Source organism: Bactrocera neohumeralis, chromosome 3 (genome assembly GCF_024586455.1).
Source record: "Bactrocera neohumeralis isolate Rockhampton chromosome 3, APGP_CSIRO_Bneo_wtdbg2-racon-allhic-juicebox.fasta_v2, whole genome shotgun sequence".
Lineage (NCBI taxonomy): Eukaryota > Metazoa > Arthropoda > Insecta > Diptera > Tephritidae > Bactrocera > Bactrocera neohumeralis.
In genome coordinates this window covers 59,644,809-59,714,574 of record NC_065920.1, presented here as the reverse complement: position 1 = coordinate 59,714,574, position 69,766 = coordinate 59,644,809, and the positions used below count along the sequence as shown (strand labels likewise).

At 36.6% G+C, this 69,766-nt stretch overlaps 9 protein-coding genes across 14 annotated transcripts; 5 read left to right on the top strand and 4 right to left on the bottom strand.

Annotated features, from left to right (window-relative positions):
• Positions 1-20,547: 20,547 nt before the first annotated feature.
• LOC126754025 (transcription factor Adf-1-like) lies at positions 20,548-21,871 on the top strand. 2 transcript variants are annotated; one of them, XM_050465868.1, is made up of 5 exons: positions 20,548-20,652; positions 20,717-20,860; positions 20,916-21,066; positions 21,121-21,397; positions 21,465-21,871. In XM_050465868.1, the coding sequence occupies exons 1-5, from the start codon at positions 20,592-20,594 to the stop codon at positions 21,714-21,716; spliced, it is 885 nt and encodes a 294-aa protein (XP_050321825.1). In that variant the 5' UTR covers positions 20,548-20,591; the 3' UTR covers positions 21,717-21,871. The 2 variants fall into 2 exon arrangements, with proteins under 2 accessions (XP_050321825.1, XP_050321824.1); XM_050465867.1 differs by having other exon boundaries at positions 21,118-21,397.
• Positions 21,872-23,029: 1,158 nt separating this feature from the next.
• On the top strand, positions 23,030-24,965 carry LOC126754023 (tubulin gamma-1 chain-like). Its single transcript, XM_050465865.1, has 6 exons — positions 23,030-23,144; positions 23,214-23,326; positions 23,392-23,481; positions 23,549-24,139; positions 24,203-24,337; positions 24,410-24,965. The coding sequence occupies exons 1-6, from the start codon at positions 23,096-23,098 to the stop codon at positions 24,800-24,802; spliced, it is 1,371 nt and encodes a 456-aa protein (XP_050321822.1). The 5' UTR covers positions 23,030-23,095; the 3' UTR covers positions 24,803-24,965.
• An 82-nt stretch (positions 24,966-25,047) lies between these two features.
• Positions 25,048-25,875, top strand: LOC126754029 (actin-related protein 2/3 complex subunit 4). Its single transcript, XM_050465876.1, has 2 exons — positions 25,048-25,728; positions 25,798-25,875. The coding sequence occupies exon 1, from the start codon at positions 25,207-25,209 to the stop codon at positions 25,711-25,713; it is 507 nt and encodes a 168-aa protein (XP_050321833.1). The 5' UTR covers positions 25,048-25,206; the 3' UTR covers positions 25,714-25,728; positions 25,798-25,875.
• LOC126754022 (telomerase Cajal body protein 1 homolog) lies at positions 25,847-28,028 on the bottom strand. 2 transcript variants are annotated; one of them, XM_050465863.1, is made up of 6 exons: positions 27,872-28,028; positions 27,380-27,793; positions 27,140-27,314; positions 26,889-27,077; positions 26,395-26,824; positions 25,847-26,335 (listed from the first exon to the last, which is right to left on the bottom strand). In XM_050465863.1, the coding sequence occupies exons 1-6, from the start codon at positions 27,903-27,905 to the stop codon at positions 26,102-26,104; spliced, it is 1,476 nt and encodes a 491-aa protein (XP_050321820.1). In that variant the 5' UTR covers positions 27,906-28,028; the 3' UTR covers positions 25,847-26,101. The 2 variants fall into 2 exon arrangements, with proteins under 2 accessions (XP_050321820.1, XP_050321821.1); XM_050465864.1 differs by having other exon boundaries at positions 27,380-27,765; positions 27,872-28,027.
• A 679-nt stretch (positions 28,029-28,707) lies between these two features.
• LOC126754027 (uncharacterized) lies at positions 28,708-31,106 on the top strand. Of its 4 annotated transcripts, XM_050465871.1 has the most exons (5): positions 28,757-28,776; positions 28,841-28,955; positions 29,794-30,506; positions 30,574-30,727; positions 30,788-31,106. In XM_050465871.1, the coding sequence occupies exons 3-5, from the start codon at positions 29,901-29,903 to the stop codon at positions 30,901-30,903; spliced, it is 876 nt and encodes a 291-aa protein (XP_050321828.1). In that variant the 5' UTR covers positions 28,757-28,776; positions 28,841-28,955; positions 29,794-29,900; the 3' UTR covers positions 30,904-31,106. The 4 variants fall into 4 exon arrangements, with proteins under 4 accessions (XP_050321830.1, XP_050321828.1, XP_050321827.1 ...); XM_050465873.1 differs by lacking the exon at positions 28,841-28,955 and having other exon boundaries at positions 28,708-28,776; XM_050465870.1 differs by lacking the exon at positions 28,757-28,776 and having other exon boundaries at positions 28,783-28,942.
• A 2,638-nt stretch (positions 31,107-33,744) lies between these two features.
• On the bottom strand, positions 33,745-38,594 carry LOC126754020 (dynein axonemal heavy chain 1). The gene is made up of 2 exons (XM_050465860.1): positions 35,954-38,594; positions 33,745-34,489 (listed from the first exon to the last, which is right to left on the bottom strand). Exons 1-2 carry the CDS (start codon positions 38,498-38,500, stop codon positions 33,797-33,799), a joined length of 3,240 nt encoding a protein of 1,079 aa, XP_050321817.1. The 5' UTR covers positions 38,501-38,594; the 3' UTR covers positions 33,745-33,796.
• A 2,991-nt stretch (positions 38,595-41,585) lies between these two features.
• LOC126754021 (tectonic) lies at positions 41,586-44,955 on the bottom strand. Its single transcript, XM_050465862.1, has 3 exons — positions 44,180-44,955; positions 43,068-43,227; positions 41,586-43,002 (listed from the first exon to the last, which is right to left on the bottom strand). The coding sequence occupies exons 1-3, from the start codon at positions 44,867-44,869 to the stop codon at positions 41,687-41,689; spliced, it is 2,166 nt and encodes a 721-aa protein (XP_050321819.1). The 5' UTR covers positions 44,870-44,955; the 3' UTR covers positions 41,586-41,686.
• On the bottom strand, positions 44,905-45,863 carry LOC126754028 (B9 domain-containing protein 2). Its single transcript, XM_050465875.1, has 3 exons — positions 45,579-45,863; positions 45,158-45,509; positions 44,905-44,998 (listed from the first exon to the last, which is right to left on the bottom strand). The coding sequence occupies exons 1-3, from the start codon at positions 45,664-45,666 to the stop codon at positions 44,905-44,907; spliced, it is 534 nt and encodes a 177-aa protein (XP_050321832.1). The 5' UTR covers positions 45,667-45,863.
• A 2,141-nt stretch (positions 45,864-48,004) lies between these two features.
• Positions 48,005-51,160, top strand: LOC126754024 (testis-specific serine/threonine-protein kinase 3). Its single transcript, XM_050465866.1, has 5 exons — positions 48,005-48,169; positions 48,236-48,809; positions 50,340-50,489; positions 50,550-50,710; positions 50,788-51,160. Exons 2-5 carry the CDS (start codon positions 48,313-48,315, stop codon positions 51,042-51,044), a joined length of 1,065 nt encoding a protein of 354 aa, XP_050321823.1. The 5' UTR covers positions 48,005-48,169; positions 48,236-48,312; the 3' UTR covers positions 51,045-51,160.
• The last annotated feature ends 18,606 nt before the right edge of the window (positions 51,161-69,766 follow it).

The window sequence follows — 69,766 nt, the reverse complement described above, 5'->3', positions numbered from 1 at the left end:
ATTAGAACAACATAAATCAATTAAAAACTATTAAGTGGGAAATGATTGAAAAATATTTCAGCGAAACAAATTAAATTTAAATAAAATTAAATTTGAAATTAAAAATAAAATTAAAATTAATATTAACAACAAAATTAAAAATTAAATATTTAATAAACATTAATATTTATATTAAAAATTAAATTTAAATCTAAAAAAATTAAATTAAAATTATAACCAAAATTAATTAAAATTAAAAATAAAATTGAATCGCATTGAAATAAATTAATTAAAATTAAAAGTAAATTTAAAACTAAACTTAACTTAAATAAAAGTATATTAAAATTAATATCAAAATTAAAACTAAAATAAAATAAAATTAGAGTTATAACCCAAATTCATTCAATTAATTAGAACACGTAAATCAATTAAAATTAATATTAAAATTAAAACTAAACTAAAAAAAGTTAATATTAATTTTAACCTAAATTCAAGCTTAAACTTAAACTTAAACTTAAAGTTAAACTTAAAGTTAAACTTAAAGTTAAACTTAAAGGTAAACTTAAACTTAAACTTAAACTTAAACTTAAACTTAACTTAAACTTAAACTTAAACTTAAACTTAAACTTAAACTTAAACTTAAACTTAAACTTAAACTTAAACTTAAACTTAAACTTAAACTTAAACTTAAACTTAAACTTAAACTTAAACTTAAACTTAAACTTAAACTTAAACTTAAACTTAAACTTAAACTTAAACTTAAACTTAAACTTAAACTTAAACTTAAACTTAAACTTAAACTTAAACTTAAACTTAAACTTAAACTTAAACTTAAACTTAAACTTAAACTTAAACTTAAACTTAAACTTAAACTTAAACTTAAACTTAGACTTAAACTTAAAATTAACATTAAAGTTAAAATTTAGAATAAAATTCATATTTAACTAAAAACATAAAATCTAAATTAAATTTAAAATTGGAATTAAAATTAAAATTAGAACTAAAATTGAAATATGTTAAAACAAAAATTTAAATTTAAAGTGAAATTAAAATTAAGCTAGAAAATTAAAGCTAAAGTTAATATTAAAATTGAAAATAAAATAAAAATAAAAAAAAATTTGAATTAGAATTAAACTAAAAAATTAAACATAAAAAGAAAATTTGAAAAAAATCTAAATTTAACAGTAATTAATTAATTAATAGATTTAAAATTGCTTCATAATATCAACAGTTCTGGAATAAAGCATTAATGGCTTATTTTGAGTGATATTCAGTAGCCAGCCAATACCTATCTCTAACCTTAGATTAAAAACATATTCATATATTCTCAGTATTTTAAGCCCTGACTCTGTGTCGAACTGACACCAATCGTCCGTGGAAAATTTTGACATAATTTAGTATCCATTATATAGTAAAAAACACAAGCTCACAATCGTGTTACGTTTAAAACTTAGTTTAACGGTTCAAAATCGGTTTACTTTTACAAATTTGTTTACTGGGTCAAAATATTTATTATTTATTTAGTAAATTAGTAATAAAGAGTAGCTTGAAATGTTTTAAGTTTTCAATTAATTTACGTGTTCAAAATTGGAAGCGGTTTAAAATTGGTAAACCATCGAAATTGATTAATTTTTAGTAAACCAACACAAAAGAGGCCGAACCACCCAGAAATGCTTTGTTAGCTTACAGAAATGGTTAAACACTTTTTTACCGATTCAAAATCGGTTTAGTTTCACGACTATATTTACTGGTTAAAAATATTTCAAATATTCATTAATTTAGTAAAAAAGAGGTTTAACAGTCTAAAATTGGCTTAATTTTCAAAAATTTTTACCAGTTCAAAATTGGTTTAAATTTTAAAGTTCGATCATCGGGTCCAAATTGCTTAATTATTTAGTATACTAATAGAAAGTAGACCAAACCTTCCAGAAACGTTATATATACAAGTTACAAGTCGTTTTCCAATAAGAAATTAGTCTACCATTTCAAAATTAATTAATTAGTTAGTAATAAAAAAAAACATACTATTTATTAGTATAGAATTAGCCACCGGTTCAAAATTAGTTAAGTATTCAAAATCAGCTTACAGTTCAAAATTCGTTAACGGTTAACATTCGATTAACGGCTTAAAATCATTCATCTACCGGTTCAAATTTTAATAATCACTCATTAAAGTTATAGAAAATAGAATAGATTATTAGAAATAAGCGATTTAAAGTTTGAAAAAAAGATTTTCAAATTCGCCTTATGTAAGTGCCAAAAAGCTTTAAAACTCAAAACTTTCTCTAATTTTTCTAAAAATGTTATCGGTGTTGTGGTTTGAAGTTAAATAAATAGTCTTTAAATTATTAGAAAATCGAAGTTTACGTTTTAAAAATGGTGAATGGCTCAAAATCGGCTTATTTTTCAAAATCAGCTTTCGGGTTTAAATTAGTTGACCGTTTCAAGATCTGTTAGCGGTTCAAAATCAGCTTACAGTTCAAAATCGATTAACGGTTAAAAATCATTTACCGGTTCAAAATTATTTACCGGTTTAAAATTTATAACTCACTCATTAGCTTAATAGAAAGTGGAATATATTATTAGAAATAAGCGCTGTAAAGTTTGAAAATCTTTTTACCGGTTCAAGTTCGCCTTGTGTAACTGCCAAAAAGCTCTACAACTCAATGCTTCTTCTACTTTTATTAAAAATTTCCATTTTTCTTTATGCACGTTTTGCTCTCTTAATGAAATAGTTTCATGTAATCATTGTAAACTTAAATAAAATATTGCAAAATATATATCACACACCCAATTAGCTTAAAATAGTACAATAACATTATATAAGTACCATTAACAGTCAGCAAATGACCATAATAGACATTTACAACAGTTAAAAATAAAAACAATAATTAAGTTGCCACACCCGTCCAACACTCGAAATGAACTGCAGACCCCGAGACATGTGTATGTATATATGTATATAACATACATACATACAAACATACATATATATGCGTCCATATGTGGATCACCAAAAAATATTATATACAAGTATACCGAAATTTTAATGAAACATTGACAGCTTGCTTCAATTTTAATGAGCCGCACATGTCTAGTCTCAGCTAAAACAAAACAAAAAAAAGCAAATTAATTGCCATGTTTGAAATTTCAAAACAATTGCATTGCAAGAAACCAAATCTGTGCGGGCGAAAGTAATAAAATCAAATGGTTTCGGTTTATATTTCAAGTGCGAAATGGTATTATTGTAGAGAAATTGTTCAAGTACTGGGCATAGCTTTGCATATGCCACACCAAAGACAACAGCAAAAGAAGATGTCTATGTGGGTTTTCAGACTCTTTTTATTACTTTTTGCCATGAAATAAAATTTGCCGACATTATTTTTTTAACCCGCTTTAGAGACTGTTATTGTTGTTTTAGGAGTTATTTGTGTGTGGTTTTACAGCTTAGACGCTTAGGGTTGTGGTGCATAATTAATCATAAAAATTTCAGCGAAAATCTTAAATTTCTGTTTCTGTATGCGCAAGGGAGTTGAGTCCAAATGGTGGATATGACACTTTTATATTTTCGATACTTAAATGTCGGCTTTTTATGATTGCCTTTAATATTGTTTTTATGCTTAAATGTTATCTTTAAAACAGTTTGTCCAGTTTTTAATTAATTATGATATTCTTTTTGGCTAGCTATCAGACACTGCGCTGAATATTTACGCAATTAAGTTTTCTGAGAATCACCTGAGAAAAAAACGGTTTTATTTGTTTAGAACATCGCCAAATTCAACATTCATAACTAGCAATAATAAGCGAGCAATATAAAATGGAAGAGACCTGGCTAAAAGATAGGAGCTCAACCCCTGCTATATGGCTACCACAGGGAGTAACGCCGACACCATAATCAAAGGGAACAGCAAGGTTTTCATATGAGCCAGGTGCGATCTTTTCTCAGTAATTAGCTGCTACTTGGCGCCAAGTGACAGCATACAAGAATTTCAAGAAAAGCTCGACAATATTGAGGATACAGCCAGATCTATAGAAGGTCAACTAACTATTGCCGGAGACCAAAATTCGAAAGCCGTAGGGTGGGGTACACCAAACACGAACTCAAGTGCATTCTAGAAATGGCTGCGCGGCTTGGTCTAATAGTGCTCAATACGGGAAATGCAACCACGTTTAGAAGACCGTGACTCGAGGGAACCACACCAGACGCTACCCCATCATCAAAACGCATGTCAGACTCAATAAAAAATGGAGAATGGAGAAGATAACACTGGCAGCGATCATCAGTATATTTCACGATCGACACCGGAACTAACGCTAAACATCACGGGAAAAATATTGGAACACGAAAGTAAAACATCTCTAAACTAAATACTTTTCTAGCATCTTCTTTAAAATTGTAAAGAAAATTGTCGAGCACTCAATGCTTAATATAACAGGAACCTGTTAAAAATCAATACCCATGAGATCCCAACGTAAAGCAGCAGTTTACTGGTAGACAGAAAATATCGACCAACTCAGACACATGCTTCCGCCTTCGCAGATCCTACACGAGATCCAGGTGCAGTGGAGTCGCATCCCGAGCAGTACTAAGCAGCAAAACGGGGATAGTAATAAAGCGAGCAAAGCCGCCTGACTTAACCGCTGAAAAAATGGATCATATCGTAAACGCACTCTTCCCCACACACGAAAAAATGCTAGTGATCCAGAACTGACTCTAAGGTTTCCGGTTTGAACGGGATTCCAGCAGAAATCCTTAAAATAATCGATGCAGAGCGGCCGGCAGTACTATTGAATATGTACAACGCCTGCCTCGAAACCGGAATATTCTCTCATTCTCGGCTGGCGAAAAAAGCTTTAAAATCCCCGACTACCTCAGAGCTGTGCGGAGCTACATTATTAACAGAAAACTATTGCACCAAACTAAAGAGGGATCACGACATATGGAACGTCAGCTACGACGCTATGCTAAAACTCGAAATCCCACACGAATCATACTTACTTGGCTACGCGGACGACATTACATCAGTAATTACAGCACAAGAAGCAGAAAAAGCGTGAAGAAAGCTGTCAGGTCATGATACGGATGCAAGCATGGCTCGACTAACACAACCTCCAAATCGCTACGGAGAAAAAAAGGTATTACTTCTAACAAATAAGCACATACCACTCGAAATAAGAAACAAACGAGTATGGATATTCTTAGGACACAAAAACCAGTAAAGTAGCTAGGAGTAAGTTTTAACCCCAGACTAACCTTCTGGCTACAAATCCAGCACGCCGCAGAAAAGGCAGCGAAAATCGCTTTCTATCTTAGCAGACTAATAGCCAACACAGAGGGCCCCAGCCAAGGAAAGAGAATGCTCCTAATGTCGGCAACAAACGGTGACCTATTATACGTAGCTGAGTTCTGGGCAGATGTGCTTAAAAAGGGAAACCAGCGAAGGGAAGTGGCCAGAGTGCACCGCACCGCAGCCTTCAGAATTGTATCAGCCTACCGAACAGTGTCAGGTGATGCAACATTAATTATAAGCTGTAATAACCCATTAGACCTTCTGGTAGACGAAAGGATACCCAAGCTGTGGGGGTAAAAGAAAATATTCGAGAATAAGAAGAGCGTATTAGAACAAATAAAGAAAGATATAATAACAACATGTCAACGGAGATGGGAAAATGAGAATCCCAGAAAATGAAAGGCCAGACTAATAAAAGATCGATAAGTCGAATTTTACATCTGCGACGTTGTCCCCACACGACGACTTCTTTTTGTTTTCAATTTAACCAAGGCACTCACTAGGAAGAAAGTAAGTAAATAAGGACTAAGTTCGGTACAATGAAACGTTTCAACATGCAAGCATCAAAGCCACTTTGCGAATATCAATAATACACCACACATATACATATTCGGCATTATCGGGATTCAACAGTTATAGTCAGATTTTGATAGTTTTTGATTTTAATGAAAAGTGTTATAATCAGATCGAATATAAAATGGAGATGTTACAGAAACGTAGGAATGTCAGCATGATGTGATGTACAGAATTTGGTCGAAATTGATTGAACAGTTTCTAAGGTATGGTATGACACCCCCATCGCCCAATGTTGAGGGTGTAAAACTTAATGTCTTCGACGCATACAAGATCTGTCGCAAAAGAAACAGGACTGTTAGAAAAAAAACAACAAAAAATTAATATTTTTCAAAAGTTATATTTTTTATTCAAAGTCGTTTCCTTCTGCTTCGATACAGCGTTTAGCGCGGTCAATTAGCATTTCCAATGAGTGTTTAAGGTCATTTTTCGGAATGCTCTTGAGATAGATAGATGAAATATCCTGAAACCGGTATCCTTTCATGGGCAAATGAAGTTTTCCAAATGGGTAAAAATCACAGGGTGCCAGATCAGGGGAGTAGGGTGAGTGATTAATGGTTAATATGGAGTTTTTTGTCAAAAAATCAGTGACAAGCGTCGACCGATGACACGGCGCACTATCGTGCAACAGGCGCCAGGACCCTGCCTCACGGTATTGTGGTCGAGCACGACGAATGCGTGACAAAAGACGCTTCATAACACCAAGGTAAAACACAGCATTAATCGTTTAGCCAGGTGGGACGAACTCTCGGTGTACAATACCCTCGGAATCGTAAAAACAAATCAGCATTGTCTTTATTTTTGACTTCTGAAGACGACCGACTTCTGATCGTCACAGAGGTCCTCACGACCTTCTTGGAATCGCTTAAAACACTCATGCACATTACTACGGGATAGACACTGATCACCATAAACTTTTTTATCATTTGAAATGTTTCAGTAAACGTTTTCCCAAGTTTAAAACAAAATTTAATATTTGCTCTTTGCATTTTACGACCGATGACCAAAACCTGCTGTCACTTTTTGATCGATAACATCGATTGTAGTTATCCAATTGTCTTAAAATTTTCACGAAATGTCAACAAGAGATCAAACTTTTTATTTCATATACCCACCAATAGGTGGCGCTACCAGAAACAGTTATATTTAAAAAGTTCTTGTTTATTTTGCGACAGACCTTGTATATTTATTGATTCATCGCACTTTTAGTAGATTTTAACAAAAACTTTGATATGAGAAGTGTATGGGACTATTTTCTGATTTCATAAATTTTCACACTGTCGGACGGATTAATGAGAGAACTTATTCTCAGGAATTTCGATTTATTTGGCTTCAGTCGATTAGGAGATATGTACATAAAACCGATGAGAAGTAGATCAGGAAATGTTCCTTAAATTATTCTGAACAACTTTGCCTAAAGAATATCGGTCTAAAACTGGTCGATAAAGTTCAACTTTTAGTGATTATAGGTATCTGAATGAGAATTTTTTTCATTGGGGGCATTTTTAACGAGACGGGTCCCAAAACCAGAGCACAACCCACAAGGGGATGTTTCGCCTTCTCACTTTAGTTCGCCTTCAAACGGATGTTTTTGGCTACCCAAAGGATGGTTGGTCTAGGACCGGAAGTCGTGAGCTGCTTGAGCCACATTTAAAAGAATCGTTTCTGCCAACTCTCAAGTCAATGGCAATCAGAGAACTTTCCTCACTTGCGTGAACTTGTACACACGACTCCATTGGCGCCACGTTACGAAAAGAAGATATGACTGGCGCGCTGTTGTTAACTCGGCTTTAATCGCGATAGTCCGACCCCATACAACGGTAGTTTTAAAGTTTACTAAAAGCGCAATAATCAATAACTAAATACACCAGAGACACTAAATACTACACCTAAGATGATATGAGAGGGCTTTAATGGAGCAATGGGATCAAAATTGTGCGAAATCGGACTACACTCACGCCTACTTCTCACATAATACAAATTTAAATTCCTTTTGTTTCTTTCACTCTCCAGTACACAAATTAAGAAGTAATTAGTATAACGGGATTCCATTTAACACTAATAATTCCTTTAAAGTGTGCTACCTTATCACTAAAAATTTCCCAAATCAAACCAATACTCTTCAAGCGCCTAGGTACCGAATATGTGAACTCCAGTATCTTTAGTTGACTTTTGGCCAAAATCGGTTAATGTATGGACAATAGTAACTCTTTGTATGAAAAAGGAGTTGAATCAGATCAATACTTCCCAGAGCCCTCCTATATACCTAATATAATATAAAGATTTTCGAACTTCCGGGTGACTTTATGTTGGATATATGAAACAAAGAGAGCGTGTTTTACTTATAACAGTAAATTTTTATGCCTAAAATAGATAAAACTGGGCGAATACTTGCCCTAGCCCCCATAAATGTAATACATATCAGGATTTTCGAACAACCGGCTGACTTTGGTCCATATTATTAGTGATTGTATATGTGAAAAACTTTAATTAAACTTAGGTAAAATTTTGTTGGTATGTGGTATATTAATAAGAAGATAATATAGGCAAAAATAAATAAAATCGGAATCTTTGGAATAAAATTTCCGTATATCATTAATGCTACACTTATTTTTCAGTTTATATTTTACTGTTAAATGAGCTGACTGAATTGGAAAGGATATTATATGAGAAGTAGGCATGGCTATGATTCCTTTCTAAACAATTTTTTGACATACAAAATTATATTTTATGTTGCATTTTGTGTAATACATAAACATATATCACCTATTCATTTCTACAATGACACCTTGAAACCCTTGACAGAAAATAAATTCCCGGCCAAAGATCTAATAAAGATCTTTATCAGAACTAAATTAAGAATTATATTACAATACATTTTCAAAAATTAATTTGATATAGCATTAGTTATTTCTTGTCCCTGGATGCTAATCAATTAATTGTTATTTAAATCAACCAACCGTGCCCCCGTGAGTTACTTACGTTTAATGCCAAACTCACGCGTATGCCGCTTGGATAATTTTACGCTCTAACTTCAAAAACACGCCGCGCCATTGAATTTGTGTACGAACATGTACTTGAAATGTCACTAAATCAATACCGTAAATGCAATATTTCAATATTTTGACAAAACGTTCAATACAACTTGCATTAAGGCATGCATGAAATCGCTTATAAATTAACCAAAGAACTGTGTGACAGTGGAAAAATATAAAACAGTTTAATAACGAGTATGATATTTCACGGATTATGTCAATGAAAGGGTATGTGACACCACAAACGTAATTAATATGTCCAAATGGCGCCTTGTAGAATTATTTATTCATATTTTTACAAATGCATGTATCATAATTGTATCTTAAATAATGTTATTTTTATGACATAAATGCCCATAAAACGGAAATAGATATGTATGTGATTAATTGCAGGCTATTTTTTATTAAATGAGTGTTAATTCGAGATGCTTAAACAACTTTTGGAAGTTATTTAGCAGCAAAATGTCGGAAATTCGCTTTGGAGCACATGAAAACATTTACATTTAGATTTTTATTTGTAACTGGACGAGTATTGAATCAAAAAATAATAATTTAATATATGTAGATGGGTTCATATAGATTAATTTTCAAAGTTCTTTCCACATCATAATTCCAACAATTTTATAATCTTATTTTAAAAATCGAATGATATTACGAGAAATTTTAGTATGAGATCTAGTAAAGATATATCTATTGTTTTTCCATTAGGCTTTAGTGATATGAATTTCGCGTTGTATAGGTGCCATGAAGTTAGAAAGAAGATATTTGGTACTAAGAGAAACACAAAGTTTTTTAAATGCTTCAATCACTATCGTTAAATCAAGCGCCAAAAGGAAAATACGTGATGTTTCCTTAGATTTTCTTCGAGAAAGGCCAATACACAAGCCAGTCTACTGAAAATGTGAAAAGTCTTTATAGTCCTGATACTATAAATCACGGGGAAATTTTGGTTTCGTCGATTCCGTTCCGATAATTTCAATATCAAAGACGCCCCCGCTCTAGAAGGCCATCGATAAATATCAAAATCGTCGAACCGCACGCTAGATAACGCAAAACAGTTCTTGAGCATCACTGCTGAATTGCTGACTGTCTCAGTTTTTGGCCAATAGTAGATCTTGAAATTTTGACTGTGCTGATTGAAAGTATTGCACAAAAGAGGTATGCAAGTCCATGGCGGCAATAACCGCCTACTTTAGGTCTAACTTCTTTCAGCGTGTGCGCTTTTCATGTTTGAAAAAAATAGTAAATCGTTCGGATACAGGACATGGGGCAGCTCTTCGAAATCTAATTCGACCAATTGATCATGGAACCGACGAAGCGGAACCGGGCGGTTGTCATGACGGTAAAATAATTTTTCTTCGTTTACGTTTTCTTCATAGCAGGAGAAGTCCAATATTTCGTCTATTCAGTGGTTCCTTGATGTGTACTAATTAGTTTCTGTGACAGCCATGAAACGAAACTGGGGCTTCTTCGAATTCCGCTTAAAGTTATGGTTTCATAACTTGCATATTATTTGGAGTAAGTTTACAGGGTATTTATTGCCTCGACTAAGGTTTGGATGGAGGATGAAGTTATGTGCAGAAGTTTGTTTTTGTTCACGCAAGCGAGGAAAGTTCTCTGATCGCCATTCACTTAGGAGTGGCCAGAAACGATTCTTTTACATATGGCTCAATTAGCTCACGACTTCCGGTCCTAGACAAATTATCCTCTGGGTAGTCTAAGAACAGCCGTTTGAAGGCGAGCTAAGGCGATCTCCCCCACTGGGTTCTGACCCGCCACGATTTGAGAGCATGCACCTGGAATATCCGGTCCCTTAATTGGGAAGGTGCCGCTGCTCAGCTGGTTGATATACTCGTTAGAGTGAAATCTGATATCACCGCAGTGCACGAAATGCGATGGACGAGACAAGGATTAAGACGAGTAGGACCTTGTGGCATTTACTACAGTGGCCATATAAAGGATACAAGTTTGGTGTGGGATTCTTAGTGAGAGAGAGAGAGACTCCGTAGCTGATTATTTCCATTCACTCCGGTGGATAAACGTCTAGCCCCAATCACCGACATACCGCTGATTTGCACCCACGCCCCGACGGAAGAGAAGGACGATGTGACCGAAGATGCCTTCTATGAGCTCTCCTATGAGAGTTGTCCCCGCCACAATGTCAAAATCGTTGGTGATTTTAACGCTAGGATTGGCAAGGAAGGTATCGATGACAACATGTGATGAGTCGTTGAGAGAAAGGTTCTGGGAAAGAGGTAGGGTTCTTTGCGCGTTAACCACGGCGAATACCGCATTCGATATAACGATGAGCTGTACGTGAGGTACAACACCATTGACATAGTTTAGAGAATTAAGAGACTGCGGCTACGCTGGCTAGGTCATGTCATCCAAAAGAACGAAAACACTCCCACTCAGAAAGTATTCCACGCAGTACCCGCTGGAGAAGCAGAGGAAGAGGAAAATCTCCACTCCGTTGGAGAGAGCAGGTGGAGAAGGACCTACACTTGGTCTCCAATTGGCGTCAAATTGCGAAAAAAAGAAACGACTGGCACGCTGTTGTTAACTCGGTTAACCATATAGCGGTTTCTACGCCAGTAAAGAAGAAGAAGAAACTAGTCCCACCACGACAGATCTTGCAATATCAGCTTGCACGCAGCATCAATAGTTTCCGGAATAACTACTGATTTTGGACCACCTTCCCGAAATTCGTATTGGAGTGATCTACCTCGATCGAATTCACGATACCCTAGGATTGGATAAGGACTGGTCTTTGACGGAACTTCATCGTAAAAAATTTAATTAAATTCATCCACGCCCTCTTGATGAGTTAAGCCCCTTCGAAAGTTTTAAAAAAAATATTGCGTGAAATTTATTTTCATTTTTTGGTCGAGAAGAATATTTTAAGCTACTGTAATCAACACAGTTAGAGTTCGTATGTTAAAATGTTCTGAGTATGCATACCATCAAAAATGTGAAACTTTACACTAGTGTTGCCACTTCTCAAAATTATATGGTAAAAGACAACCTACGTATTTCAGGTTTAGCAATTAGTTTTGAAACTGATTTTTCGATCACATTATCAGAATTCTTACTTATTTAGAAAATTACGTCATGCCAGCATGATATGAAAAAAATAAAAATAAAATAAATTTTTTCTGCTAAATTAAATATTAATGCCATCTATCAGCACTAATTCTAGCACTTTTCGCTATCGCCACCTTTAAAATAACTTTGGCGGAAAAAAAGTAGAACATTGTCAACACATTACGGAACTTTAATACTTTAATTGAGTTCATTTCGAGCATTTCAACAATTGTCACACCCCGTCATTTAATACCTAATGAAACCAAATTGGTGACACTCAGTCCCCAAACGGACGCACCGTCATATGTACGAACATGTGTGGCATAATTACCGACGCAGGCAACGTAACGCGACACGGCCGAGCGACCAAATAATCACCAACACACGCCTGCAGATAAGCCAGCTGTGAATGGACTAGGCCGATGAAGAGATAGAACAGCGGGTGGACAGCGACAAATGAAGCTTTTCTATGTATACATATGTAGCTGTATATGTATGTAAGTGAGCGCAGCTTAGTGGTGTTCTAATAAGTCAACTACCGAGTGGAGCCGCAAAGCATCTTGTGGCGAATCAGTGAATCAACACGAGCGCTAATGCCAAACAGGAGTTTCGCATATGTCTAATGCTAATGTCTGCCTTTTTATGTACATATTTGGCAGCTAGTACGTACCTACAATCAACAGCTAGCGCTGAGACGCCGCTGTCATGTTGCTTATTCCTTCACTTGTTGTTGTCATTGCTTTAGATGTGCTGTGCTTGTTTGCTAAGGTGCTTTACCTGTGTACTTTTCGATGCTTGCTTTTTCTGCTCTTCGGTTTTCCTCCTATTATTTTGTTCTTATTTTTTTTTTTGTTTTTGTTGCTGCTTAATAGCTTCTTATATAATAACAATATCAAATTACGCCATCTGAAGACATAAGTACATACATATGTACATACATCCATGTGAATAACTACATGGAGTCAGCAGTGATTGCAACAATAACAACGTTGGTAATACTGCTGTTTGTGGTTGGTGTTATCTGGTGAAGTCAAAATGCTGATGACCTTCACGCTTTTGCCAAAGAACATTTATTATGGCGACGGAGTGTGTGTGTGAAAAAAAAATAAACTAAAAACTTAACAAAAATTTAAAGTAAAAGTTTATCAAGTATAGTATGTATATCTACAACATTTGTATGTACGTGTATCGGTAACAGGGCTATGAGAGCTTTATACCATTATCATATAACATATCAAATAATTATATACTTTTGAAGTAACTAATGATAGAAATTATGCTTTACAAAAAAGCCCAATTTAGTATTAGACTTTTGAGAACAAGTGTGTTCGCAAAAATTTATTTTGAAAAAACTATAACAAAACAAGTAAGGAAGGGCTAAGTTCGGATGTCACCGAACATTTTATACTCTCGCATGATAAAGTGATAATCGAGATTTCATTATCCGTCATTTACATATTTTTTAAATACCGTATTTGTGTAAAGTTTTATTCCGCTATCATCATTTATTCCTAATGTACATATATATTATACAGAGAAGGCATCAGATGGAATTCAAAATAGCGTTATATTGGAAGAAGGCGTGGTTGTGAACCAATTTCACCCATATTTCGTACATGTCATCAGGGTGTTAAGAAAATATTATGTACCGAATTTCATTGAAATCGGTTGAGTAGTTCCTGAGATGTGGTTTTTGGTCCATAAGTGGGCGGCGCCACGCCCATTTTCAATTTTTAAAAAAAGCCTGGGTGCAGCTTTCTTCTGCCATTTCTTCCGTAAAATTTGGTGTTTCTGACGTTTTTTATTAGTCGGTTAACGCACTTTTAGTGATTTTCAACATAACCTTTGTATGGGAGGTGGGCGTGGTTATTATCCGATTTCTTCCATTTTTGAACTGTATATGGAAATGCCTGAAGGAAACGACTCTGTATAGTTTGGTTGACATAGCTATAGTAGTTTCTGAGATATGTACAAAAAACTTAGTAGGGGGCGGGGCCACGCCCACTTTTCCAAAAAATTACGTCCAAATATGCCCCTCCCTAATGCAATCCGTTGTGCCAAATTTCACTTTAATATCTTTATTTATGGCTTAGTTATGACACTTTATAGGTTTTCGGTTTTCGGTTTTCGCCATTTTGTGGACGTGGCAGTGGGCCGATTTTGTCCATCTTCGAACTTAACCTTCTCATGGAGCCAAGAAATACGTGTACTAAGTTTCATCATGATATCTCAATTTTTACTCAAGTTACAGCTTGCACTCGACGGACGGACGGACAGACAGACATCCGGATTTCAACTCTACTCGTCACCCTGATCACTTACTGCTGCTTGGAGAATAATCCATGCCTAATTTCTTGAATATCCGATCGTTCAGTTTGTATAGGTGCTACATGCATTATTGATCTGATCTGAACAATTTCTTTATTCTTCTTCTTTATTGGCACACCGCTTACGCGGTTATAGCCGAGTTTACAGCAGCGCGCCAGTCGTTCTTCTTTGTTTTTTTGTTTGGCGCCAATTGAAGATTTCAAGTGTAGCCAAGTTCATCTCAACTTGGTCTTTCTAACGAAGTGGAGGTCTTCCTCTTTCTCTACTCTCCTGGCGGGTTCTGCGTCGCGTACTCTCAGAGCTAGATTGTTTTCATCCACTCGAATGACATGACCTAGCCACCGTAGCCGTTGTCTCTTAATTCTCTGAACTATGTCAATGTTGTCGTATAACTCATACAGCTCATCGTTCCATCGAATGCGATATCCACCGTTGCCAATGCGCAAAGGACCATAAATCTTTCGCAGTACATTTCTCTAGAAAACTCGTAACGTCCACTCATCAGATGTTATCATCGTTCATGCCTCTGCAACATAAAGCAAGACGTCACAAGATGAGTGACTTGTAGAATTTGGTCTTTGTTCGTCGAAAGAAAACTTTACTTCTAAATTGCCTATTCAGTCCAAAGTAGCACCTGTTAGCAATAGTTAAGTTCTGCCGCTCAAATTAGTTTCTCCAGCAGCAGATTGAAGAAGTCGCACGTTAGGGAGTGGCCTTGTCTGAAACCTCGTTTGGTATCGAACGGCTAGGAGAGGCCCTTCCCGACCCTCACGGAGCTTTTGGTATTGGTCAACGTCAGTTTACACAGCCGTTTTAGTTTTGCGAGGATACCAAATTCAGACATAGCGGCATAAAGGCAGCTTCTTTTCGTGCTGTCAAAAGCAGCTTTGAAATCGACGAAGAGAGGGAATGTGTCGATGCTCTTTTCACGGGTCTTTCCCAAGATTTGACGCATGGTGAATATCTGCCAAGTTGTTGATTATCCAGGCCTGAAGCCACACTGATATCGTCCAATCAGTTTGTTAACGGTTGGCTTTAACATTTCACACAATACGCTCGATAAAACCTTATATGCGATTTTGAAGAGGCTTATCGCACGTTAGTTTGCGCAGATTGTTGGCATGCTTTCGTCCGACCATATTCTATAATGAAGCTGATGCATGCTCCTTATCTGTTCTTCGCCACCGTATTTCAATAGCTCGGCTAGCAATCCAACGGCCCACGGCATAATATCAGTCTCAAAGTATTGCCCATCGGAAGCTCTAACATTCTCCCATCTTTGTGACAAGTTGTTAATTTTAACCCAAAAGAACTGCGCCGGCTCGGTAGCCAAGAATGAATCAAGCTAATTTTTGATACCTCATTCTAATGTGAACCGCATTCAAAAATTATTGCCTCGTGTTTAGTAGCGAACACCAGGTTTTAGAAACTCATAATACAGCACACTCTTCTGATCACCACCAAATCCATACAAAATACAGACCTTATACCATGTTCAGACCGACACTTAATCACACGATTTCGGCTGTTGAATGGATTATCCCACTAATCTTAAAAATTTATCAAGATTTCGCCATACAAAAATGACAGTTCCAAATCGCTTCATTGAAATGATTTGAAACTGATCCACGCTAAATCTCTCTGTGCGACTCTGATTTTGCGCAATCTACTTGTCAGCACTGGAAATCTTTTACATTGTCACAGCTGATTTGGACAATACAAAGGGGAAAAATGTAAACAAACAAATTTTTTTTAAGCAATGCATCTAATTTTATCAAAATCGACTTTCTGAAAAAATCATCCATTATTTCTAATATGGAAAATGTTAAAAAACGCCGTCTTTTTATTTCAAAATACTATATGAAAATCTTTTCTTTTGTCATGGATATTCGCTTTTTTTGATCTTTTCCTTTGGGTTTTTAAATATATATTTTTTTTGGGGCAACTCTGGAAAATGTTGAACTTACTTAGTAACTTTACTTGGCAGTACTCGCAGATTTTAACTTCTCAGTTAGTCACTTGTCATTGAGTAGACGTCTGGTGGTCTTTGTTCTTCATTAAAAACGCGTTAATTTTAAATTGTTTATGCAATAAGAACTAGTTAGCCCTGACTTTGTCTCAACTTTGCAGAAATTCTTTATTGTAAGAATTATTTTTAGTAATTTTTTTTATTGTGTGCGCTTTTCAATGTTAACTTTTGTCGTAGCTCAAGTTAGTTGCTTATTGCGCATGGTAATTAAATTTAAGTAATTAAAAATAAGGAATGACAAGCACATAATAATAAATGGAGGAAGCAGAAGAAGCAGCAGAAGACACCAAGTCACACCATAAGATGTCAATAATCATATAATGTTGCGAATTTTTTTATTTCTCGCAGAATTAAATAAAAATAAAGAAAAAATTCAGAAGACACAAGTTAGAAGAAATCCAAATAAAAGTGCAAAGGAGGAACAACCGATAAGCTTGAAGGCAACATTCTAAGCACACACAAGAACAGGTGATTGGCACAGTGTTGCTCATGCAATTTTTTATGATCGCGCGGTACAATTTCATTTACCTTTATTTTTATTTTTTTATTTTGTTGTACTTAGGTATACTTTTTGTTGTACTTAGGTTTACTTTTTGTTGTACTTGTACTCAAACAATACAATCTAATACTGTTTTTCTGCTTTTAAAAATATCCGTTCTCAGCCACAACCGGCATTTTTCGTTGTTTCGCGCTTGCGATTCAAATCTGTCTGTTACGCATTTGCGCATGCGCACACAACCACCTTTACTTCAACAAAAAAAACCATCGCTGTTGTTCTTGTGCTGGTGAGACAAGTGCGTAGTGGTGATGCGGCTGATCTGCTATCGTTTGTGCTGTGATTGCTTCACGTGTTGTTGTAATTGTAGGGTGATTACTTTGTTACCGAGCAAAAGAAGGAAGTAAGTAAGTACAACAAACAATTTTAATGTTAATTTTTTTGGTGTGAGGTTTCAGTATGTAAGTCTGAGCAAGATGCCATTGATCTTTTATAATTTAAGGAAATTATAACTTGAAATTAAAAGGCATACAATTTGTCTGACAACCAATTAGTTGGGTGAGTCAGTATTCATTATAAATAGAATTATTGAAAAAGAAATCAATGATGTAAGTTAAGGTTGTTGAAATTGGCGGCGGTTATTCCGGATTAAAAAATCGTATTCTTCTTTATTGGCGTAGACAACGGCTTACGCGGTTATAGCCGAATTTACAAACGTGCATCAATCGTTCTTCCTTTTCGCTGTTTGGCGCCAATTGGAGATTCCAAGTGTAGCCAGGTCCTTCTCCACCTTGCCTTTCCAACTGAGTGGAGGTCTCACTCTTCCTCTGCTTTCCTCGACGGGTACTTCGTCGAATACTTTCAGCGCTTTAGTGTTTTCATCCATTTGGACGACATGACCTAGCCAGCGTAACCGCTGTCTCTTAATTCGCTGAATTATGTCAATGTCGTCGTATTCATCATTGCCAATGCGCAAAGGACCATAAATCTTTCGCAGAACCTTTCTGTAGAAAGCTCGTAACGCCCACTCATCAGATATTGTCATCGTCCTTGTCTCTGCATCATATAGCAGGACGGGGATGATGAGTGACTTATAGAATATGGTCTTTGTTCATCGAGAGAGGACTTTGCCTTCTCGATTCAGCTCTGCAGATCGTATTTGTTTCTCCAGCAGTAGATTGAAAAAGTCGCACGATAGATAATCGCCCTGTCTGAAACCTCGTTTAGTATCGAACTGCTCGGAGAGGTCTTTCCGATCCTGACGGAGCTTTTGGTATTGCTCAAAGTCATACAGCCGTATTACTTTTGCGGGGATCTCAAATTCAGACATAGCGGTATGAATGCAACTTTTTTTCGTGCTGTCAAAAGCAGCTTTGAAATCGACGAAGAGCTTTAGATTTGAAGCAATGTCATATCTTTGTTTTTGGAGTAGGTACAAAATGGGTCTTCACTGGAAATAGAGCCTACTGTACTAGAAACTGAGATCTAAATAAATATTATCTGCTCCTTGAAGCGAACATGTTTCGACAAGAGTGAGAGAAGATTGAATGAGCCCAGAGAAATTCCCCGGTGAACTCTCCTCGACGGAGATGATAGTATCATGACGCAGTCGGGGACGAGCTGACAACAGTTCCACCCTGTTGTAGTAGTGAGGTATTTAGCTAAAGTCAAACCTTCATACCTGGGTGTTCGTTGCTTCTCAATGGCATAGCATCCAGATAGAGAGTCTTATTATGGTTAGGGTTGGGCTAGGATTAATCTGCCTAGGGACTTCCTACCTGGGTGTTCATTGTTCCTTAATATCACAGCATTACTACAAAAAGTGGAGACAATGAGTCTCCCTACGGTTGGGTATACAAAAAGAGCTGGATCAAAGTGTCATGTGACCAGTGCCGAGGATCAACCTGAATGGGGTCCTTAAATAGCCCAATCTCGAACAGTTCTTACGGTTACCTCCGTAATAATATAGCCTTTCTTGCGTAGACAAATCAACAATAAAAATACAAATTTAAAAAATTCAGGATCTTCTGTAAAAAAGACGGAGGGAGTTAGTTGCTCCCAAACGAAGGTGCAGACTCTCTCAACTATACACTGAGAGTGAGCTTCCTAGCAACTCTCAAGAAGACGCAGATAAGACAATAGTTAATTTCTCCAGCCCTAATTAATCACATGGCGTCAGAACAGCCTGACCTCGTCCTCATTCAGGAGTCATGCGTTAATGTTGGAAAGAATCTTAGAGGTTCACAACGAAGGCTAGACTGGTAGGCTGTTTCGAAAGGGTCGAACCATAAGGAAAGTGGAATTAAATGCATAGGTATAGTGGTATAGTGGGCATGAAGGGAGGTGAAACATATATTAAGCATAAGCTCGGCACGACTTTAAGCGGGTACCCTATGTATGGGTGTAACATTTCATAGTATTACGAAAGAATTTATCAATTGCCAAAAAACGCTCGAAACTCGGGCTTATAGTTTAGAATACCTCATTAAGACAATAAAAAATCGATTATTTTACAGGGCATACTAACTCTCAAACTGCTACAATATCCATAACGCAATTTCGTAGTTGTGTCTCTGGTTTCTCAAGGTAAGTCGATGTACTCATCTACAAAAAGTGGAGACATTTAACTCCTAAAACATCACTCTATGGAGGTAAATGGAGAAAATGTCAACTGAGTGAGTGTCTGTGAATGATTATTTTAAAAGTTACTACCTTTCGACTATATGAAACTCACTTTTCACAAATAACGTAACTGGAACGGAAACAAGAATCAATAGAGGCAAGCTTGCGAGTAGCAACGTTTTAAACGCCACATCGAATTTTTACTTCGTTGTGCATCTGACATTTGCTTCAACTGAAAAGCTCGACATAACGATACGTTCACATCGAAGCGAAGCGTAACGAAGCGAAGCAAAGTTTTGGGCTACTCACAGCTTTTTACGCTTTGCCAAGCAGCAGTTGCTTTTTGTATTAACGATAAAGCATGAAACACATCCATACATACTTACATTATGTAGATGGCGACAAGCAGCATCTGTCAAAATTTAATATACACACGTTCTTAAGGGAACAGTAATTTAGACAGCTGCACGACTACACGACAGCAGGCTCTCAGTTAGCGCTCCCGCTAAATTAAACATATTTCTAAAATGGAGAGGAGTAGTGATCCCACTAATAGGTAAAATGTAAATGTAAAAATGTTATTTTTCAAAGAGAAGCATAAATTAGTTCTGTTATATCATTTGTAATAACAATTGATATTTTAAAACTAATAAATTTATCTATTTACTATTTTTTTTTTATAAAAAATTTCACTTTGAACAAAATACTAAAATTTCATTAAAGTGAAAGGAATTAGTACGGCAACAACGAAACACATGTGTTGTTTTGTGTACATGCCGGCCATTGTTATATCGCTGGCGTCTTTCAAATGTTCCTCTAGCAGGCTTCACGACGCCATTTGCAGTTCACTGTCGTGCAGTCATGTTGACACAGCGTAGTTATTTCGACGACAGCACGACTTCAGCCTGCAGTGTTGCCACTAATATGTGAAAGGAAAAATTATTCAACTCTCTAACAAGCCTAACGCTACTTTACTAACATATAAAATAGCCCATATATCTCATTTATAATAGCAATTAATAATTTAAAACAAATAAATTGACTAATTTACTTATTTTTTGAAGAAAGTGCATGTTTCACTTTGAACAAAATATTTAAATTTTATTGAAGTGAAAGATATTAGCGTGGCAACAACGAAACTGTGTACATCAATAATGGACAGCTGTGTTGTTAAAACTGAAATATCTGGACTGCACTGTAAATTATTTGAAATTCGTAAGTTTTTTTAGGTTTATTTGTTAATTTAGGTTTCGTTAACAATTAAATGGTTATATTTCAGCTTTAACAATGGATTTGGATGACATGTTAATTAAAGAAGTGCGTCTTCGTCCATTTCTATACGATCTATCACACCCCGATTACAAAAGTTTAAAGAAAAAAGAATATACATGGAGGCATATTGCTGTACAATTAAAATTGAGCGGTAAGCTAAACTAAAGATTATCTAGATCACATTCTGATGTTCCATTTATTAATAGATTTGCAGTGCAGAAAAAGATGGAAGAGCCTCCGTGACTCCTATAAACGGTGCAAAAGAATGAAGACTGACGGTAGTACTGAAAGTACAAGGAAAAAATGGAGGTATTTAGAAGCGATGTCTTTTTTGGAAAATGTTAAAGATCCCAAGCGGTAAGTAATTATGCATATGTATCTTATACTTATTACACAAGCTATTTACAGTAGAATTCGAAGTTCAAGTGAAGAAATGGACCCTATAAGTGTAGATGAAGCGCTGCAATTATTGGATGAGGATTCAACAAACGCATCGTTCTCGGAGCCAGAAAATTCTCCGACAAGATCTGCTGATGCACATGGGCAAACGGCAAGTTCTCCATGCAGACCTTCTGATGCACATGGGCAAAGGGCAAGCGCAAGTTCTCCATGCAGACCTTCTGATGCACGTGGGCAAAGGGCACGCGAAAGTTCTCCGTGCAGACCTTCTGCTGCACGTGGGCAATGGGTATAAATTAGTTTTTTTTTTGTTTTGGTTTTCTCTTGACAATTTTCCTAATTAATTAACAATTCAGAATTCCCAGAAAAAGGACAATGACAAGTTTAAACAGTTTTTGGATTTGGCTGGCACAAGCATATCGGACACTTGTGCGGCATTCGTGGAAAAAGCACAAAAACAGGACTCCACCGCACTTCACTTTTCCAGTTTAGCGGCGAAGATAACAGAAGCCGGTCTACCGCCAAAAGTGGTTAATCAAATAGAAGCCAAAGTCTCGGCCATAGTGTTTGGTGAAATTGATAAATTTTATTCAGGTCTTTTAAAATAGACGTACATAAATAATAGAAGTAAACAATTTAAATAATTTTGAAAACTTATAAGCACACAAAGTGCTTTATTTTAAGTTATATATGTATATGCAAATAGATTTGAAAATGATTCTTAAATTCTTATATTTTTAATATAGTTAATAGTGAATTTGAACCTGAAGTATATTTTTTACTCAAAAACTAAACTTTTTAGTAATATAGAAGACAAAAGTAATATATGAAAATAATTAATATTATAAGGCATTATTTGATCTAAATTCTGAAATGCGTTTGTATTTGAGCGATTAGCAGTACGTGGTTGAAATGATTCAAGGGAATTTACTTCTCTCCAACGGCCGTGTATTTCCTGGTGGCCTACTAAATGGTCAGCAAGTTTCAGGGTGAAATAGCTTAAACAATTTGGTCTCTGAAACCAAATATATAAATAACAGGTAAGACAGGCCTAAGTTTGGGTTTAACCGATCATTTGATACTCTTGCAACTTGACAGGAAAAAATCCAGGGAAATACTGCTGGCATAAAGTTGGCTACAATAACGAAAAACATATCTAGTATATGGGAGTTTGGCTAATTCGTGGGCCGATTTCACATATTTAAGTATTAAACTATAGTATATTCATTCGGTTCATTTTGCTAAGATACCTTACTTATGGGCAAATATGAATATACGGTATAAAACCATGGGAGATAGGCGTAGTATTGACTCAATTTTATATACAAATGTACATATTATTTGCATTATTTCGTACTATTGGCAGAAAAAGATGAACTTGATGTTTCAAAATCCTTATAACTGTTATAAGCGGTGTAGGGAAACTTTTCACTCGAATTTATTTATTTTTTGGCAAAAAGATGCACCGTTTTTTAGAAAACAACCTTACTCAATTTTATTAAGATAAATCACATAATTGCCGATATAGTCAATTCGAAAATTTACAATATTTAGTTAAACCCATTTTAGAAAAAATTCTGCCTGAATTCAAAGAATATATGTACAAATAAATAAAAAAGTTCGGAATTTGGATAATTTTTGCACAAATGTTAGTCCACCCCTAAGGCACCATTCGCGCGAAATTTTAATTGGATATGTAAGTATATTGTGTATATACATATGTATACTTGAAATACTTTTTTTTTAATTTTTTGTAAAATATTTTTTTTATTTTAGCAATTATTACTAAATACTCTACAAAGTCACAGATGTGTACAACTATTTGACACGTATAAAATAACAGAGATACAAAAACAAACATTTTTGTTGTGTTAACTAAATAACGGCTTACAATGTCAAATAATCTTAATTTCAATCCTTGTTGAACAACTATAGAAGTAGCTAAGATTTAATAGAACTATAAATTTCTTTTTTTCGCTTTTACAAAATGCCAAGTGAAATAATAACATTGCAGTTGGGACAATGCGGGAACCAAAGTAGGTTTAATAATAATTTCGAATAAACGAATTGAATTCAAACAAATTAACATGAAATTAAATTTATAGTCGGCTTTGAATTCTGGAAGCGCTTATGCCTAGAGCACGGTATTTCACCGAACGGTGTACTGGAGGACTACGCCACCGATGGCTTAGATCGCAAGGATGTCTTCTTTTATCAGGTGGGTTGTGGAAAAGAAATAACATGTATATGCACATATTTACATCATTTAGTATCTTACCTTAGGCTGATGATAATCATTATATACCGCGCGCGGTATTACTCGATCTGGAGCCACGAGTTATCAATACAATAATGACATCAACGCACGCTAAGGTAAGGGCGGTCTAGTTGCGACTTTTTTGTACTATTTCTTATTTTTCGTTACATTTTACATACATAGCTATATAATCCAGAGAATATATATTTATCGAAGCATGGCGGCGGCGCAGGTAACAATTGGGCTTCGGGTTTTAGTCAGGGTGAGAAGTTACACGAAGAAGTTTTTGATATCATTGACCGCGAGGCAGATGGTAGTGATTCACTGGAAGGTTTTGTACTCTGCCATTCAATAGCCGGCGGCACCGGTTCGGGTATGGGTTCATATATAATGGAACGATTGGCAGATCGTTTTCCCAAAAAATTACTACAGACCTACAGTGTATTTCCAAACCAAGATGAAATAAGTGATGTTGTGGTACAACCATATAACTCGTTGCTTACACTAAAACGTCTGACTGTGTGTGCAGATTGTGTGGTCGTTTTGGATAACACAGCTTTGAACCGCATTGCTGCAGATCGATTGCATATTGAAAATCCAACTTTCGCACAAATTAATAATCTAGTATCGACCATAATGTCGGTCAGTACAACTACTTTGCGTTATCCATCTTATATGAACAATAATCTGATTGGATTGACAGCGCCATTGATACCTACGCCACAATTACATTTTCTAATGACTGGCTATACACCACTCACTACTGAAAACGATGTAAGTTTTAGTGTTATATAATTATACGTGTTTACATGCTAGGTTCTCGAAACTATATTTTAGCCAAATTTGAGTGTACGTAAAACAACGGTGTTGGATGTAATGCGCCGTCTGTTACAGCCTAAAAATATGATGGTCTCTTCTGGACCTGACAAGACAAATCATCATTGCTACATCTCTATATTGAATATTATACAGGTATTGATATTTCTTTTATATCCTAGATTAGCGTGTTTCATTATAAGTTCCATTTATCCTTATTCTTACCAGGGCGAAGTTGACCCAACACAAGTACACAAATCGCTGCAGCGTATTCGCGAACGAAAACTGGCGCAATTCATACCGTGGGGTCCAGCTAGTATACAGGTTGCCTTATCCCGTAGCTCACCATATGTGCAGAGCAATCACAAAGTTTCTGGTCTTATGATGGCTAATCATACGGGCATCACATCGCTATTTAACCGCGCTTTAGCGCAATATGATAAATTGCGTAAACGTGGAGCATTCTTAGATCAGTTTCGGCGGGAGGACATGTTTAAAGATGATCTATCAGAATTGGATCATTCGAAACTAGTATTAGATTGTCTATCACAGGAGTATGAAGCAGCAACTCGTCCAAATTATTTGCAATGGAGTCCAAGTAATGTTCAACAAGGCTTCTGATTTTGCGCGCATTTACTATTTTCTTAACACAAAATTTTTTTGTTAAGTTAAAAAATGAATAGGGTAATAATTTTTTTTTAAATAAATTAAAGATTTGAAACGAATTTAAATTAAATACTGTTAAGCAATGTTTTGAAATAAATATACTAAATTAAGATTTAAATTACTACTTATGAAACATAGCGTTAAAATGAAAACGTATTTCGATGTGATTTGTGGAAGCTATTCAGAAGTCAAGTTTGACGTTTCTAATGTGGGTGTTGTTTTTCATGCATTGTTGTTTCCGACACATATTTCTGATAAAAAAAAGTGAATCAGCGTCGGCATTATTAAAAATATAACTAAATAAAGTCAATTTAAAACAATTTATTACAACCGTAATATAGAAAACAAAAATAAATATAATGGCCGCCACATTAAAGCCTTATTTAACCGCTGTGCGTCATTCGCTGACCGCAGCTATGTGTTTACAAGATTTCCCTTCGCAAGTCGTGGAGCGCCACAATAAGCCCGAAGTTGAAGTTTGCTCCAGCAAGGAATTAGTATTAACACCAGTTGTGATTTCACGGAACGAACGTGAGCGGGTGCTAATTGAGCCCTCTATCAATTCGGTGCGTGTTAGCATTGCCGTAAAACAAGCAGATGAAATCGAGAAAATCCTGTGCCATAAATTTACACGCTTTATGATGCGTCGTGCAGAGTCGTTCATAATTTTGCGCCGCAAACCAATCGATGGCTACGACATTAGTTTTCTCATCACCAATTTTCACACTGAGCAAATGTATAAGCACAAATTGGTGGATTTCGTTATCAGCTTTATGGAGGAAATTGATAAGGAAATCAGCGAGATGAAATTAGCTGTAAACGCGCGTGCACGTACCTGTGCAGAGGAGTTTCTAAAGCGTTTCTAAGTATATAAGATAAATGTGAGACGTTTTTGCTTTTGTTTAAACTAAGGAAAATAATAGAAAATCACTTTGTATTCCAATAAACAGTATGTATTGTATGGAGACAAACGAGGTGCACGCTAAGCAGGCCAGCAAATAAAGTATTCAGCATTTTTATTACCAAAATTGCATTTGTTTACAATACAAGTAATCCGGTTTCAATTATGTATTTACATTCTGATGCATTTTCATTAGATTAATTATAAATATTATAAATTATATACCTAAAACTATGCGCTGTAACAAAATTATATCTATACAATCTTTCTATCAAAATGTTTATAAAATAGAACTGGATGCATTATTAAAAAACAATTTGAATTCATGCATCTCTACATGGATAATAATTCAATTATGCTAAATCAGAAGCATTATCACCTTCATTATTCTTACCAATCCACCACAGCATCAGCGCATTTTCATAATCTATAGTTATATCTTCTTCATTTAAATCTGTATTTATACATTTTGTTGCAATTTCATCTTCTGTCATATCCACAAAGTGATGCTGCCCTGAAGTAGTCGCCAATATGGGTAAGGATGGATGAAAATTAGCACCATTACAACAATCTCCATGTAACGGTAGCTATAATTGCACAAGTGATTATGAAATAAGAAATTATAATAATAAACATAAAATCTTACTTTTTCCTCCACATTGTTCTCCAAATCCCAAATACATAAAAATCCAGATGTGTCGCCGCTCACTAGCCAACGCTCATCGTATGGACACACGTCGAAATAGATGCGTTGATTTGTTGCAACATTTCGTGTAAACTCTCTTACTGGACTGGAATAGTTGCGCATATCCCATTCTAAGATTTTATTATCCTTACGTGCGCCACTGAATAGTGACCAATTATCACTGTTTGCTAATACCGCATAACGTAACCATGTTATGCCACCAGTATGTCCGCCAAGCGTAAATAGTGGACCCAATTTGGGTGCACGCAAGTCAAAGTGATTTATATATCCATTCCAAGAGCCAGTCGTCACTGTCCTATCGTTATCTGTGGTGAGCGCAAAACACGAGATGGCTTGTTTTACTGAAATCGAGCTCGAATCACGACCCGGTCTAGAAAACAATTACATTTTTTAACAAACTATAAAATCATAACCATAAACAGTCTTTCACTTACACATTTGTATCAAATATTTTTATGGATTTCTTATAGCCGCCATATACTTTCTCGCCATCGTTAGAAAATGTTACAGCAATTGCCGATTCCACTTCATCTACATTATCGTAACCGCGATAAGTGCAACGTAGCTCAGCGTTAAATGCATCCCACATATGTATAGGCTCATGTTGTCTTGACGCCAACCAACTAACAGAAAGCGTGCATTTAATAAAATTAATTGCAATAAAATTAAATTTCTGAAAATTTACCAGCAAGTTTCCGGTGCGTTACTATTCATGAACGGATACCACGCATAATCGTAAACCGTACCACCTTCTTTTACATGTACGGCAGTTTCTAGTTTACTTAACTCACGGTTCGCTGACACGGTTTTAGTGGAAAAGGCTGTATAAAGATCCCTCGGCAGTTCAATAACATGCATGCCTGTAAGTGATAAAATAATTATTTTTTAAGTATTTTTCTAAATGCATACAATTTTTATTGTTTACCATCTAAATGCACCGGTGTTAGTATACATGTACCATCTGGCGACCACAGACAACCTTTAGTGTAGTGTTGTTTTTCTGGTGAAGAACTCCATAAACGCCGGCCTAATTCCAACAATGCGGTCTGAAACAGTTCATTAACCTCAGGCGCATTTTTATTTTCAGTCAATTCTGACTCGTTATTTTGTGCTGTATTATTTAATGTATCACTTTCAATTATATTCTCTTGGATTACAACGGTATCAATGCAACTTTCATCTAATGATATATCGGTGAACTTGGCCGATAAGTCGTGTGTATTTTCTTTAAAAATTATTGTGTTTTTAACTACCGGCGACACCTCCTCTGCTGACATGTCTATATCGCTGCAGCTTATGTTCTCATTCATGCTAAAAGAAGCTGTGTTATCAATTATCACTGTTGGTTAATAATGTGCATATTAGATTTTGCGCCAAGCCTTTTATATTTCGATGTATGATATTGTGTTGCACTTACTTTTATCTGCTTTTTTTATAGCTCTAACTTCCATTTCAGAATTTATTCAAATACTTGGCAGGAAAATCAATGAGTTTTATTTTATAAAATAAAGTGTAGAAATTATATGAATACAAATATACCGGCAAATTTACTTATTTTAGCACGAATTAGAAACAGCTGACGAATTGTTATGGTTGGTAGAGTTGTATTTGAAAAATTATTTCATTTGCGCGTTGCCAACTAAATAAAATTTCGAAGGGACAAAATATTTAGAATAGGATAACACAGATAATTTATAATTATACCCTTAAAGACAGAGGCAACCGATTCCCAAGTAAATTTGCGTCATTCCTACTAATACATATACATTTTTGTTTTTAAAAAATAAATTATATTGCTAGTGGAGCAAGTTCAAGTTTCTTTGATTGTTGGAGGTATACAGGCTTATTCACATATCTCGCTTTGCCTGACAGTATATACTGAGTGAATGAACCGCAGAAAGTAAATGTATGCCCGAATGAACATTTTACTTTCAGTGTTTCTTTCTAATAAAAAATGACGACTGTTGCTTGGCAAAGCGTAAAAAGATGTGAGTTGGTAAACGTTTCGCTTGTTTTCGCGTTGAAAACTTTTTATCTTAACGTAGTCATACAAAATTTGCTGTCAAAACACATGTTTTACGCACGTTCTTATGAACACATTTATTGAGACAGCTGCACAACAACATAACTGTGACAATGGACGTGTGTAGTCTTATATTTGACACATGTCGCTTGCAGTCTATCGCGCTCTATGTGTTCAGAGCGTTACTCAAAGCGAAGCAAAAGTTGTATGTGAATTGCCCGTAAGAAAACATGCTTTGAAGCTTCTGTTGCTTGCTGTCATCGAGCTTGACATTTGAAGAGATATTTGTCAAGCGTTTGGTAAATAGTGTTTTTATTTATTAATTTATATTCATTTTACTTAAATTAAACTCTTTTCAAGCAGCAAAAAATCAAACGGTGACAAAAATTAGTATAAACGTACTATAATATATACACATAAATAAATATATCAAAATTTCAAACAGACGAACCAAGTACTGGTGATGTATGTTAAAACAGTTAGTATTACATGCTAATACATTATAAATTATGTTTTAAATCTTGCAGCAGCTGTGGATAAAAAATAAATGTAAATGTTTGCGCAATATAATTAGTGTATTTGCGTTGCGTTGATAGGATAGTGAATAGTCCATGTATGTTCATAGAGGTTTCGATTGTTGACAAATTAAAAGTAATTGATTCTTCTGAGGCAGTCTGGCCCAAATCAGATACTTCGTTTGGCATTATATTCTAATATATAAAATATGTTTGATAAATAATTCAATAAACAAAGTTTGCAAATATACATATATGTGAATGCAGTGAAAGAAAAAAGTGTTTGCATCCATAATGTTAAAATCATTTGTTGTTTGTTTGTCGCATGAATTTTCTGTTTATATTTTGATGATTTTGCGTTATTTACAATGTACTCGTATTCAGTTATTATCCATAAAGCATTTTCATTGGTTGAAATCTTTGAAAAAGTTATTTTTGAATCATAAATACAAAAGAAAACGTCTGATTCTGATCTTATGGATCCAATTACTTTTGACAAATTGTGCTTTTGAGCTATGACCTTATATAATTGAAACTGAATTAAGCTTTAATTTTGAAAATTTTTGATACAAAAAAAAAGAGAAATTAATGAATTTACCATTTTGGAATGTTACTGAACATATATATATATTTGTATATATACATACATATGTATATATATGTTGTATATACATATATATATTTGTATACTGAACATAAGCTTATTTGCATTGCAAACACAATTAAATTATACTTTTTAATTGCATTCATATTCATATATTTTTCACAACAACTAATATTTATTTTTTTATTGTTTTTTAGCTTACAACTTGGAATACCAGAAAAATATTTACATTCGAGCTTAGAGTCCTATTATTAAACTAATCATAATCTATTAATAATTGTCATTGTATGCATAAATTTTAAACATGAGTAAAAAGTCATCCTCCATTCGTTTGAATAAGAAGAAAACGGAAGAAAAACTTCGGAAACTCAACGATTCTTCTGATGAATATCTGTCAGATAGTACCGATCACGTAGATTTCAGTGTATTGGACGAAATCCGTGTAAAGTATGAGGAACTCCAAAATGACAGTGATTCAGGAGTTCATTATCACATCGAATGCGCAGACTATGTAATGGAAGATAGTAATACGGAAATATCACAAAATAAACAAAATAAAAACTTAGAGCTTAAAGAGTGGGCAATTAGAAACAATGTACCCCTTAATACATTGACGGACTTATTGGAGACTTTACACAAAATAGGTGTAAAAGGTATAGCCTCATCAGCGGGAACGCTTCTATGCACAAGTAGAGATACCGAAGAAATAAGTGACATATCTTGTTCACCGAAATGTTTAAGACCTGTAAAAGAGAAGGTTACTTTAGACAGAAAAGTAGATAAAGCCAAAACCCAGTACGCTGAGGATGAAGAGTATTTGGACTTTTCATCCATAATTCCCCTAACATCGGCAGAGGAACTGTTGATCGTAGAAACACAGTTACAAGAGAAGGCCGGTTTTGATGCCATGGTAATTTTTTTTTTTTTTCAAAAGTGTATAGTTTCTTTTTGTAATTAATATTTATTTCTTTTCATAGAGGCGACTACTGTTCAAGACAAAGTCTTTTAAAGGAAGTGTGGACGGTGTCCTTCGTTCGTTGTTTTCAGATCGTTTGATGGTGCACTACAATTTAGAGGGACGAAAGGGGAAATTGGCGCTTTTAAAACTAAAGTGCATTGATGTCATTTTTGGTGAGCTTTAACAATATACTAAATTTATTATAGCAACACAAATATTTTTTTTTTTTACAGATCTTTTTCCAGAATACCCAAAGGAACAATTATTTTTAGCAATAAGACAATCTGTAGCATCAAGTCACAATAGAAATAAGCAACAAAAACATAAATTAAAGAAGAAGTCTCTTTAAGTAAAGTACATATATACAGAGGTTGCGTTATATATATTAAAGTTTTAATTAATATAATATTCTGTATATGTAATTAGTTTTAAATTGTTTTGGACTATGTATTATTAATTAATGTAAGGTGTACATGAATATTTTAGATTCTAATTCAATTAGTAATACATATGTGTTTACATAAATATTGTAAAATTTAATTTAAAAACAAATAGGGAAGGTCTAAGGTTTTATATTCTTGCTTTTGCAATTTAACTTCGTTGTTATTTTATGGAAGTTGGAATAATTCGTACGCCAATATATATTTTTGGCACTCAACTTGCTAGGTGCTATTGAGGCAATGTGATCCCTATTTGGAAACATGAATCCATGGGGCTTTATCCTGCGCCTACAGACTGTTGTGCAGTCGATTAGCAGGTCTTCCGGTGTTTCAGACTCCAAGTCGCAGAACCGGCAATTCGTACAAGAAGCTAGGCCCATGTAAAATAAGTGCTTCTTGAGTTTAAAATGGCCAGAGTAGAAGACGACAAGTAGCCTGAGTTTGTCTCTTGCGAGGTTGACGACATATTTAAACCTTCCAAGGTAGTAACCACCCATTAGAAACCTGGCATGGCGCATGCCTAGGAGTTTTTGCCAATGCTTCTTCTTAATCACTGCTTCATCATTGCGGATCAGCTTTATGGTGTGGGGATCAACCACAATGATAGGTTCCGGTCCTACCATGGTGGATGCTGCGGAGCGGGCAAGCTCATCAGCCAATTTATTTCCGGCTATACCTTTGTGACCCGGCAACCAAATAAAGTGCACTTGGTTACGATCTGATAGACTGTGCAGCCGTTCTATACACTCCTGCACCAATAGCGATTTGATCTCGATCGCTTTTAGTGCTGCTTAACTGTCGCTAAGAATAACTATACGTTCATTGCGATAGTTGCGTTGGAGGTTTATCTCTACGACCTCTGCTTGGAATATGCTCGGAAAACTAACCATAAGTATAGTGATGGAGATTATCCGTGGTCCTGTTGTTGTTGTTGTTTTAACGGAATATTTATCCGCGTTAGGATGGTAAGGGTTATACAGGTTGTCGTCGACGTCATCAGGAAAGTGCTGTTTCGACGTGGTCGGACCAAAGGAAAAGGTGTGTTAAATGAGTGGGGTTACCAGTGTCAAGCGAAGACTCATTGCATGCAGGACATATATTGGATATGTCTGGGTCTATTCTGGATAAGTAGGAGTTTAACCTGCTACAGTATCCAGAAATAAGCTGCGCTAGGGTCATTCGCGTTTCTCGCGACAACTCGAGCTCTTCGTCTGCGATGGGTGGCGGTTTGACTTCAAGAATGCTATTCACTGGAAAGGAATCGGTGAAGGTGTTGATAGCTCCACTGTGAATGACGGTCAGTGTCTGTCGGAAGTTAGTTGTGTCCAAAGTCCGTTAAGTAGTTAAGGAAAGACCTTTTGATGTTCCTAAGAGGCGGTTCCGCTTCAAACAGGTGGCTGCAAGGGTGATTTCTACGAAAACATATTAGCAGGAACTGCTTGGAGAGGAGCTCATTATGTATGTATGGGAATGAAGATGCATAGACTATCAAAAGTTACATCTAAAATCTTAGGATTATTGACAGTCGGAATTTTGAGGCCATCGACTGCAATATTAAGCTCAAGTCTATACTCTTTCGTCCAGTTCGTAAATAGGGTCGCTGTGGATTTGGTGAGGGAAAGTGTTAGGTTAGAGGTAGTTGTTTACACATGCCATCGATTCCATTGCTCGAAGACAATATCGTGCAATCATCTGCATACGAGGTTATGGAAACCCCCTCTGGTGGCTGTGGGAGTTTCGAGATGTAGAAGTTAAACAGTAGCGGAGAGAGGACACCTGCCTGTTTAATTGTTCTCTGTTTAGATGTTTCACCTCAAAATAGTACGGATGATTGTCGACCGCTCAGGTAGTTCATGGTCCACCTCTTCAGTCCTGTAGGAAGCGTAGTTTTGCGATGTCCTGCAGTAGCGTTGTGTGGTTGATTGTTTCAAAAGCTTTTGACAAGACCAACGCTACGAGGATCGTTCTCTCACAGGGTGGTTTCTGGTTAAGACCACGAACTATCTGGGCGTTTATGACGCTAAGTGTTGTGGTGGTGCTGTGCACTTTTCGGAATCCATGCTGGTGGCTGGCTAGGATGAGGTGCTGAGTGAAGGTCGGGAGTAGCAAGGCCTCAAGGGTCTTCACTACTATCCCTAAGCAGTAGCTTGAGAGCGAAATCGTTCCATTCGGCCTTACTGCTGAGGGTAAACTTTCTAGAAAAGTTAACTTTTTTGACACTGAGGTTTCCATATTCGGTACCTGGTGGCTTGAACAGTTATGGTCCAATTTTGAGAATTTTTAGCCGTGAGAAGTTAAACCTTAAAGGAACTATATTTACAAAGTTTAGCCCGATATGCTGATTATATGTGAAGAAGGCGTGGTTGAAGTCCGATTGTGCATTTTCACACTATGATATAAGGACGATATTACGCACCAAGTTTTGATTGAGTAGGTCCGAAGATATGTGATTTCACCTTAAGTTGGCCGGTGCCCCGCTCATTGTCAAATTTCGACACCGATTCCTTTTAGGCCCTTCTTTACTTTTAGTAGCTGTTAACCGTTAGAGTGGGTGGGGATATAACCCGATTTCTTAACAAAAGTTGTTTGGAGATATGTACTTAAAACCCATTAAAAAGCGGGGCTACCTCCTCGGTTAAATAGGGAAATAATGATAAACAAGACGTACCATTGTAGGTTTACAAGTATTTTTTTGATATCAAATAAAATCAACATTTTCTAAAAACTAAATACAAAATAAAAGTGGACGCTCCTATCACCTCATAGCCATTTTCCTTTGAAGTACTGGGTTACGCCTGTTAATTACTCAGCTTTCTCTCCTTCTTTCTTTTCCACCTCGCCTTGAGGTTCATCTAACAGTATATCTCTACGACATTTTCGCAGAGCTTTACGCATAATTAGTTCTTGTAATTCTTGCTCTTTACGACGCTCCTCTTCTTCCAGCTGCCTCCTATACTCGTTTGCCTCGTACTCAGCTTTGGACGAAATCTCATGCACCAAACTTAAGTTTTCCATTATACCTTTACGTACAAGGTAGGAAAAATTCATGGCAGCCGAATATTTAATTTCCATGCCACTGCGTGTTGAGAGCTCTTGCCAATGCATATATAGCCAATGCTCATTCTTCAACCAGTCGATGCATTGCCAGACTGGCACAAAATCATCACATTTGGCCAAGTAGAATTTTGCTACATCCTGTATTTCGGGCTTTTCGGTGAAAATATTATACGTTTCATTTAACGATTTTCGTATATCTTGAATGGAATTCCAAACATCTTCCAAATCAATATTGACTAATGGATTGCCAACGGTCGCTTCTTCGAGTTTCAGAAAGTCCAAACAAGTTAGCCACAATTGACGGTATGGTGTAAAACCGCTTATAATACTTTCGAGAAATTCTAATGAGAGATCTTCTAGGTCGAAAAGTTTCTGACGATACTGTAGTGTTTTGCCGAGTTTCTCCAATTCTTGTATTTGCTTCCAGGTTTTTTTGACCTACAATGAAAATGAAGTAAAATAAGATATTTGATATTGAAATTAGTCTCGTCGACAACTCTTGCTTTTGTCGTCTGAGTATGGTGGTCAGTTCGGGTAAGCCAGTGCACTCTAAGAATATTCAAAGAACTTTAAAAAAAAGAACACGAAGAAGAAACAGAAATTCACTAAGCAGCACCGCTGAATATGAACCTTTATTCACTGTTTAAGCCCGGTTCTACACGCAGATTGAGTAGGAAGGCATTTAAGGTAAAGACCTTAGTGAGAATAAGCTCCACCTAATGATTTCCTTCGAAGTTAAACTTCAGCAGTAGTATCAAGCTACTTCCATATTAGACTTGTCTGGATGCCTGGACTCAGCAGAATCTCTGGCTGCAAACTGTAAAGCCGATGAGCTTGCATGACGTTACCCAAATCCCATCAGGATGGAATCGAGCAGGTCTTCCCCTATCTTCGTGTGTTATGAATTTATGGATCAACTCAATCGTTGCTCAAGGCGAAAGCCTTTAGCCAATTAAAAGGTCTAGAACTACCACCAATGATATACGCAGGTCTTTCTCCAATTTGTCAAAGTTGTTGTCTCTATACTTTCTTTTTGCCTAAACTAAGACCTCTCCAACGAACCTGGCGAATTAATCTTTTTCCTTCTCTGTTTCCACCGCTGGATACTGAATCGAAAACCTTCAAAGTTGGAGTGTTTTGTTCCACCCGGACAACATGCCCTAGCCAGCGTAGCCGCTGTCTCTTGATTCGCTGAACTATGTCAATGACGTCGTATATCTCGTCTGTCACTGTATCTGTCGCTTCAGCTTCATATCATCGAACAATACTCCGACCAGACTTCGGACGCAACTAACTTCAGACACGCACTGACCGCCATTCACAGTGTAGCCATGAACACCTTCATCTGCTCTATCTCTGTGGGTCGCTTACTATGAGTCAACCTATTGTATACGAAGAGCTCGAGTTGCCATAAGAATCTATAGTGACCCTTCCGTAGCTTCGTTCTAGGTACTGGCAGGTTAAACTCCTACTTCTCCAGAAGTGACCGCGACATTTTAAATACTTATATGTTCAGCAGGCAGGTCTTCGCACGCCACTAACACCCTCTTTGCATGCCCAACGAACTGAACTCATCTAATACCCTTCTTCCTATGGTTTGACTAAGTAAAATCAGCACGTTTCCTGGCCCTACCGTTAGATGATTTCGATGACAACCAATCCGAAGCTTATCACCCAAGCGAGGAATAAATAACCACTATAGAAATTAGTTTCAAATAGATAAACATGATCTTATAGAACGCAAAAGTGTTGCCATATCTCGATTTCCCGTTTGGAAACAGTGATTCCTTACTTTCGTTTCAACGAGGGGGAATCCAGACTTTGGGGCGAAACTTTTGATCATTTTGAAACAGTTTTCTAGGAAGCAAATGGAATGCAAACAACTCTCGGCCTTTTACTCACCTCCACCGCTGTCTCGGTCACCTTATTCGGTTCGAATATTAAGGAAAAGGCTTGTATTTCTTCGTTCAACGACTCCAGACGTTCCTCAAAACTAATGCACTCACTGGAATGTACGCGTCGAAACTCTTCGATATCATTCTTTTGCTCCTCACGCAAAGTACCCAAACGCTGCATAATTGTGTGAGGCCAAGCGTAAACCTCCCATTTCATAGCGAATTGTGTATCACTAAGATTATAGAAGAAGCTGTCTAGCATTTCATATTCCAACCACATAATTTGAATATCCGCACGCAACTGCTCGACGACATCTGGCACTGTGGCGGCAAAGTCGCGTATCTCATACAGATGTTCAATGCTTTGCGGACGATCGGTAATCTTCTGATATATGCTTAAGCATTGCTCCAAAATGGTCTCATTTATATCCCACATGCGTTGTATATAGTATTCGAAGAGTTTGCGTACAATTTCCGTGTGTTTCTTAATCATCAGCTGTTTCATTAGATCCACATTAATCAGAAACGGACCGATCGTAATGAACGCTGGTAAGATCTCACGTAATTCCTCTTTCTGACGTTTGTGCTCCAATATGTCGTATTTCACCTCAGACGAGGAACGTTTTATTGACTCGTATTCGCGCATGTATTCATTGACATTTAGCAGATAGAAATCGATGAAGCGTTCATAAAGACGTGCGTAGGAATTTAGCGGTAGTACGGCTTGATTATAACAACGACCCAGTAGATCATTCCATTGTATGAATAAATCTTCAATGAGCTCAACCGTCTCTATATATAGATTCGGAGCAAATTTAAGATTTAACAAAGTCTCAGCCTCAATGCAGCGCACACCGCTAGTCTTCTCCAATGCCTTCTTGAAGATATCTGTCAGCAGCGGTGCAAAATCTTCCGGTGTGGTTGAGTAAACCACCTTCCTAGCCTCCGATATGGTGATGATTAGAAAAAATATGGGTTTCTCACATGGAAACTCCGTCTCAATGTAATTATTGTGCCACTTATAGTCCGCTTGTAGTTTCAGGAATTGCAAACATGGATCCGTCAAATATACGCTAAAAGTATCGATCGATTTCTCTAAGAGCACCTGCATAGATTCTTGCATGCGAAATTTCGTCTGCAATATGAAACGTGATATCTTGCACATCTGATAGACGCTCCACTTATCGAGGCTGATGTCCAGCCAACCTTTACCGAGTGCGCGCAGCACCAATGTTATGCCGGACGATATCTTTTGTGGCCAGAAATTCTTCAAATATGTCGCAACATTATTGCTATTCGACTGCTGTGACTGTAGGAAATCATTCAGCGCTACGGGTTTCACAAAGCCGGTCAAAAAAATCGATAATGTCTCAATATACTGACACTGCACGGCGACATTACACATAGCCTCGATGCCGGCGCCAATATAGAATATGGTCGAGCGCAATAAAAGGTAACGTAACTTTTTGATATTCACACGAAAGCTCTTACAGCTACGCGCTTCATTAATATTCGCCACCGATTTGAAGGCGCGTGGCAAGGAATTCGCGATGAGATTGTCATCAAAGGTGGGAAACTCTTTCGGCATGAGTTTGACGAATTTTTCGAACTCATAACACGCCATTAAATGTTCGAACACAAGATAGACTTCGATGCGCAATTGATATTGAAATTTATCATCGGCTCTGCCGATCACCTTCTGTAGCAGATTATCGATACGATCGTTACGCATAAAGCGCTGATCTTCAATATCTTGCATCAGCACACAATCCACGATTGACTCCATTTTGATCACCCGCTCGGCATAGCAACGATCATTTTGCGCTTTTTGAATGCGTTGCACAAACATTTTTGGACTATCCGCAAGAAACATAATTTGTATACTTGGTATTTCATATAACATCTCATCATCCAAGTTCAGCACAGTCCATTTAGATGTTTCCTTATCGTAAGCGCTAACGGCGGCATATTGCCACCTATAATCGAATAGGCTTTGCCTGTATGGCAGGAAAGCTTTTGCTGGCAGTGGATATATGCCATCCTCCACTTTGCCTAAACTCAACCACGCCTCCGGTGAGTTTGTGTCATAGTCCGAGTCATCAAAGAAACTCAATGGTAGAAAGTGTTTGAAGACATTATCGGAGAGGCTGTAGTACAGTATTTCGGTTGGCATTAGATCGCCGTTGGTTATGCCGGCCTCATCCAGCATTTGCAATAAATCCAGTTTACTGTTTTGTCGCCGACGTCGATCAACTTCAACATCACGTGGTAGATGCTTCGCTGGCACCGTACGCGTCATTTGCACTTTGGGCAAGATGGTTTGTAGCGGAAATTTGTGTTGTCGCCCATTTTTGCCGTTCAACACAAGCCATTTCTGCGCGGTCTCGATGTGATAGTGACTGGACTCTAAGAATTCAGTTTGAATGATTACTTCTGGAAATTCGGTCGGTTGTTCGGCGCCTACGGTCGGGCATTGAAGTCGTTTTTCTTCCGTTATCATATCGTCTTCGATGCCGATATGCTTTAGTAAGTTCGTGGAATAGATGCGACGCATTTTCGGAGTTTTTTGTTATCTTTTCTTTTAAAGAAGAGCTATTTGTTGTTAAAGTTGTAAAAGAGTATAATTCTACTTTCGGTACTTGGTTTTGAAGAGCTTTTTGTGGTTAAAATTGTAAAAAAGTATAATTTTTTCTTTTCAGTAATTGGTTTTGAAGTTTTTTCTTTCATATATTTAGTAACAAAATCTCATGTGATCTAAATTTTATATTTGAGTGTTGTATCATGTTCTTTCTTGAAATTCGTATATTGAAAATTATTGGGAAATTATTGAGGTAGCGTCAGTGAAAGAGTCTGTGAATTTGAAAAAAGTAAATAAGGAAGTCATCATCTAGGTGATTTCAAAAATTCTCAGGACGCTTATATCCAGGAGCAAATTTGAAGTTTTGCGATCGATTAAATATCCCCAAGCCGCGAAAGCTATACAGTTAACCGAATTTGTAACTGTAACCTCCTGAGAAAATTTCTTGTATACTATGAGAGGTCAGGTTCCTGGTTTATACTTTTTGACAACCATCAAAAGCTGCAAAAGCTTTCAGATAAAACTACTTCATTCATTATCATTATCATTATAATTATCATTATCAATATCATTATCATCATCATCATCATCATCATTATCATTATCATTATCATTATCATTATCATTATCATTATCATTATCATTATCATTATCATTATCATTATCATTATCATTATCATTTATCATTATCAATTTATATATCCATTATTATTATCATTATCATTATCGGTCGAAAATATTTGTAATATCAGTACAAATTTTCAATATCGCATTTTTTTTATTACCACTACTGTAATCATTATTCGACGTATATTGGAATTAGGACTTCTTTCATTTGCTGGAAACCACATTTAACTAGCCGTGAATTACATTTCCATCCACATTACAATTATCATTATTATTACAATTATCATTGTCATTACAGTTACAATTGCCATTATCATCACTATCACAATAACCATTATTATTACAGTTACAATTCCATTATCTTTTCAAATACCATTACCATTACAATTACTGTCATAATGAGTATAAACCTGCCAATTGTGAATGCAATTAGAGCAATATCCGTACCAAAAATGACATTCCAAGTATGTAAGAGTGATTTTATTGGAAATATACCTAAATTACCATTATCATTACAAATTTCTATTACCATTACTTTTTTAATTGTAACTTAATACAGAAATTCCTCATACAAATCTCATATTCCAGGTAATTATCGAAGGCTTATTGCTAGTATCGACCTCATTTTCATCCAGAAAAAAAAATCGACCATATAATATGGGTCGTTCACTAAGTAATTTTGTTGTTTTAGTCCAGTTTAAACACAATTTTTTATTTTGTAAAACATTTTATGAAAATTTATAATATCAATTTTGATCCAATACCTTTTGCTACCTTTCGGGTACGAGACTAATTCGACGCGCAAACACTTTTTGATCCTTGCAGAATCTGATCCAATTGGTTTTTGAAGTCGTGATTTGAGGTGAAGGTTCTCCCATCCAAAAAATGTCGCAGAGACCGTTAAGTTTGAAAGCATCAAGTCTAGAGAATATGGTGGGTGTAGCAACACATCCCATTCAAGCTGCAAAGGCTTAAAGCGAGTCATAAAACTAGTATGAAGCCTCGCATGGTGTGGAACATTACTGAATTTGTCCAGCTGATCGCAATACACTTCAGAATTAACCGTGGCGTTGTCGAGAAAAAGCTGAATTTAAACGGTCACTTTGAAATCTCACTAAACAAATAACATAACATTATTTTGTTGACTGTCGGCTCTCGAAGTGTTTTGAGCTGGTTCATCCTTTTTATACCATGATCACTTTCGTTTTATATTCTATTCAAACAAAAAATGTTCAAAAAAATTGATGAAAGTTTCCTATAGTACAAGTAAGCCTTACTAAAGGGTATTTCAATTGGGACGCTACAAAAGTAGACTGATAGGGACAACAAACGATGCCATTTCCCCGTTTTTTTGACATTTCTCTTCAGTAAGGTTTGCCATGTCATCATGGAAAGATAAGCGATCAAACAAAGAGCCGAAATTATTAAAATTTTCTACCAAAATTCAGAGTCAGTGGCCACAACTTTAAGAGTTCCAATTTATGTTCGTCATAATCGTCCTGCCAGATCAGCAATTGAACGTCTAGGGGAAACATTTTAATTCACAGGCGTAGTACAAAATGTTCTCGTGTCAGTGAGACAAAGAAGTGCCCGTTGTGTAGAGAGTATTGCTGAGGAATTTGATTGAAAACCCACATCAGTTTCTCAAATGGCACCCTGAAGCCGCTTGACCACCAGAATCGACGTATGTTCGTGAAATTGGGCTGAACAACAACTTGAAAATGATTCGGATTTTCATCGAAAAATCATCTTTAGCGATGAGGCTCATTTCTGGTTGAATGGCTTCGTCAATAAGCAAAATATGCGTTATTGGTCAGGCAGCAATCCACACGTACTCCATGAGTCACCATTGCATCCCGAAAAAATTACCGTTTAGTGCGGTTTATGAGCCGATGGCGTCATTGAGCCGGACTTCTTTCGTGATCATCAAGACCGGCACGTTACTGTGAATGGAAATCGCTACCGCTCAATGACAATTGAGCATTTTCTCGAGCTAGAATTTGATAATATGGACTTGGACTATATGTGGTTCCAACAGAACGGTGCCAAAAGCTACACACCGAATGTCAAAATCGATTTATTTAAACCAAGTTTGGTGAACTTGAAGTGGTCCAGACAATTGGCCGCATCGTCGTGCAATTTGACGCCGTTAGACTATTTTGATAACCTGAAATTGCAGCTGTATCGGCAGATTTATGCTTGAAAATCTTCGAAAATTGGGTTCAACGTCTGGACTTTAGCAAGCGTGCTCCTGGTGGCCATACAAAATATCCCAAACCTTTTTTGTTTTATGTAGAAAAAGCTTTTGTAGCACTCTTATTGAAAACCCCATTATATAACGGCAAAGCAGTTAAGTGTCAAGTTGGCTGCGAAAAAATTAAATAAGGTCAGCTGTTGCCGTCAAACGAAAGTACTTAGTGAACGACCCAATATATTCATTATTATGCGCTTTATTTGATTGAATTTTCAAATGCTAATTACATACTAATATCGTATATCATATAATTACAGACTAAATACTACTTTATATAGCGGTTAATTCATAAATATTTTAGTGTTTACGTATAAAGTTACAAAATTCATTAATATAATAAACCATACGATCCCGGCTTTAAATCTCGGAATACCGGAGTTATGCACGTCTTTAGAATAATCGAAGAACATAACGGATACCGTCAACGGCACCTCGATCATTTCATCTATTTCGAATTCCAGATCATTACGTTCGCCAAACAGCAATGTTGCGCGCTTAACCAACGCCTGCTGCGCTATACCCGCTTCGGTGAATTCACCCACTAGGAACTCGTAAGCAATATTTAATAACATATTGTGGCAACTGAAAGTTTGTGTCTGCGCATTATATTCACCACTTATGGGCGCGAAATTTTGATTTTCTACTCTTAAAGGCGTCCATTTATCGCTACGATTTTCCGGCCGTCCCAATTGAGAGATGTATAAATCAGGAAATTTTTCACCCAATGCGAAAAGATCAGTAGCGAATAACTGTATTGTGATTTGGTTTTGTAGTTGTAAACAAATTTCAGTGAAATTGCGTTCTTTTTGTGGCATTTTCGTGAGGCTTTCATTGTTAAAGCGCAACTTGCATTGCTTCAACACACTTATGCCATAATTAATAAGATTTTCCGATGCAGCATCGTGGTGGCAATAATGCTGGTGTGTGGTGAATAAGGAAAGCGTGTGATTTGTAGGTGACTTGGTGGCATTCACATGGAAATAGTCTAAAACTTGATTTGTTTGCGTTAAAGTTGCGCTTTCATTGTTTGCTATAAAGCGTGCTATAATTATGGGTTTGCCTTGTGTATAGCCCAAAGCGCCAGAAGTGAGTTTGACAGCATTTTGAAGGCTAAAAGCAGTTTCATTCAATTCCTTGCTGGCATTCGTAACCGTTATGTTTTTGTAAATATATTCCAACTCGTAAGTTTGCCATAATTCTCTGCTGTTTAGCGTCGCATTTATAGCACTGAACTCTACCACGCCACCCAAGAGTTGTGTGTAGTTGTGTAAAAGTTGAAATTTGATCTTAGCGGGGTAGAATAGCTTGAGTCGTTGTTCTAAAATAGTACTGTTATTTAATGGCATTATTTCACACAATTCTCTTTCACAAATTTTAAATTTCAGATCACTCAAAATATTCATAATATAACCCGGTTCGTTGGCCTCGTTTATGGGTTTTAAGAGTAATTTGTTATTTTGTATAAAATTTAGTATGTTTCTGGCGCTTATTTGCAATTTTTCTAATGTGGCTAATAAACAGTCGACTTTGTACGATTTTAAAAATTTGACGGATTCCATTATTCGACAGTGTGGCGGTTGAAAAGTATTTGGAAGATCTATCGTGGAATATGAAGATTATAGAATTAGTTTATGGTTTAATTAAGCGCAGTAATTCACTCACCAAATTGTTTCAGTGTCATAGTTTTCATATTTAAAAATTGTAAGGGGTCTCCATATTTGTAAGAGTTCATACTGCCTTCAGCGTTTTGTTCGCTAACGGTATCCCAAATAGGTGTAGGCCATTTGTAGTAATGATTTGTATTTAAATCAATTTCGGGTAGCTGGAATGGTGACAAATATTAAAAAAGTAGTAATGACTGAACTTATGAATATCATTTTCAATATTTCAATCTCAAAACTAAACAAAAACTAAATCATTTCAGTCGCAATTTCAATTTCAATCCAATGTCAATCCCAATTTGAAACTCAATTCCAAACTCATTCTCAAACTAAATCTCAATCCCACTCTCAAACAAAACTCTCCATCTCACTCACTCTCAATCTCATTTTCAATCTCAATCTCAATCTCAACCTCAATCTCAATCACAATGTCAATCCCAATTTCAATAGGAAACTCAATATCTATCGCACTCTCAAACAACACTCTCCCCTCACTCACTCTCAATTTCAATCTCAATCTGAATCTGAACCTGAATCTAAATCACAATCTCAATTCCAAACTCAATCTCAATCCCACACTCAATCTCAAACGCACTCTCAATCTCATTCTCAATCTCAATCGCACTCTCAAGTGAAACTCTCACTCTCTCTCAATCTCAATATTAATATTAATATTAATATCAATATCAATATCAATATCAATATCAATATCAATATCAATATCAATATCAATATCAATATCAATATCAATATCAATATCAATATCAATATCAATATCAATATCAATATCAATATCAATATCAATATCAATATCAATATCAATATCAATCTCAATATCAATATCAATATCAATATCAATATCAATATCAATATCAATATCAATATCAATATCAATATCAATATCAATATCAATATCAATATCAATATGAATATCAATATCAATATCAATATCAATATCAATATCAATATCAATATCAATATCAATATCAATATCAATATCAATATCAATATCAATATCAATATCAATATCAATATCAATATCAATATCAATATCAATATCAATATCAATATCAATATCAATATCAATCTCAATCAACTATACGCTGTACTCACTTTCTCTCCCTCCTTTCGCGTATTCGTGCGAAACACGCAAAGCCAACCATCGTTTACTTTACATGATGGCAATCCATGTTGATATTGAAAGTCCTCCAAACGGTTTTTTAACTTTTTCTCCTTTGGTGGATCATCACAATTGAAGACACTTAAAGCTGCCTGCGTACAATCCCTATCACAACAACAATTTATGTCGCATACATCCACCAAAAGATCGCAACTGCAATAGTAGAAGCCTTGACTTTCATGCGCTTTAATAAAGTTGCTATCAGCATTCGAAGCATTGGATGTATTCTCTGGTGTATTAGTGGTCGTTGTACTCGCTACTGCAGGCGTTGTCGTTGATGTTGTTGTAATTTTAGGTGATTTTGTAGTCCTTAGGCGTGGGGGAAATATGGAAATTGTGAAGTTAGGCTTTATTGTGGTCGTTGTTGTTGTTGTCTTTAAGATTGTAGTTGTTGTAGGGCTAGTGTACTCGGTTTCTATTTCGGTAAAATCGGTTGTTGCAGTGCTTTCCATGAGATCAACTACCGTTGTGGGCTCTGTGGTACTTGGCGGCATTTGCGTGGTTGTTGTTGTTGTTGTAGTGGTGCTTGTTATGTCCACATTTATTCTCGAAATACCAATTTTTACTGCAGACACACTTTGTAGCAACAGCAAGAGCTGTGCGGTTGTAAGTACTTTCTTCATTTTGTTTTCAAAGAAACCTTCTCTTCTTCTTCTTCTCACTTAAATTCCACACCAAACTTAGCGAAATTGCGGAAAACCAAATTAAGGTCGATGATAATTTTACCAGACGAACGCGTTTGTAGTTTATATCTGTAAAAAATATATATTTATTCGATATCTTGTATTTATCGCTATAAATGTTATTTTACGCTTAGCGCCTGATTGTAGGCAACACATTTTCGAATCAACCAAATCACTATTATTATTATTATCTACTTTCGATTTGAAATTAAATATACATTTACTCACCTCTCTACACCTGTATAGATTAGATCTGCCTTACTTAGTCCCACACCGCCACCGCCGAACTTCTCACGCACACTGTCCCACCAAGTGAGTGGTGCCACTTTCCAAGTCAACAACTCTAAGCGATGCGCACCCGGTCGGCTGGGTATATGCACAAAACCGTAACCAACTGGCCAACTTTTGTGCAGTACATTTACCGCGTATACTTCCAAATGCAATTTGGGCCAACCCTGTATGGAAGCCGTGGCCAGATGTATATCCAAGGGATGTGCGAAATCGGAGGATTGCTCTAAGCGGTTCGAGCTCACTAAAGTCTGACCGGCTACTTCGCCTTGTACGAGTTTCCAGGCGCTACCTGTGTGGCATGCAAAGCAACGGAACTCGTATATGAATATATAAGTTTACTATAATTTTTGCTACTAACCGCTTTGTAAGCTCCACTTGCAGTAGAGGTGTGGTTCCGCAAAATCAACGGCTTTTAAAATCTGCCCGATGACATGCACTTCCGCCATCAAAAGGCTTTATAGGCTACAAATCTTGCCAGTATTAGCATAGCATACTATTTTTTACACCTTTGCATTGATTTAATAAGTTTTTATTAAGGTTTTTATTACTTCTCCTTAACGAAAATTCTTTATTTCAATAATTATTACTTTTGTATTACAAAAATTTCTTAAACTAATATTGCAGCACGTGCTTTTTATATACAAAAAATTATAATACTGTTGTCGTTATATTTTTCACAACTTTGATTTGTTTGTCGTAACTGATCGTCTTGGTTACTAATAGAGGTTGCCACATATGAAACACCTGACAAACTACCCTTAAGTGCACCAAATTTTAATTTTGTATGCACTCTGTGTGGTGTGTAAGCTAGAGGGGTTGTTTGGTTGTAAAGTTGACAATTTAAAAGACGTCTTCGATTCGCCACTTGTCTGCTTGCTACATTTGAGCGTTTGCTCTCCTGGCTAAAAAAAGTACCATGGAATTGTATTTCAAACGCAAACTATTTCATTATTCATCAATATTTATTTTGCCACCCGCAAAGTAATCAACACCATATGTAATACACTTAATCCAATCATTTTTCCAGTCCTCGAAACACTTTTCATAAGCACTTTTTGGGATGGCCTTCAGCTCCTTCATTGAATTTTGTTTTATCTTTTCGATCCGCTGAAAACGGGTTCCACGGAGCGTCAATTTCAGTAAGGTGAACATGAAAAAATCAGACGGAGCTAAATTAGGTGAATAAGGCAGTTGATCGATGGTTTTTGGCTTAAATTCGGTCACAATCGTAGCTCGATGCGATGGTCCATGAATTGTTCTCACGCAAACGCCTCAATACGGCCAAACAGAACTCTTTATTGACCGTCTGTCACATCGGAATAAATTCATGTTGCACCATACCACGCATATCGAAAAAAACAGTGAGCATCACCTTGACTAAGACTTAGGCCTGAACAACGTTTACAAATCGTTCAACTTTATTACGAAAATTAACGTTCTATAAAAAATGTGTTTCGCGCGCTTCGTTCAACTTATGGTCGACATAATGGGCCTATTGAGAGTACTATTCGCAACACCATCACCCATCTTGAATAGATTCAAGAGCTGCTATTTCATCCAGAAAAAAGGACGGAGTGAACGTAACCGTCAATAGCGACCGTTATCACGCCTTGATAACCGACTATTTAATGCCTGAAATTAAAGATAATTTCACGTATTGGGCGGGTCGATTGCCCATCAAGATCGGTTGATATCACACCGTTAGACCGTCTATGCGGACAATCCCGCTTCGATTCAGGCCTTGGAGCAAAACATAGCGCGTACCATTTGCCAGTTACCAGTCGAAATGCATGAACGAGTCATTGAAAATTGTACTCAAAGGATGGACCATCGGAGACGTAATCGCGACAAATATTTGAAAGAGATAATCTTCAAAACATAAGTGCCAAAAATGTTCTTTCGAATGACAAAAAACATTCCACAGTAAATTTGGAGTTTCTGTGTTTTTTCTTTAAAAAAGTGGGGAACCTGCAAATGGATTACCCTTTAAGTTCATACTGGCATTCGATAGAACGGATTGTAGGCACACGGTTGGAAAGCTTACTGGTCACAGTCTGGTGGCGGCGCATGTCGGCAAAATCGGGCTGACAGATCGAAAAGCCGGCAGGAAATATCAAGAGGTGTCAGCGAAGCCCTGGATCAGCACTTTTGTACTTGTCCCGCATTCGCAAGGCAATGCTTTAAGCATTTGGGTACACAGAATTTGCTAAAGTTCGTGTTAAGCGCTGGCACCCTAGAGATTGACTACACTTTTTGGAATCCCTAACCACCAAAAGTGGTCTATGCGTGGTTGATTAGGCCACCAGATTAACCTAACTTAAGCTAAGTTCGAAGTTAAGTGACCTACTCACTGAAGTTTATTTGTTTTGTTTTACTTACTTACTTTATATATTTTCCTTCTTTGGCTATACTTTATCGGTTTGTTTTTTCTGTTTTAACGTTCCCTTTTTCTTCTCTTATTTGTATTTGTGTTTTAATATAATTTTTCTTTTATTCCTCCATATTCACTCCGTTTTTTCTCTTACTTACTTAAATTCGAGTTATAGAAATTTATTAGATACTGAGTTCCTCAGATTTTATCAATTAAGGCATGTTCATATAAGAAATATTATGTCAAGATTTGTTCTTTATCTTTGGGTCATATTACTTCTCATTCCTTAAAAGATTTAATTTTCGAAAATTTATTTTTACGTCACCTTGCACTAAATCACAGGAAATAGATTTTTTCATGTCATAAATACTTCAAACACATTATTTACTTTTCCTCGAAAGATTTTCAAAACCTAAAGAAAGTCAAAAAAAAATAATTCTAATAAATTTCAAAATCTAACGTTAAAAATTCAAAATTTATTGTAATATTGAAATATATATAAGATCAATCCAACCATTCTCAAACGGCGTAACGCTATAAAAGCGAAATCCCACGGATTTGACAAATCAAAATCTATCGTAAGAACATACAATCTCAAATTAAGGTAGATATTCCATTTAATGCATGTTTTGTCCATGCGAAAGTTTCAAAAAAACGCCAAAACAATTGCTGTTGGAAAAGTTAAAGAAGTAAGAGGTAGTAGCGGTGATCCCCAGCGGTTATGCCAACACCACCGCAAAAAACGTTTACGAAATGTTCGACGAGTAAAATCGTAGAAAACCAAACAATTGACGACGTCAACAAGAATACGCAAAACAACAAGACCGATCAAAAAATAAATGTTAACGATGCGTTACGACAGCATGGTGGTGCTACTAAGGACGATGATCGTTCACAAGCCGACATATCCGTGCATCGTGCTGGTTCAACGGCAACTTTAGCAACTGATACAAAGTCCTACATAAACGGACGACCGAAAACTATACTAGAAGATCATGGCATAGTACTTGGTAAAGTGATAGGTACGGGTAATTATGCAAAAGTAAAAATCGGGTTCTCGGAGGAGTACGGTAAACGTGTCGCCGTTAAAATTATATCAAAAGTGAAAGCGCCAGCCGAGTACACGACGAAATTTCTACCACGTGAAATTGAAGCCGTCAAGGGATTGCATCACGAGAACTTGATAACGTTCTATCAAAGTATCGAGACTAGTCATAGGTGAGTTAGTTGAATTTTAAAAATCGCGATAACCTTTAGAATGTTTATAAACTAACTTTATCGAACTTTTCAGTAAGTGTTGCGAAGTTAGTTTTTTGGTTTTACTCGGTGAAACTCGAAATATTCTGCTCGGAGTATCAAAGATGATATTTAAACTTCGGAAATATATCTAAATCCAATTAAATCGCTTTAATTTAGCTAGAGTTTTCTATTCCAAATGTTTACTAAATAGTTTGGGATTCTTACGCTATAGTTTAGTACCGACTTTTGAGACCCCGGAATGAAGAAAATCATTTGGATTTAAGATTTTATTATTTTCATATCATCCGTCTTTGAAATCGTACCTCATCTTCCTCCATAAAATTTTGACAACTTATATTCTAGGCCAGAAGGGTCTCCCAGTCGCATTGAAGCTGGTTTTCGATCAACACCAGCTAAGCTCACACAATGTTCATATATCCAATGGTACAACAGAGGAGGATAAAAGGGATCCAGCTCGTACTCACTTCGATGTATTTGCGATCAGAGCAGCAATTCCGCAAGCGAGTCTAATAATAAAGTAGCTTGATGCTATTTTTAAAAAAAGGAGAGCCACTGCTTGACTTACTAGCCAGCCAGTGTTACTAATCCGCTATTTGATACTCCCCTTCTTGATAGAGGCTCTATGCGTATGTCGGATCAATACGTCTGTACCTGTAATTCGGTAGAACCAAGATTGACAGTGAGTTTCTTACAGAAAACTTCCTCTCTAACCTTCACTCTGAGCTTCGACCTATCCATGGCAAAGCTCACTGCGCTTCTTCTCCAATAACTTCGCCCTGTTCACATATCCCTTGTCAGTACGTGATCAGAGACAAATCCACCACTAGAAGTTACTTTTCTGCGACGGAGTGATCCAAGTTTTCAAGGATGCAAGGATGCAGTTGAAGAAGAATAGAATTTCAGAACGTACATGTTTGGATATCTTCAATTACAATCCTTTTTGAGCCTTAGAGCGACCTTCGCAGAAATGCACCTGTCGGGCATATCCATGGATGTTAGGTGTAGAATGGCTTTGAGTACCATTGTTGTTGTTATCCGTAGTATACTGTAGATGCTTATGAGAGACGTTTTTTGGATACATTCAAGGTTACTAGCGACCATAATTTTTTCGAACATAAAACATTTTACGGCTTCGTAGAGGCAATACACAATTTTGGTGAGAGGTTATTGAACAGTGTAGTTTTCAATGGGTCTTTAGTAGAAAAGGTTCACTAAAATTTTCTTATCCTCAACCTAGATACTATTTTTGTTGTCACAATACAAAACCTTTCCTCGCTAAATTGGCAGGGAAAAACCGAATGTAAATATAATATGTCATTTTTTCGGTTACGTAGTCCCAGTTGCCATGGGAAAGGCTTAAATCTTCTTCTAAATCTTCAGTAGGTAGATTTGCTCTTCCGCGAGCGATTAATGTCCGGGTCTGCTTCCCAAATCGTCCAAACATCTCTAAAACTGCGACCTTTACCATATGATACTATTTCTTTACAGAGTCTACTTAATCATGCAACTGGCTGAGAATGGCACACTCCTCGATTATGTACGTGAAAAGAAGTTTCTAGAAGAGCCACATAGTCGCAATCTGTTCCAACAATTAATCAGCGCTGTCGAATATATACATTCCAAAAACGTGGTGCATCGGTAAGTGATTGAGGAATTTTTAACACACTTCAAACACTCTCACTTTCTCATTTTCTTCAGTGACATAAAATGCGAAAATCTTCTACTAGATGAAACTTATACGCTTAAGCTAATCGACTTCGGTTTCGCACGCAAAGATACGCGTACCTCAGATCAGCAGGTGATACTCTCGAAAACCTTTTGTGGCAGCTACGCATATGCGAGTCCAGAAATCCTTAAAGGTAAACGCTTAAACGTCTTCCCGCATACATTTTCTGTTCGTAATTGAATACAATCGAAGACTTCTTAACTCCGACAGGTATTGCCTACGATCCTTTCATGTCCGATGTCTGGGCATGTGGTGTTGTCTGTTATGCAATGGTTTTCGGCCGACTGCCATACGATGGTTCCAATGTGCACATACTCCTTAAACGTATTAATGCAGCACTCGCTTTTCCTAAGAATCCGACCGTCTCTGCTGATTGTAAACAGTTAATTGGTCATATATTGGCGCCGTTGAAAGTACGTTATGCTATACCACAGATTAAAGAAGATCCTTGGTTCAATAAAAACTAATATGAGAATATACTTAAAAGTGATAAGATTTTCTAAAACTATTTGGAAATGAAATTAAAAGTTTTAGTTTCTTGCGAAATTAATTGGTGATTTCTTAAGGAAAGTATTAATTATAAAAAAATATAAACGTCAAAAAAGGTGGAAATTATTACATATGAATTTTGATATACATATACTAACTGATTAAATTGAACCGGATTGATAAAAAACAAAATAATTTTCACATATTTGATTATAAATCTTTATTATCGTCTTCAAAATGGACTTTTTAAGCAGTGAAATCATGCTAACGCCTAATCCAATTTTCCATACACTTGTTATAAGCCTCGACTTTATTACCTTCAGCGGAGAGTTTCGACATCGTATTCATAAACCCACGTCTTGTCATCAGCAATGATGAGCTTGTTGGATGTATCTACGTTGGACCAGTCCGGTTGAAATTTGATCACTTGGTCTTTGGTGAAAAACAATTCCTTTGCTAAAAGTTCAATTGAAAAGTCCCCGGTCTGGCATAATAAAGAATATTTTTTTTGCCAAAATTGGTTTTTTTTTTTTTATTCAAAATAGTATCCTACAAGGGTGATGCACTGATTATAGCGCCCTCCAACGTTTTGATACCATTTTTATATTCTCGCAACAAAGTTGCTAAGGAGAGTATTATAGTTTTGTTCACATAACGGTTGTTTGTAAGTCCTAAAACTAAAAGAGTCAGATATAGGGTTATATATACCAAAGTGATCAGGGTGACGAGTAGAGTTGAAATCCGGATGTCTGTCTGTCCGTCCGTCCGTGCAAGCTGTAACTTGAGTAAAAATTGAGATATCATGATGAAACTTGGTACACGTGTTTCTTGGCTCCATAAGAAGGTTAAGTTCGAAGATGGGCAAAATCGGCCCACTGCCACGAACACAAAATGGCAGAAACTGAAAACCTATAAAGTGTCATAACTAAGCCATAAATAAAGATATTAAAATGAAATTTGGCACAAAGGATTGCATTAGGGAGGGGCATATTTGGACGTAATTTTTTTGGAAAAGTGGGCGTGGCCTCGCCCCCTACTAAGTTTTTTGTACATATCTCGGAAACTGCTATAGCTATGTCAACCAAATTCTTTAGAGTCGTTTCCTTCAGGCATTTCCATATACAGTTCAAAAATGGAAGAAATCGGATAATAACCTCGCCCACCTCCCATGCAAAGGTTATGTTGAAAATCACTAAAAGTGCGTTAACCGACTAACAAAAAACGTCAGAAACACTAAATTTTACGGAAGAAATGGCAGAAGGAAGTTGCACCCAGGCTTTTTTAAAAATTGAAAATGGGAGTGGCGCCGCCCACTTATGGACCAAAAACCATATCTCGGGAACTACTACACCGATTTCAATGAAATTCGGTAAATAATATTTCCTTAACACCCTGATGACATTTACGAAATATGGGTGAACTCGGTTTACAACCACGCCTTCTTCCAATATAACGCTATTTTGAATTCCATCCGTTGCCTTCTCTGTATAATACTCGTATATGTATACATTAGGAACCAATGGTGATAGCGGAATAAAACTTTACACAAATACGGTATTTGAAAAATATGTATGTATGTAAATGACGGATAATGAAATCTCGATTATCACTTATCATGCGAGAATATAAAATGTTCGGTGACACCCGAACTTAGTCCTTCCTTACTTGTTGTAGCACGATTTGTTCTTTGCTTCAAAATAGGCCTCAGTTTTGGCGATCACTTCTTATCGAGACCAAAAAAAAGTCAAGTTAATTTATACCAGCTTTTAAATTCGGTACTTTAAGGATTATTAAATTGATATAATACTGTTCCTTTCACGCGTTTAAAAAGTTTCTTATACCTGCGACCATTGACCTTTTGACAAAATTAATATACAAAGAAAGAAAGACGTCTTTGCTAATTAAAATTCAATATTTAAGTTTCAAATTGAGTAATTAGCATTTGCAACCAAGTAAACTTCCGTCAATCGCTACAAATACAAATATTCCAAACAATTATTTACTAGTTTACATTACAAACATTTCTCACCTTTACAACTTCAGTGCCGTCCTGAAGCGCTTAGGTGCCCAAAAATAACTTTAAGGTGGGGCGCTCTATTTTAAGAAATGCTTCAAGAGGTTAAGTGTCTTTTCTAGACAATAGCTAATAACTTCATATACGTATATACCATATTTGATACTTACATCCACATTTTAGTCAAATCAAAAGCTCTTTAATTATAACCATAACGTTATCAGCTTCGATGCCCTTTGAAGAGCAGATACAATTAAAAAGTTCAATATACTATACTTCGTAGCTGAGAAAAAATTACGGATTGTTCTAAAAGTATCCAATGAACTACTAGTAGCGAACAACGAAGAATACGATGATGATTTAAAGATATGAACTGTTCTTTGAGTTCCACTTTTCAGATAACCGTTATAAATATACCAGTCTCATACTAGCTCAATTGTCCTTCAAGATGTAAATTATTCTTCGAGATGCCAGTAATCAGATGTCAAAAATTAACCAATTTTATGGTTCTTCCAGATGTCAATTGTTCCAAGTGATGCCAGTTGTCAGACATCGATGAAAAATGTACCAGTCTCATATACTATAAGTTCAATAGATTTTCGAAATGTAAATGGTAAGATATTGGTCAAAAATGTCACAGTCTATGACTAGTTCTATTGAAGTTTCATGTGTCAATTGTGCTATATATTATAAAATATTGATCAGAAATAATTTAGTTTCCCACTTGCTTATATATTCTTCGAGATGTCAATTGTTCTTCGAGATCTCAGTCGTCAGATATCGGTCAGAATTGTACCAGATACCTGCCAAAGATGTACCAGTCATACTTGTATACTAGTTCAATTCCAGATTGTCAAATGTACTAGTAGTTGTATTTGAGAAGTCCAAGAGAAGTATTTTTTTAACTTGTACAAGCTTTAAGTTTGAGGTATTTCGGCTTAAGTTTAGACGAGTTATAGCTTTAAACAACAGACAGCAACTGGCAGGGAGTCTAGACCAAGGGAAATCCTCCCAATAGGTCGCCTGTAATAAAGGGCATTCCATGATACTTGGTAAGTTCCCGTTTATACCCATTACCACGGATTTGCGAAACCCTTAGAATTGAAACTAAATTCGGTTCCCAATATTGACTTCACTTCTAGAGAAGAGTTGGAGGAAAATGAGGTGAACAGGATCACAGCAATCAAAGAAAGCCTTATTATCTTGACAAGGAGTGTGAAATTACTAAAGTCTTCTAAGTTTTCGTTAAAGATAGTGAAAGAATGTCTTCATCTATTAGTGGATCTAATATCCTATTTTATGATAACCCTGTATTGGGTTCCAGGGCATAGTGATATCCCTGCTAAATGTGAGGTAAATGAACTAGGCAGAACAGTGCCGTCCTGAAGTCCCTACAATTAGATTTCGAAAAAGAGGAAATATATATGCTTTTGGCCACTTGTTGACATTTAATCAAGCTAAGACCCGGTGGAGACAATCACTGACTTGCTCAACAAGCAAGAAAACGCGGCAATGAATGGAACAGAGCGCAGACACCGCTTACGCGGTTATGGCCGAGTTTACAACAGCACGCCAGTTCTTACATTTTGCTGTTTCACGCCAATTGGAGATTCCAAGTGTAGCCAGGTTCTTTTCCACTTTGTCTTTTCAACTAAGTGCAGGTCTTCCTTTTTCACTGCTTATCCTAGCGGGTACTGCGTCGAATTCTCTCAGGGCTGGAATATTTTCATACATTCGGACGACATCACCTAGCCAACGTAGCTGCTGAATTACATATGTCAATGTCGCCGTATATCTCGTAGAACTCATTGTTTCATCGACTGCCGTATTTGCCGTTCCAATGCGTCGACTCATCAGATATTGTCATCGTCCATGGCTCTGCACCATACAGCAGCACGGGGAATATGAGTGACTTGTAGAATTTGGTCTTTGTTCGTCGAGAGAGAACTTTACTTCTCAATGGCCTACTCTGTCCGAAGTAGCACTTGTTGGATAGAGTTATTCTGAGTTGGATTTCGAGGCTAGTGTTAATGATGGTTCCAAGATAGAAATTACCTACGACTTCGAAGTTAAGACTGTCAACAAGCCAAGTAACGAGTGCAACGACTGTTTCTTTGATGACAGGAAATATTTCGTCTTGCCCTCGTTCACTACTAGACCCATTTGCTTTGTTTTCTTATCCAGTCTGGTGAAGGTAGAACTAACGGCGCGGTTGTTGTCTTATAAAATATCTTATAAAATATGGTACCTTCTCTATTCAGCTCTGCAACTCGAATTATTTTCTCCAGGGATAGATAAAAGAAGTCGCATGTTATGGAGTCTTAAACCTCGTTTGGTATCGAATGGCTCGGAGAGGTCCTTCCCGATCCTTACGGAGCTTTTGGTATTGCTCAACGCCAGTTAACACAGCCATCTCTCTTCCGAGCTGTTTCTTTCTTTTCATTAGAGTGTTTTTTTCGTGCTTGGTCCAGCGCACAACCCTGAGGAGGAATGTTTCGCCTTCTCACTTCAGCTCGCCTTCAAACCGATCTTCTTTGGGTACCCAGAGAATGTTGGCCTAAGATCGGAAGTCATGGACTGCTTGAGCCATATGTAAAAGGATCGTTTCTGGTCACTCCCAAGTGAATGGCGCTTAGAGAACTTTCCTCACTTGCGTGAACTTCTACAGCTGGCTCCATCCTACTTTGAAACACTTTACTGAAAGAAAATAATAAAATTATGACTCACTTAAGCCCAAAAATTTGTGCGCCCTTTATTGGGCCTCCAAAAACTGCCCTGTCATTTAGTTGCACTGTTAAGCTTAAGACTTCGCTGATTACCACGTTGTACAAGTAGATGTGTCTGTGTCTATAATCGGCGCATAAATTTGCTGTTCAACCGAGTGTGTGTTCACATGCGAGTATTTATTTAATAATTTTCCAAATGATTAATTTGGAATATATAATTGGCAACAACAATAACAAAGACGTAAACAAATCACAGACAATTGCCTTACATCACACACATATTTACACACACTAACAAGATAATTTGATATGTAAATGTTGCAAACTTAAATATGATAATCGTCTTTCTACTTTAGTGTTCATAATTTTTAAGTAACTAATATTTATTAGTGACTTAATACAGTAGTGCTTATTGACTAGTGTGTAGTCAAAGCTGAGTAGTATATCACCTATGTACTTCAGTATCTATAAATATATAAATCATACCTAATTATATATAAATATTCGTTGACATTTTGTACTGTGGAATGGTCTCTACTAATAATACACAAAAGCACCACTACATATTTCTCCTCAAAAGAGATCTACCTGGTATTTAGCCAGCAAACGGTAGATAAACAGTATATGTGCCTAAATATAAACACCAACACCGAATTAGCGACAATTGACATCTACAACATGTTCAACTCCCATAAAGCCGTATGCAAATTTAAATGCAAACACCTTGATATTTCACAATATACATATATGCTTGTACATACATATGTACATTCGCAGTAAATATACTTAAACGGGCGTAGGCATGTATATATACATAGTATGTGTGTAGGTGCGCAAGGCAATGACATTTGTCCACTTGGCAATGTCGTCTGCTTGATTGCTCTGTTGAAGGCGTTGACTCTAGTGTTTGCGCTGAGAATGAAGATGCACTTTGGTCTAATCTGAAATTATTGTATTTACATTTAGTAGGCACATCATGTACTTCATGTATACATATATGTATTTGTGTAGAAAGACATACATATATATTTACATGTGTCTGTGTGGAAGTAATTTCTGTGTAGTACATAATTTTCCTAAAGCTCAATATAATTGATTATAATCAACAAAATTTTGTAACAAAAAAAGTAAGCAATACTTTCGAAACATCTACCTAACCTCTCTACAAAATCATACGTATATTGATTTGATTAGGACTAGTTTCCGTGTTCCTGTACTTTTCAGTAAAGTTTAATGTTAATCGTCTTTTCTATATTATTTTCTAATTCAGTGCTTTATTTTCCAGAAAAGTGGTTGCATTTGTGTTTGCTGAGTGGAGTGATTCTTAAATAATGTAAAGTTTTGTTACATTTTTGTATCTCAACGAAGAAATTTAACACCTTTAATAAAAAAATTGTATGAAAGTTAGTTCGGTTTTCCTGTTGGACAGCAAGATGGAGTGTGGGTTCCACACATCTGTTGTGTTACGTGTGTAGGACTTCTTACGGGTTGGGAAAAAAGATCTCAATCTATGCCTTTCGGAATTCCGATGATTTTGTTGGAGCCGACAGACCATTCAACTAATTGTTATTTTTGTCTGACTAATACAAAAGGCATTACAATTAAAACTAAAAAACAAATTAAGTATCCTGATGTGTCATCTGCCAATCAAAACCAATTCCTCACAGTGAAGAACTACCTAGACCAAAACCACCTCAGCGCTCTAATCTTTCAACTGAATCAGAGGAAACAGATAAAATAAGTACTGATCCTGATTTTCAAATTGCTTCTTCATCTATCTGTCTCCAGGAAGAAACGCCACACCTACTATCTCAAGGAGATCTTAATGATTTAGTTCGTGATTTACACTTGTCTAAACAACAAGGAGAACTTTTAGGATCTCGATTAAAAGGATGGAATTTATTGCAACCAAACACAAAAATAACTTTTTTTCGGCATTGAGATGAAGAGTTAAAAAGCTTTTTTTCACAAGATAATGATTTGATATTTTGTAACAGTGATCTGTGATGTTATAAATATTTTGGGAACACAACACAAAATTGAAGAGTGGCGTTTATTTATTGATTCTTCAAAAACAAGCTTAAAGGCAGTTTTGTTACATAATGGTAATAATCTTCCCTCCGTACCGGTAGGTTATGGTGCTAACATGAAAGAATCCTATGAAACAATGAAATTTCTTTTAGAGAAGATTTAGTATGACGAACATAAATGGAAAATTTGCGGAGATTTAAATGTTGTTGCGCTTTTATTAGGATTGCAACTTGGATATACAAAATGTTTTTGTTTTTTTTTGTGAATGGGACAGTAGGGATAGGAAGAACCATTGCGTAAAGAAAAATTGGTGCAAAAGATGATCTCTTGCTTCAGGAATAAAAAATGTGAAACATTCTCCATTAGTACAACCTGAAGATATATTTTTACCACCTCTCCATATAAAACTTGGTCTGATGAAAAACTTTGTAAAAGCAATGGACAAAAATGGCGCTGGATTTCAATATCTAAAAGAAAAATTCCCTAAATCAGTGACGCCAAGATTAAAGAGGGCGTGTTTGTAGGTCTTCAAATCAAGCAAGTGATACAAGATGATTTATTTAAAAACCAGCTCAATGATCTGGAAAAACCAGCTTGGGAATCATTTATAAAAATCACTGAACATTTTCTTAGAAATCACCGATCAAATGACTATGTATAAAACTATTGTAGAGGAACTTCTAGAGAATTATAAAGCATTAGGCTGCAATATGTCCTTAAAAATACATTTTTTACATTCACATTTAGACTTTTTTCCACCAAACTTGGGTGCCGTTGGTGATGAACTCGGGGAACTATTCCACCAAGACCAACGATACCAGGGAAAATGGAGTCCAACTTTGCTTGCAGATTATTGCTGGGGATTACAGAGGGCCGCCCCTGACGCGAAATACAGGAGAAAATCATAATAAAGTGTTTATTTTAATATTATAACATTGATAATAATGTAATTTTTGTTAAAATAATTTGTAATTTAATAAAAGTAAAAAAAATCATATTACAATAAAACTATTCGTATCTAAAATTTTAGACTACTAATTCTACTCTACTTGACCTTATTACATATACATATATAAATGATCAGGTTAACGCGGCGAAATCCGAGTGACTGTTTGTCTGCTCTTATAGGAACTCTTACCGGCAGTGTAAAATGGATGAAATCACTTGATAACCCCGTCTACTCCCTATATAACGGTACTGTTCAAAACTGCTAAAGGCGCGATAAATCAATAACTAAATACGCCAGAGAGATTAAATTTTGCCTTCGAGATGTTATGAGAGGCTTTATACGAGTCGGTGTCAAAATCGGACGATGGGCGTGACACCGCCTACTTTTAGGTAAAATTGTATATCTCAGGAGCTGCGCGACCGGCTTCAACCAAATTCATTCTTCTGTTACTCTTATGTTACAACTCAGTTTACACAGCCTTATTAGTTTTGTGGGGATACCAAATTCAGACGTAGCGGCGTGCTGTCGAAATCAGCTTTGAATGCTTTCGTCCGACCACATTATACAAAGAAGCTGATGTATCCTCCTTATCAGCCATATTTGAATCCATCGGCCCCTTCGCTTTGTTGTTCTTCATATGGGTAATTGCTATTTGAACTTCTTCATGGTCGGTCAATAGAACGTCTGCTCCATCGTCATCGATTATGTTATCGAGTTCACCATCTTCAGTTGATGTGTTTTCACCATTCAGCAGGCTGGAGAAGTGTGCTCTCAATAATTTCAGTATGTTCTGGACATCAGTCACTAGATCACCTCTGGGAGTTTTACAATAGTATGCTCCTGTCTTGAAACCTTCTGACAGTTGTCGCAACTTTTTGTAGAATTTTTGAGCATTACCAAATGCATCTTGTTTCCCTCTTCAACTTTCGGTATCTATTTTATTCCGCATATGTTGTGATCGATTGTAACGTTGCGAGGCAGGCAGTCTGTTTTCTCTGCGACACGGCACTCCTCATCGTGCCAGTTGTTCTTTTGCCTTTTCCGAAAACCAATGGTTTCGTTTACCAACAGTACGTAAGGAGCTTGAAATGCTGTCCAGCAGTTCTCAGTTCCCTTATACCTAGTTGCTGACGAGTGCTATCAGCGAGCAAGAGTGCAAGTTGAGTAGAAAATCGTTCGGATGTCTGTTATGATTGTAGCTTCTCTACATTGAACCTTCCTTGTGTTTGTTGACGTGTGTGTCAGCTTTATGTTGAAGAACTTCGCTTTGAAGCGGATTGTGACTAGACGTTTATCTACCGGGGTGAATGCCAGAGCTCGGCGATGAAGTCTTTTTCCCACCAGGAATCCCACACCGAATTTGCGCTCTTTTATATGGCCACTGTAGTAAATGCCACAAGGACCTAATCGTCTCAGTTCTTGTCCCGTCCATCACAATTCTTGGATGGATGTGAATCTCACGAGGGCACCAACCAGCTGGGCAGCGGCACCTTCAAAATAATGGGACCGAACATTTCAGGTGCATGCCCTTAAATCGTAATACTTAATAAGTGGTCGTCATCAAAAGAGGGTGTCTCATCCGAGGCTGTTCCTTTTCTTTGGTCTAAACCAAGACACAACCCTGGGTAATGTTTCGCTTTCTCACTTTATCTCGCTTCAAACGGATGTTTTTTTGGCCCCAGAAGATACTTGGTAAAATAATCGTTTCAGGCATATATAAAAGAATCGTTTCAGGCCGCTCACAAGTGAATGACGCTCAGAAAATTTTCCTCACTTATGTGAACTTCTATACATGGCTCCATCTTGGTTGTCCAGAAACTAGTTTTAGACTCATAGTCTGTCTGGCAAAGTTGTTCAAAATGATCGATATACGATTTCTCCGTTGTTTTTTGACTCCCTATAAATAGAAAGGCAGGAATGCTGGTAAGAATCGGTTTAACTTATGATGTTATGTAAATAACTCATTGAAAGTTATGTGGTTAAGAGAAAAATAAATTCATTATTTTTTCAATAGATGGCTTTAATAATTTGTATCTCGGGTGTATAAGTGCGATCGATTTACACAAATATTCAAAGATGGACGAATAATGATGATACATTAGATTAATTTAACTAAATCCAGTGGTTTCGATGATGATGGCAGCCATGTCAAATATTGCACAACAAACAATTTTAACCCATTTGAAAGGTATGAGCAAGATCCAAAAGTGTGAAAAATGGGTGCCACATGACTTAAATGAAAGGCAAAAGGAAAACAAAAAGAACCTTTGTGATGAAATTTTGCTTTAAAGGGCCGAAAGAAAATCAGTTTTTCATCGAACTATGACTGGCGATGAAAAATTTATTTATTTTAAGAATCCTAAACGTAGAAAATCATGGGTTATTCCGGGACAACCATCAACATCGACTGCAAAAACAGACCGATTCGGTAAGAAGGCAATGCTATGTGTTTGGTGGGATCAGAAGGGTGTGATACATAATGAGCTTTTAAAACCTGCTGAAACTGTTAATACTAATCGCTATAGAAATCAAAAGATAAATTGATCGAAAAACGACCACAGACGCCTCCAATCTGAGAAAAATATGTTATCCGCTACATTTTTTTCAATTGTGAATGTTGATGGTTTATGAGCGTGAAAAACTGGCTCTCAGCTTTGACAGCTCCTTTGGCACAGGAGAATGTAGTAGCACGAGGCAAAAATGGATGGAATCGGAAGATAAACCCGGTACTGTTCAAAACTACTAAAAGCGCAATAAATCAACTACTGAATACGAATTAAATTTCCCACGAGATAGTATGAGAAGGCTTCATTGGAGCCGACGTGAAAATTGGACAATGGGCGTGGCACCGCCTACTTTTTGGTGGAATAACATATCTTGGGATCCGACCGACCGATTCCGACTAAATTTAGTACATGACATTCTTCATATTTTCCAATGTCAGAGTGTGAAAATGAGCGGAATCGGACTGCAATCTTTCACTTTGTTCCAATGAAAAAAAAAAATTCCCAAATTCAACCAAAATTGTTCAATCCCCTAGGTACCGAATACGTCGATCCCAGTATCTATAGTTGACTTTTGTCCGAAAACATTGGTGAATGTGTGAGATATACAATTAAAATTCAGAGAACCTTTTCCTGGCGATAGAAACTTTGTGTATGCGAATTGGGTTAAATCGGGTCAATACTTCCCTTAGCCCCCATATATCTAATATAAAGATTTTTGAACTTCTAGCTGACTTTGTACCGCATATATCGGCCAATATGTGAGTTATCCCAATGAAAATCACAAAACGTGTTTGACTCATAACAGTGTATCATTGTGCCTAAAATAAATAAAATTGGTTGAAAACGTGACCTAGTCCCCATATAACTAGGGTTTTCGAACATCCGGCTGACTTTACTGCATATTATTGGTGATTGTATGTGAGATAACTTAATGAAACCCAGTGAATATTTTTTAGTATGTAGTGGGATAATAGTTAATAGGTAAACTCAAGTCGATACTACACTCCCATAGACTACGTATAATGATTTTTCTTTCTCTAACAAACCTTGTCCCGAATATGTCGGTCAGTGTATGAGTTATATATGTACCATATATACAGTTAAAATTCCATATAACTCAAAGTTCTCCATGACTCAAGCTCTAGAATTGGCAATGGAAGTCAAATTTCATACAAATTTCCTTCCATAACACGAAGTTTTTTATGGATTATGGTGATTTGAGTTATGAAGTTCAACTGTACATATAATTGCTGGGATTTCGATCCTCTGGTTGACGTTTTACATTTTAAGATATTTCCCTGGCTTTGATTCTTGCAAGTTGCAAAAGTATACAATGTTCGGTTGCACCCGAACTTAGCGCTTCCTTACATGATTATTTACTTATTTACTTGAGTGGTAGAACACCTGCAAATATGCAATCTATAATTATTTCAGCATTTTTATTGCATGTTTGTGTTAAATGTTTATACTTTTCGCAGCCTTCCCCCATGTTTAACTGCTATAGTTTGCCAATATTTTTCTGAACCTAACGTTTGAAATTAATATAATTATCAGCATAGCGCTAAGCGCATATTTATGTTTCTTGTTGTTGTTGTTGTTTATTTATGCTCCTGTTAAAGCACTGTTAGGGAATATCCGTATGCAAAATTACATGTCAATGTCTAGACATGAGGAACACAGCGTATAATTAACTGTGCATGACAGCGATGCCGACAATTAGTGTTTGACTTCTACAACAATTTCAGGCATACCACATGTACACATATACACACACATACATAACTAAACGCGTGTGTGTGTATGGGTAGCTGCGCGCTTCAGCAACTTTAGTGTCCTGCTCGAATCGCGTCCACCAGTATTTATGTACTTTGAGCTGGAAAGCGTTGTAGGGCTACATTTTGCTGTAGCTGTAGTCCTACGCATTTTCCGCTTTGCGCTCATTGCATCGTCACGTCACGTAACGTAGGGAAAATCCGCTAACTGCAAATGTCAAATGCAAATGCAAGTTGCACAATGAAATGTGGCTAGTCGTGTGGAAGTGAGCTATGGTCATGTTGTTGACAGTTGAAGTCATGGTGGCCGTGGTGGCGGCAGCGACATACACTGAAACCTTAGTTCGGTTAGTTGATACTCTTCATTAAGGACTTTTGTACGTTGCGCTGTTGCAGGTGTACGCACAGAGACCATTCAAGAGACGCGTTTAATTAAGATCTTTGAATTGAAATGGATTAGACGAATTTACGCTGGCTACTTTGATAATATCTACATAAACTGATGGCTCGATACAAGTAAGGTACTGAAGTGTTGTAGGCAAAAACAAGAAGAAATATTAACTTCGGCTGCACCAAAGCTACAATACGCTACACAAGTGCAGTTTATATAGCATAGAAGTGTGTAAATGCAACTCTATTTCGATTTTGATTCATCATTTTATATGGCAACTATATGCTATATTGGTCCGATTTAAACAATTCATTTGGCTACTGTAGGACTTTTTTGAGTAATAACCTATCAAAAATTTCGTGCAGATATCTTGTCAAATATAAGAGTTTTTCATACAAGGACTTGATTATGATATAATAGCTTATTTGGAAGCTTCGTATCGGTTCCGAAAAATGAGTCACTTCATTTAACCCAATTGTAACAAGGAAACTTTAAAAAACATAGCCAAATACATATATTTGCTGCTTGAAGCGATGGTGGGCGGGCAAAGAAGTTATCTTAGGCACAACGGTCGGTAAATTTGGCCTCCATGATGAAACATCCCCAAATGGGCATAAGAAAATTCATCTAGCTACCTGGCTGTCTCCGGATTGAAAAGCACGTCCCCAGTGTCTTAGACGTACGTACGCTCCGAGGTCCTAACATCGACTAGGTTCACTATCTTTGTGCAGCCAAACTACGCACCCGCCTCTGTGCAGCAAAAAACGCACGTCAACAAACACAAAGAAGGTTCGACGTCAACAAGCTGTAATCAGAACAGAAAGCGTAACGATTTTTCACTCGATTTGCACTCCTGGTCTCTGAGAGCACACATCAGCAACTCATTATAAGAGAACTGTGGGACGGCAAAGCAAGCTTCTTACGTACAGCTACAGACGAAACCGTTGATTTTCGGAAAAGGCAAAAGAACAGCTGGTACGATTGAGGGTGCCGTGTCGCAGTGGTGAGAAAGCGGACTGGCTACGTTACAACGTTACAATAGAGAAGCGAGACGCATTTGCAGACAAAAAAAGATAGAGGCCGAAATGCGTGATTACGAACATCAGAATCGGGAAGGTCGGTCTTTTCCGAGCCGTTCGATACCAAACGAGGTTTCAGAAAGGCGACTCCCTTTCATGCGACTTCTTCAATCAAATCTTGGAGAAAATTATTCGGGCTGCAGATCTAAATAGAGAAGGTACAACCTTTTACAAGTATGTATCTCTGCTGGCGTACGCCGATGATATTGATATAATTGGCCTCAACAACCGCGCCGTTAGTTCTGTTTTCTCCAGACTGGATAAAGAAACGAAGCGTATGGGTCTGGTAGTGAACAAGGAAAAGAAGAGAAACCTCCTGTCATGAAACAAACAGTCGTCGCACTCGCTACTTGTCCTCCACGTCACTGTTGACTGTCATAACTTCGAAGTCGTAGGTAATTTCTATCTTGGAACCATCATTACCACTAGCCTCGAAATCCAACCCAGAATAACTCTATCCAACAAGTGCTACTTCGGATAGAGTAGGCCATTGACAAGTAAAGTTCTCACTCGACGAACAAAGACCAAATTCTACAAGACACTCACCATCCCCGTCCTGCTGTATGTTGTAGAGACATTGACGATGACAATATCTGATGAGTTCTTGTTCTATATGTTCTTGGTCTTGATGCACTATCAGCTGGTATTTTGTACTTACCAGGAAGAATGGTCTTAGCCACCGTTGCGTCAATTTTTGAATCCAAAATAGGACAAAGACATTAGAGAAGTCAAGTCTACGTTACTTTTGACATAGTTGTAAAGTGTTGCCTTTAGGAACTGGTTTTATGGGTCTGGCATACATCCATAGAAAACTTCTACTGTAAGTTTAATATAGTAAAAGCGATCAAAGGAATCATTTATTTCATAATGATGATAACGGTTTGCCGAATTGATATCCGCATATATGTATGCCTGTTCGTCAGTCTATAAATGTAGCAAAATAGACACAAATTGAGATATCTATGGCACTCTGTAGAGGTATGTATTGAATATGGACAGAATTGAACCACTGACGCGCCTCATAACATTGACAGTAAGAAAGATTATGTGTCTTTCAAAATCTTTTGAAAAGTGGGAAGGGTGTTATCTTCTCGTAATTACTAAAGCGATGGCAACATTCTCAATGCAACTTGCATTTATCGGTTATATTCAAAACTTCTGTGATTGTGATAACTGTCAGGCAACAAGAATATTTTTGAAATAAGCGTTACAAATAGTGATCCTCTTTCAAAAATTGATCGGATGGAGTTGCTCACGTGTAAGAATGATCTGAGAAATATGGGAGCAATAAGTGAAAATAATCGAACTTTTCAGACTGTGTTTACAAGGTAGGTAAACATTCATCATGTCAAGATTTTAACCTATCTTGAAGCATATACAAATATATATTTGGGTTTCCTTTTACAAATCTTTTTGTGCAAATCCCCTGAATTTTCAGTTTTTGCCCTAATTTAAACATTCATTCATTTTCAATTTATACCCCGCATAAACCATTTTACTCTTCCCACATATTTTTTTTTGGGATGTTTTGATTTTTTACAATAAACATTTATCTCAAAAACAAATAAATCTACAACTATAAGAAAGTGATTTGGTAATACGAAATTTTCCATTTCATACAAATAGTCTTAGCAATTTTTTTCACAAATTCTTTAAAATTTTTCTCAATTCTACTGTATTCATAAAGCACACCATGTCGTATGAGCAACACAGAATGTCTAAATTGCTTTTATGAATGTTAAGATCATTCATGTATAACTTTAATTACTTGTAGTCTTGTTTATACTTTAAGATGGATGCGAATCATTATTAATGTATGGCTTTGAGCTGATGGAATAAAATTTCTCTGCTTTTGGCCTCATCTGGTTGCTTCTGGATCATTGCTTCTTTACAATTGATAACAGTACAGGTACGAATTAAGAGTTTCGCCATAGAAGCCCAGCTCATAGTAGATGATTGCCTGCCAATTGCACCAAACACGTAACAAATCCATCTTGACCGACCATCATAGGATTTCGCGCGAAAACTCGTTCGTCCAAATAGTTTTTCTGTGAAATAATGCTTTCCGACTACTGGGATGTCATGAAACGTATTATTACTGGCGATGAGTCTTGAATCTACATAAGTATGCTCACAACCCGGAAACAGACAGTTAATCGGCAGAATATTGTGGCACAGGTAAGCCTGAAACCGAAAAAACCACGTCAAAGCAGGTCAAAAATCAAGGTTATATGTATTAACAGTTTTCTTCGATTACTGAGATGTGGAGCACTCCGAATTCCTTCCCACCTGCCAAACTGTCAACAAGGAATACATTTTGAGTGTTACGCGTCATTTGCAGGAAGCTATTCATAGAAATAGGTTGGAATTATGGGCTGACAACTGGTGGCTTTTGCATCACGATAAAGCACCGTCGCATAAATCCTTGCTTTTTTGTGAGTTTTCGCCAAATTTTCAACCAATATTGTGCCGCAACCATCGTTTTCACCTGATTTAGCTCCGTGTGAATGTTGGCTATTCAGCAAACTCAACTGACCGCTCCTGGGAAAACGGTTCAAGTCAATTGAAGACAAACGTATTGAAGGCTTTTCCGGAAATTGACTTTAAACAACTGTTTTGAGGATTGAAAAAATCGTTAGCGCAAGTGTATTGTGGCCAAGGGGGATTACTTTGAGAAGGACGAATTAGGTTTTGAAGAATGAATTAAAAATTTTAAAATTATGCACAAAGTCTTACTATTTTTTGCTCATAGTAATATAATAGTTTGTCAAAAAAGTCTTGCGGTATTTTCGGTAGTTGGCGCTAAAAGCGCGTAGTTCTAGTTTTATTCGTCCCATCGGGTCATGCTATACCTTTTTGGAAAGCTCATTTCACGCGCTAACACGTGTTTGATTGATTGTCGTTTCGTTTTTTAAGTCGTTCTTGAGTTATAGCGTCGCAAACATGGAGCAAAATAAAGAGAAAATACGGCATATTTTACAGTAGGTACTACTACGATAAAGGCAAAAATGCATCTCAAGCCGCCAATAAAATTTGCGCAGTTTATGGACCCGATACAGTTTCCATTTCCACCGCACAACGATGGTTTCAACGTTTTCGTTCTGGTGTAGAGGTGGTCGAAGATGCGCCACGCTCCGGAAGGCCTGTCGTCGAAAATTGCGATAAAATCGCTGAATTGGTCGAAAGAGACCGGCATAGTAGCAGCCGTAGCATCGGTCCAGAGCTGGGCATGAGTCATCAAAAATTCATTTCAATTTCAAAAAAAAAAAAAAAAAATTAATAAAAATACCGCAAGACTTTTTTGACAACCCATTATATGCTATGGTTCATGCTCCGATATAAAAATACGTACCACCATATATGTATATGTATGTGTATTTATTTTCTCCATAAAGTTTCAGAATAATTAATATTATTTGGCAGCAACGTACATACAGTTAATTATCTTATAACGGTAGATAAATACCATAGATTATGAGCTACATGCGCTTCGACTGAGTAATGCCACTTAATACTCATACATAATTGCTGCAAAAGAAGTTGATTTAAATACGATATATACATATATGTGTGTGAGTGTATATTCATATGCATGTATGCACAAACAGCATTAATCGCCGATTGATTGACTACAAATAATGAATTCAATAACAAAAGACAGCGGCAAGGCTTCATTTCCAATCAGCCGAAAGCACATAAAGGTATGTATATATACTTATGTTTATCGTTAAGCAATAACGGTAAAACACCTGCACAGCATATCTGGATTAAATATTGTTGTTGTTGCTGAGTGTATACTATATGTGCTTGCAATCAATAATAAATACAATATTTATGCTTTTCATTTAAGAAATTTTCATATCCTGTTAATTTATGTAACATTTCCGTTTTTATCTGTCAAAAAAAGACGATGCGTTGGAAGTATAAAATGCGAAAAGAAAGCAAATGATTACGCAGAAAAATGGAATTGTGAAGACACTTGATATGTGAAATGCATTCATTTATAATTTATGTAGCAGCTACTGGCTCGTGCAGGCAATTTCTGATTGTGCAAATGGCAGGAGATGGCAGCCGTGGGCTTATTCGCAAGCTGCGCACATATGAGTACATACATTAGGGGTGTACATATTTTTTTTTTTTTAATTTCTTAGCTTACTTTTTTTATGTGGTTTTATTTTAATAGTTTTTATTTGGATCTACTTTCTTTAATGCACAGTCTCAGTCGTTTTCTTTAGATTGGTATTTCTCCTCATATTCTTTACCGGCGTAGAAACCACTTACGCGGTTATAGCCGAGTTAACAACAGCGCGCCAGTCGTTTCTTCTTTTCGCAATGTGGCGCCAATTGGAGATTCCAAGCGAAGACAGGTCCTTCTCTACCTGATCTTTATAACAGAGTGGAGGTCTTCCTCTTCTTCTGCTTCATCCGGCGGGTACTGTGTCGAATACTTTCAGAGCTGGAGTGTTTTCGTCCATTCGTACGACATGACCTAGCAAGCGTCGCCGCTGTCTTTTAATTCACTAATGTAGTTGTACAAGCTCGTAACTTCGATTCTTTAGATGTTGTCATCGTCCATGCCTCTGCACCGTACAGCAGAATGGGAATAATGAGTGACTTATAGAGTTTGGTTTTTGTTCGTCGAGAGAGGACTTTCCTTTTCAATTGCCTACTCAGTCCGAAGTACCGGTTGACAAGAATTATTCCAAGATTGACGAAATTATCAACGACTTCAAAGTTATGACTGTCAACAGTGACATAGGAGCCAAGTCGCGAGTGCGATGATTGTTTGTTTGATGACAGGAGATATTTCGTCATGCCCTTGTTCATCACCAGACCCATTTGCTTCATTTCCTTATCCATTCTGGAGAAAGCAGAACTAACGACGCGGTTGTTATGGCTAATGATATCGATGTTTAATTCTGGAGCTCAAATTATTTTCCCCAACAGTATATTGAAGTAGTCGTATGATAAAAAGTCGCTTTGTCTGAAAGCTCTTTTGGTATCGAACGGCTTGGAGAGAGTTCCTTCCTGATCCTGGTAGAGTTTTTGGTACTGTTCAACATCAGTTTACACAGCGTTATTAGTTTTGTTGGAATACCAAATTCAGACACAGCAGTTCATTTTCGTGTTGTCAAAAGCAGCTTTGAAATCGACGAAGAGGTGGTGTGTGTCGATTCTCTTTTCGCTGGTCCTTTCCAAAACTTGGCGTATGATGAATATCTGGTCATTAG

Excerpts from the sequence above, each read along its gene's own strand:
- LOC126754025 (XM_050465867.1), top strand. The coding sequence starts at position 20,592 with ATGGACAGCTGTGTTGTTAAAACTGAAATATCTGGACTGCACTGTAAA. Across the intron at positions 20,861-20,915 it reads TGTACAATTAAAATTGAGCG|ATTTGCAGTGCAGAAAAAGA; the intron begins GTAAGCTAAACT and ends ATTTATTAATAG. Across the intron at positions 21,398-21,464 it reads CTGCTGCACGTGGGCAATGG|AATTCCCAGAAAAAGGACAA; the intron begins GTATAAATTAGT and ends TTAACAATTCAG.
- LOC126754023 (XM_050465865.1), top strand. The coding sequence starts at position 23,096 with ATGCCAAGTGAAATAATAACATTGCAGTTGGGACAATGCGGGAACCAA. Across the intron at positions 23,145-23,213 it reads GGGACAATGCGGGAACCAAA|TCGGCTTTGAATTCTGGAAG; the intron begins GTAGGTTTAATA and ends TTAAATTTATAG. Across the intron at positions 24,140-24,202 it reads CACTCACTACTGAAAACGAT|CCAAATTTGAGTGTACGTAA; the intron begins GTAAGTTTTAGT and ends ACTATATTTTAG.
- LOC126754029 (XM_050465876.1), top strand. The coding sequence starts at position 25,207 with ATGGCCGCCACATTAAAGCCTTATTTAACCGCTGTGCGTCATTCGCTG.
- LOC126754022 (XM_050465863.1), bottom strand. The coding sequence starts at position 27,905 with ATGGAAGTTAGAGCTATAAAAAAAGCAGATAAAA. Across the intron at positions 27,794-27,871 it reads TATAAAAAAAGCAGATAAAA|TGATAATTGATAACACAGCT; the intron begins GTAAGTGCAACA and ends ATTAACCAACAG. Across the intron at positions 27,078-27,139 it reads AACGCACCGGAAACTTGCTG|TTGGTTGGCGTCAAGACAAC; the intron begins GTAAATTTTCAG and ends GCTTTCTGTTAG.
- LOC126754027 (XM_050465873.1), top strand. The coding sequence starts at position 29,901 with ATGAGTAAAAAGTCATCCTCCATTCGTTTGAATAAGAAGAAAACGGAA. Across the intron at positions 30,507-30,573 it reads AGGCCGGTTTTGATGCCATG|AGGCGACTACTGTTCAAGAC; the intron begins GTAATTTTTTTT and ends TTCTTTTCATAG. Across the intron at positions 30,728-30,787 it reads GTGCATTGATGTCATTTTTG|ATCTTTTTCCAGAATACCCA; the intron begins GTGAGCTTTAAC and ends TTTTTTTTACAG.
- LOC126754020 (XM_050465860.1), bottom strand. The coding sequence starts at position 38,500 with ATGCGTCGCATCTATTCCACGAACTTACTAAAGCATATCGGCATCGAA. Across the intron at positions 34,490-35,953 it reads TGACCGAGACAGCGGTGGAG|GTCAAAAAAACCTGGAAGCA; the intron begins GTGAGTAAAAGG and ends TTTTCATTGTAG.
- LOC126754021 (XM_050465862.1), bottom strand. The coding sequence starts at position 44,869 with ATGAAGAAAGTACTTACAACCGCACAGCTCTTGCTGTTGCTACAAAGT. Across the intron at positions 43,228-44,179 it reads CGCGAAAGGAGGGAGAGAAA|CTACCCGAAATTGATTTAAA; the intron begins GTGAGTACAGCG and ends TCACCATTCCAG. Across the intron at positions 43,003-43,067 it reads TATGACACTGAAACAATTTG|ATCTTCCAAATACTTTTCAA; the intron begins GTGAGTGAATTA and ends ATTCCACGATAG.
- LOC126754028 (XM_050465875.1), bottom strand. The coding sequence starts at position 45,666 with ATGGCGGAAGTGCATGTCATCGGGCAGATTTTAAAAGCCGTTGATTTT. Across the intron at positions 45,510-45,578 it reads CAAGTGGAGCTTACAAAGCG|GTAGCGCCTGGAAACTCGTA; the intron begins GTTAGTAGCAAA and ends CATGCCACACAG. Across the intron at positions 44,999-45,157 it reads ATCTATACAGGTGTAGAGAG|ATATAAACTACAAACGCGTT; the intron begins GTGAGTAAATGT and ends TATTTTTTACAG.
- LOC126754024 (XM_050465866.1), top strand. The coding sequence starts at position 48,313 with ATGCCAACACCACCGCAAAAAACGTTTACGAAATGTTCGACGAGTAAA. Across the intron at positions 48,810-50,339 it reads AGTATCGAGACTAGTCATAG|AGTCTACTTAATCATGCAAC; the intron begins GTGAGTTAGTTG and ends ATTTCTTTACAG. Across the intron at positions 50,711-50,787 it reads GAGTCCAGAAATCCTTAAAG|GTATTGCCTACGATCCTTTC; the intron begins GTAAACGCTTAA and ends TAACTCCGACAG.